Consider the following 72,089-nt stretch of genomic DNA (forward strand, 5'->3'; position numbering starts at 1 on the left):
AAACTATTGAACTTTGTACTATGATGTTATTATAAATAGTAACATGCAGAAGCATGGCCGACTCTTGTACAATCGACAAATTATTTCGTTGCATACAAAGGCTATATAGAATGCTGACCCAATCTAACCGTTCGTATGATTTCTAGACAAATTCAAAATGCTTGAGCAAATATTGTAATTCGTTCAAGGTTAATCAGAATCTATGATGGCGGAATATTATAAAAGGTGGTTTAAGGTGTCGTTCAACTATAATTTACAAAATATAATTTAATCTTCAAAAAGGGTACTTCTTTTACGCTCCCCGGATAAAATGATAAACCTCTAAAATTACAAAAAGGAATTCCTCTGAAATGTTATTTATTATGATAACATCTTCCGAATAATCAGGAGTAATAGTTGTGAACAAAACTAAATAAACTACAGAACAATTTTGTTTTCAGTTCAGCTCGTTTATTCATTTCATCTTCATAAAACACACAGCAAAAGTAAACAAGCATACAGTCATATTACATACTAAGACAAACAAGGTCTAATTTATACAATAACTTCAATTGAAACAGGAGGACAAACACATCTATAATGGCCTTGTTTAAAAAAGTTCCCCTGAATATTATAATTTATATTATTGAATACAAATTAGTTAAAGATATCACAAAAGGCAGCGATAAACAAAATATAAAGACAAACCATAACAAAAACATGTGTGAAATAATGTAACATTGGAGGGGGTTAAAAGGTTTGGAAGGTAAATTCAACAGTACTCATACCACAAGGTCAGTTTACTTTTGTTGTTTAAACATTGACATGTTTCCATATAAACGTATGAATTGTGGTATAGTGTTCCATATGTTTGGCAAAGTATTCTTTACAGATTTTCAGAGAATGAACTTGTCACTTTTCATAAATGAAACATATTGCAAAGCCGAGTATTATGAGAATTTTTTTTGATTATTGACCAAGAATATGGATGACATTTTTATTTTGAAGCATATTTTGACAAAATCGAAAAACCAATTATGCAGTATGGTACTTGAATAAATCAAAAACATTACGGGTTTTTAAACTAAGAAATAAAGGATTAGAATGTCCATAATAATCACTACCTGTACAAATACGGAGATCCTTCCCTTGTTATTTGAAGAGGGTATCAATTTTTCCATGACACGAATTTCCCCAGATAATAATATAATATGTCAGATAAGGTAATATAAGTAAGTTATACAAAGTGAATCAAATTGGAAATGGTACATGCAATTTCATGTATATAAAAACACGGATACATTTTAATTCTTTGTTTTATAAGATTATCGATATGGGATTCCCAACGAAGGTTGTAATATCTACGGATACTCCAGGGAGATTAACTGCAATTAATGTCGATATTATATCCTTATTTACATTCTGTTACATTCTTTTACAGTATCTAACAAATCAAGTATCCTACTCTTAACGGCCCTTACCTGGTCTATACACAAATGTCGAGTGAGCATTGATGACACCCGTTATGGCAAATAAGATAACGCCATCTGTGGCTAATTTATTTTTCACTATTTCCTATAATCTTGTCAGTATCATTCATGTTACTTTAAAACTATGTTCATCATTTCAGTTCTTATTTTGGCTGCCCATGAAATAACTATAAATCGCTTTGAGATCGTGCTTTAAAAGGACATTACAGGTTTTAGAGTCGTGACTCGTTCATTGTCGGGAAATTTATCATTCATGACGGTTCCGTAAAAGTACCCTCATGGTTCTATATTCGATGTAGGACCCATTCATCTGTGCCTATTTTACTCATAATCATTATTTATTCAAATATGTGTCGAATAACGACCAACTAGGCATTCTAGAAAATGGTATCTACATTATTATTGCTGCTATTGTTAACGGCTATTACCACGTCTATAGAGTAAAGACTTGATGACACCCTTTACGGCAATTGAAATAACGCCATCTATAGTTGACTGCATTATATGGTTCACAGAGGTCATTTCTTATCGTCTAAACATACAACAGGATTGTGTACTATAGTGTTATTATATATAGTAAGATGCAGAAGGATTATCGACTTGTGTACAATCGGAAACGTTATTCCGTCGCATACAAAGGATTATATAGAATGCTGACCCAATCTAACCATTATTGTGTATGATTTTTAGACAAATTCAAAATGCTTGAGCTGCAAATATTGCTATTCGTTTAAGGTTCATCAGAATATATAATGGGGGAACATTAGAAAAGGTTATCCTATGTTCAACATCATGCTAATTCAAAAAATACAAAGTAGCGTATACAGGGGCCAAGTGGTACATGTGGCTCATAATCCCCGGGCGGCACCTGTATCAGTAAACAAAGAAGAAGCTGAAATAGGGAAGAGAGGGGGTGATAACTAGGAATATGATTCGCCCCCAATTTATTTACAATGTAAATCAAATTAGTATTTAGTTTTATGTGTGTGTTAGTGTTGAAAATGGGAAGTGTAGAAAGCGTAGATAACGGATAACCTACAGTAAAGACGAGGATTTACTATAATACATATGCCATTGTTGGTCACCCATTCTTACATACATGTTCGGTGTCAAAACCCGTCCACCAGAATGGGTTTTCACGAAATTTCGAAATGATGTTGGACACCAAATATGACACGAATCGTCATTTATGGCCAACAAGTGACCATTACCACTAGACCATCGTGAATGAAAGCAATAATGATAAATACAATTTGCATAATCGTCCCCATCATAAATTAGGACTGAATTAAATTAAATTCAAAACTTATAATTTGGTTACAGAAATCATCCTAAATATCAAGTCAAAGTGGCCGAAATGGTGTAAAATACTGGAATGGAAAGTATTTTTCTTGAATCAGTGCCTAATTCGACATTTAGTTTTGATATCAAACTTATGATTTTCTTTCTGATGTTAAATCACTAAAGAATATGCAATTTGTTTATTGCAACAAAAGGAGCCAACGTTGAAAACTCTTTTTTTGCCATAGTTTGTCGTTAATCTGTTTATTTCCAGACATTATATATGGGTCTTATGGGAGCAAACAAAAAGTTAATTCACATGAGTTTTGCGTTACATAATGAAGAGGTTAGTTTATTTGTGTTGAATAATGATATAAAATATCGGTACAGACATAATTTATTCAGTGATATAATTTCGAGTGATAGGCGTCCTATTGGTAATGCTTATTAACAAAAAAATCGATGAAAAATAGTAAACATAACAACTTTTTTTGGGGTTCAAATTATTGTTCTATAAATCCAGAGACATAATCGATTGCAGGTACTTGTTAGTAGCTAAGCTACAATTGGATGGGGGGGGGGGGGGACAACCCCATCCATTCTCCTTTATTCCAATATTGAAAATTCGTATCCATATCGGATTTATTCTTGTAGGGTTTTATAGAGTAAACGATAATAAAAACAACAAAACACTGATAAATACCCCCTCTCAAGAAAGGAATAACAACAACAAAATCCGCAAAATTTCGCGTATTCATGTACACTATTGATGTTTATATTATTAATAGTTATTTTCTTTAAATTGTTATCATTTTTTTTGTCATTATTATTGGTATTTTTATTATAACTATTATTACAATTATTATTCTGAAGGGTAGGGGTGTACGTAAATAAAATACTAGTTTGTATGCATCTATCTTTACAAGCCAGATTGCATTCATCACATAATAAAATTCTTATGATCATGATGATGTTCCTGCATGTTTTTCTATAACAATATGTAAAAAATAGTAAGTTCATTGCCTTTCATTTCTTTGACACTTAAACGAAAACGCTTTATTATGAATACGTCATACATAAAGGTTTGACAGGTTATGTTGATGTCGTACTTTTATTTCCGTATCAAGTATTAAAATATAAAACAGAGCAAAAAAAAAAAAAAAATCGATTTAAGTTTAACCCTAAACAATAAAATAGAAAATAGAGAATCATAAATTGTCATATGTATGAATAGTTCCAACACACAACCAATCCAAATGAATATAGTAAGCTGATAGCTCGACTCTATTATCATGACATTACAATGATGCGTCCCTCAACTAAACTCCAATGGAATCCAGCGACAAAATATTGTGTGTCATAAACGTCCAATAAACCAAAGTAGAATAATGAGGAAGTGATCAGAGCGTGGTACAAAGAATGCATTTAAGAATATGTATGCTAAATCCTGAAACAACACAAATATATATACAGTTGTTAATGGATAAATATTGAAGTTAAATCAGATACGAATCGGTAAAATATGACATGAAAATAAACGTAAAATGCCTACAACTAATCCAAGTTGTTGAACATACTATAATTTAACAAAACACAAACAAGATTTCATTTGAAATACAAGTGAGATATTAATGTTAACCGGATCACAGTTAATTTCGATCAACGATAAATCAAATTTAGCTTTTAATAACTTAAATTAAATATCTAGCATGTAGAGACCCACGTTATCATGATGTGCAGTACCCCAAACTAACAAGTTATCCTAATGTGAACGGGGTTAAGCCCTGAACGATGTAACTACAATCCTAACTGACCTTTCACCTCTAGTCTGAGCACGAACCGTAACACTACACAGAACTACAGCGTGTGCTGTTGTTCATTTACCACACTCCATTAGTTTCTATGAATGACGCATCTGGTCAACAGTAGTTCAAGCTTGTGAAAGATATTCTCTTGCTACTCAATACAGTTCAAATACTTTTCGCCTAGCACAGGCCTTATATATACAAAGTCACTAATAATGTTACGCTACAATAGAGAAACATAATTATCGCTATTGAATATGATAGAAATGATCAAGTTTAATCTAGCAACACCATTTTGGAGATCAATCCTAAATATATGCTTTGTAAAAAAACATATTATTTTTTTCAACTACACAGATTGTTCAAATTAATACTGATAACATGGACATGTTTCTCTAATAGAACAATAGCAATATTATCTTCTCAAACAAACACCTAAATAAGTTTAAGACAAATGATCGGATTAGGTAACTATGTCCATTTCAGATAGAGGAAATGAAATCAAAGTATCCATGCAGATCATGTCCAATAAAACACTTCTTGACATCGCCTCACAGCACATATAGAACATGTATAGCAACTGTAAATGTAAATCTACTCTCATGACAAGATGTATGAAATATATTTCAAGCTCTAAAAAAACATTCAAGTGAATATATCGCAAAGAAAATAGTTATTTATTCCAAAATATTCTGGAAATTGAAGGCATTGCACAAATCATACATTTGGCAATATATCAAATTGTGACATCAAATAAATCTTTCCCTTATAATGGATGTGATTTGTAATGGAAACGTCAAGTTTTGGTCAAGTTCTCTTCTCTAAAGTTGTTATCTCGGATGTGGTATGAGATAATCTTCACTGCCCTTATTCACAGTAATCTTCAATAAATTCCCAGGGCATAATCGTAGCAATAATACTGATATTACACACATGTACATTTATATAAATACATAATATTCTAGTACATACTTTGTTCGTATCAAAAGAAATAGCCAAGGAAAAAATACACTTGTCCGCTTGGAGTGCAGACAGAAGGTGTGTTTACATTTTATGCATTTAATCCGCAGTCATTTATTATTCAAGAACAAATTGTTTGTTCGTGATTATTATTATTATCTTCATCGCCATCATAAACATTATGATCAATATTACTATAAGCACCATCATAATTGCAGTTAATTATAAAAGTAATACTAATGCTAATACAAATAATAATAACACACGTACTACTTATATTACTACTATTACTAATAATGATACAAATACAAATAATAACAAAAATAGTAATAATTCATATTCATTAAAATCAATGTGGTTTATTAAAGAATGTTCATAGAATAGGATCGCTAATAAAAATAAGGAAAGACAATTAATTAGAAGTACATAATCTATGCAAATCAAAATCACACTTTCATACAAGTAAGGAGCTTCGGAAATAAAACGTTAATAATTTTAGAAAATAGAAGTAAAACATGAATCGAATATTTGGCTGCAAATTAGTTGATGCTAATTTCCCTGTTTTGGAAATGTTATGTTAACCGGAGATGCCATTGATTTTTATCTAATTTTGAAACAAGCCCAATGATGTGGGTAAACTATGCATGTTATCTTGAAGTCAAAGCCTTAATGTATCTTTCTAGCTTATTGGCTTTATAAATTATGAGATTTAAGTGACATTTGTGATGCCTTATAAATCAAAGGCCGAGAGTACACGTGTATGTGAAAGTGCACGGGTTTGTGTGTATGTATCATGTAATGTACCTTGATAATTAATCTGGCGTATATGGGCATTTACGTTTAGGTATTGTTTAGCTATCAAAGTAAAGATGATTGATATGAGTTTTGTAGCTCAGTTGGATAATTATAAGTGTGCATGCTCTCTACAAAAGGGAGACAAATTACCATGCAGCACTAGAAACATTGGTGCAGTGCATGATTTGATTTGTTATATCAAGGTTATGTCAGGGTTGTGATTATAAGGTAGAGGCCTGTAGACTTCTACATTAATTAATCACAATTAATCAGTTCATAAACGATGAAGGAATATAATGGTTTATTTAGTTGTACAAGTGTGGAAAAACCCACAGATTATTATAGATCAAGAATATGACAAATCATCTTGGTTTAAGCAAATAACAGTAGGAATTAATACAAACAAGTTAACTAGGGTTGCAGTATTGTGTTTCACTGAGGTGAAATTTATTACATCTAGAAAGATATTATTCCATGATAAATGAGTTAGAATAATGGCGACATATGACTAAACAAATGTTTATGTTTACATTAAATTGCAGATTGAACCTGCATTGTGTGCACGGTATCCTCATAGTTTGTCAAGTTCTGTCGTCGATGGTCAAGGCGTTTTAGAAGTCATAGTCTGTGATGATGCGTTATTACATAATCACCATTGTCGCGTCAAATTAATGTCCTCATCAACATACACCAGGTGGCGATGGTCATGATGTGATCAAAGGAAGACTTTTATTATGAGTCCATCTGTAGTAGGGTCCATGGGTGCACAAACCCTTGCCAACCGCCCCGTCACAAGTCCTCTCATTCACCTGCCAGGAATAACTGCATCTCTACAGTGAGAATACAAATCGCAGACAGTACGTGCCGCCAGAAGGAACATACATTATAGCAACAATCAATGTACTCAATTCGCACTCCGAGCATCGAAACACATTTACCCGCAGCCGGCGAAAGAATAAACTTGCTACGAAGCATTCAACAAATAACCGAGCACCAAACCCAATCACGAAAATGGCCCATTCATCGACACGTGTGTAAACATAGTGTGCACCGTCAACAAACATGTGTACATTATAATCATGCGAGACACCCATACAATACTTTGAAGTTAGTTATACATGTAGTTGTACAAATAAAGGTGCATGCGTGAGACTTGTTTGCATGTACTTATAATTCCAAATTTATCCGTGAGACGTAGGCTTAACATAAGGCAGGTTTCATTTGCCTTTATAGATCAATATTGCTGTGAATGAAAATAGAAACATAAAAATATCATATCATACATAACACGTATTTCTTATCTCACGCAAAAACATATAATATGATCACCAGCATCGTGGGTGTTCAATATGACAAATACCTAATTTATTAATTCATCATTATGCATATTTAGCATATTTAATTGTATTGAGCAAGATGCTTTGCATATCATATTACCATTCTTTACTTTATATATCTATAATTCGAAGTTTTCAAAATGTGTGTCGCGATTTTTGATGAAATAACAGGTACTCTATAAACACAAAAGTGTTATGTAGACACATAAACGCATGTTAATCAACTGGGTATCCCTTGAAGTATTGAATTATGAGCAATGCGTACTCTATATATACATTTTGTATCACGAGAATATAAAGTATCATAATATTTTTCGACATAACCTTACATATGCTTGTATGTTTAAATATATTTCATTCATAATATTATATCAAGCAAACTAAAAGTGTAGTTTACATTCGTAAGCAATCGATGAACAAAAAGAACGCATAGAAAAACACTTCCTCTTTAAATAAAATTAATGCATCAATGTTAACTTATACACATCTAGATATTAAAATATAAGGAACAAAAGTGCATTGATAGTTTATCAATACGATATTGTTTCAATACTAAACGATGACATCGTACTGTTTCGAAAATGTAAAAATAAATAAGCTTATGAAGCATCAAAGTTAACTTTTAATACTTTGGTTTTTACTGGACCTAAATTTTGGAACTCTCTAGGCTCTAGCGTTAAGCAATCTGTTAGTCTCTCTTCATTTTAGTGTAAACTTAAGGTTTATCTTCTCGATAAATACTGTGACTCATAGAGTAGTTCATTTTTGTAGTTATTATGGTGCCAAGATATATTATGTATTACTATAAATGTAAATGTTCTTCTTGATATTAATATGTGTCTAACTGAATATTTTCAGATTGTCAACCTCTTATTCCCTCCCCCTGTTGTCTTGTGCCCGTTGTGTGCTGTGCCTATTGTCGATGTGCTGTAGTCTTCTATTATTTCTCATATTTTCTCTTTTCTCCCGTCTTGTCTAGTCTCGTCTCTCGTTTTGTTGTTGTTGTTGTGTGTGTGTACACTTCTTGTTTTGTTATACCCCCTTTTCCCTATTGTATTCTTAGGTAGTCACAAATATCTATTCATCATGTTTTATCCGGCTCAGAGGGGACCCTAATAATTACAAGCTCTGCTTTTACCAGGGTCTCCTCGTCTTTCTTTTAGTTAACTTTGTTTTTATCATTGCCATAATTTGTTATTTTGCATTGTAAATGTGTTATGATTCAATGTTATGCTCTGTATGTCATTTGAAAGAAAGACGAATAAAATCTTATCTTATCTATCTTATCACCAAGTATAATTCATAATCAATATTCATTATAACGATGAAAATGTATACACTTGATCAAATTTATACGGCGTACACTCTCCTTTGCGCCATTTTCAAGCAGAAAATCTGAGTTTGGTGACTGCTTAGAAGAGATCTTGGACTTGTTTGCTCCATTTTTACTTTTCTCGCAGGTCGACGAGTGGGTGGTCATATATGATGAATAAATTCCTTTCTTCAGAGCCTCTCTATTTTTGCGCATTATTTCTACTTCATCTCGATAGGACAGCAGCTTTATCAGAACATGATGAGGCCTATCCTCAATCTTTTTCTCATCTCTATCGGCGCGCTCTCCTCTGTTTTCTTTGTTTAAATGGGTGCAAATTATGTTTTCGAGTCCTCAATTCCATGTATATTGGGGATCAACTTCGGGTCCAGACATTGTTGTGTAGAATATCTGAATGTTTAATATCTAGATGGTAAAATCAGAATTCCAGTTGCATATTTTCAAAGTCCAAAGTTGTTAAGAAAATTTTATGGCTTTACGAGACGAGCAAAAAACTGTGAAGAGCGCCATGTAGAAGACGTCTTGACGGTGCTTCTTGAGATAAAATATTCTACCTTCGTTCCGTATAATGTTGCGTCGGTGCATAAATGAATAAGGATGACTTAACTTTCATGACCGAGTATTTAACTTTAGTCTAGTATTTATTTATTATTGTTTTTAAAGAATGACCTTCATCTGTCCATTCGTAATTTGTAACCAGCTTCTTTTACCGAGACTTCCATTTACGCATAAGTGAATATAGTCATTTAACAATAAATGGGTGTATGCAGTGGCGGATCCAGGGGGGGGGGGCCCGGGGGGCACGCCCCCCCCCCCCCCCCCCTGGCCCAAAAAAGGGGGGAAAGAAGGGGAAAAAAGAAGGAAAAAAAAGGGGGGAAAAAAAGGGAAAAAAACAAAAAAACAAGAAGGAACAAAAAAAGAAAGAACAAAAAGAGAAGGAAAAGAAGAAGAAAAAAAAAGGGAAAAAAAAAAGGAGGAACAAAAAGAGAAGGACAAACAAGAAAGAAGAAAATAAAAATATAAATGGGGAAAGATATCAAAGGTATCAAAATATGCTCATCTGACCGTAATTAAATGCCTAAAACCCCTTGACTTCCGGTGGCTCTGCCCCTTGAACCCCACCTAGAGCCCTAAGACGGAAGGCTGGATGCTTGTCTGACCGTTATACAATTCCTAAAACCCCTGAGCTTCTGGGGGCTTCACCCCTTGGACCCCACGCAAATTAGTGTCCTGCCAGTGTCAAAAATAAGGTATAATTCGTCCCTTTTTTCACGAAGTGACGGTAGTGAGCCTCTGGATGCCCATCTGACCGTTATCTATTGCCTAACACCCCTGAGCCTCCGGGGTCTCCACCCCCATGACCCCACGCCAATTCATGACCTGCCAGTAACACAGAGAAGGTATAAAATTCTGCTCATCTTACGATAAATTGATGTAAAAAACCTTAGGCTTCTAAAGGGCTCCGCCCCCTGGACCCAACACCTATTTGTGTCCTGCCAGTGTAACAAATAAGGTATCAAAATATGCTCATCTGACCGTAATTTATTGCCCAAAACCCCTAAGCTGCCAATTGAATTGGTGACCTGCCAGTGTCACAAATAAGGTATACAAATATGCTCATCTGATCGTTATTTATTGCCCGAAACCCCTGAGCTTCGGGGGGCTCCGCCCCCTGGACCCCACGCCAATTCGTGACCTGCCAGTGTGACAAATAATGTATAAAATATGCTCATCTGACGACAATTTAATGTATAAAACCCCTGAGCTTCTGGGTGCTCCGCCCCCTGGACCCCACGCCAATTCGTGACCTGCCAGTGTGACAAATAATGTATAAAATATGCTCATCTGACGATAATTTAATGTATAAAACCCCTGAGCTTCTGGGTGCTCCGCCCCCTGGACCCATCATTAATTCGTGACCTGCCAGTTTCACAAATAAGGTATAAACTATGCTCAACTGACGATAATTTAATGTATAAAACCCTAAGCTTCTTGGGGCTCCGTCCCCTGGACCCAACACCAATTTGTGTCCTGCCAGTGTCACAAATAAGGTATACTAATATGCTTATCTGACCGTTATTAATTTTCCAAAACACCTGAGCTTCCGGGGCTCCGCCCCCTGGACCCCACGCTAATTCGTGACCTGCCAGTGTGACAAATAAGGTATACAATATGCTCATCTGACGATAATTTAATGTATAAAACCCCTGAGCTTCTGGGTGCTCCGCCCCCTGGACCCATCACTAATTCGTGACCTGCCAGTGTGACAAATAAGGTATAAAATTATGCTCATCCGAAGATAATTTGATGTATAAAACTCCTGAGCTTCGGAGGGCTCCGCCCCTGGACCTAGTGGCGAAATGTTGGCCTGCACGATTTTCAAATTCCAGCACACTAAATTTCAAAATGATTTTAAATTTGGGCCCCCACCCATAATAAATCCTGGATACGCGCCTGGGTCTGTGACAAACATTTGCGGAAATGGTGAATCTGGTAATTATATTGTTTTGAAGAGCATTTCCACCTCGTAGAGTCAAATTTAAAGAATGACACAAAAGGAGGAAAAAATCAACAATATCCTAATCACGAAAAAAGACGAAATGAGAGGCATCTTGATTGACCTGTGCTCCTCAAAACCATGAGTCATGAAACCACAGTACACATTTAGAGCTCAATCCTCTTTACTATTACATTGCTGAACAAGAATTTGGCTTGCTCTAATTTTGCAAGTTCTTAAATCACACCTTGTTATTGTTAAATGGATATGCCAAGTGTAAAAGTTCAAAACTTGATCTAGATTGAAGTTACAAAAGTAAAAACTGTACTTTTAAATGGTATATATATATATATTTCATCATATTTATTTAACGATTTACATGATAATTTTTAACAATAAAGAGTGTCATTTTTCGGCGAGTATATACTACTACTACTACTACTAGTACTACTACTACTACTACTACTACTTATACTACTACTACTACTACTACTACTACTACTACTACTGCTACTACTACTACTACTGCTACTACTACTACTACTACTACTACTACTACTACTACCACTACTACAACTACGACTTCTACTTCTCAATGAAGCATTTTCTCTTAGTAGGGTTTGGTTGCTAGAATCCCCCGTCTCGACTCTCCGTAGCTCCCTGTTAGAGTAGCTGTCATATTAAGTCATTTGTTCCCCTACCAGCCATCTCAAAGTGGCTTTATCAAGTAACACAAAGGAAAGAGAGGTAGAACAAGAGACATGAAGATAACAAATATGTATACAAAAAGGGATAGAATCAGGATGGAAAAGGGAGGAGACAGAGAGAGAGAAAAAAAATGTATATATATAGAGAGAGAGAAAGAGAGAGGGAGGGAGAATAATGCTAAAAACTACACCAAAAACTGTAACAAACATGTATTCATAAATCTAAGATATTGTAGGTAACAATGAAACAGTGAGCGTTACGTGGTACATACAAACGTGTAGGGAAAGGAGAGAAAGGAGAAGAGGAAGAAAAAGAAAACAACTAAGAAAAAGAAGGAAAGAGGGGGAAGACGATGACGAAGACGGAGATCGAAGAGGATGATGAACAAGAAATAGAATAAGGTGAAGAAGAATAGGAAGGGGAGGCAGAAAAAGAACATCACAGCTTTGAAAATTAGAAGTAAAAACCCTGAATTAACATAAACTACACAACCACGAACTTATACTGCGAGCCCGTCTGGCATCAGATGTGGGACTAAAGCCAGCCGAGGCCAGGCTATTGGGTTTTCATTTTGAACGCTACATCTAGCACAAAACTAGGGCGGGTCAATCTCGTCTGGCCTTTGACCTGCTCAAAAATCAAAACACAATATGTCGTGTGGTTTTAAATGGGATTCATAGCATTCAGATCGAGAGGAGGATCGAAAGCTAGACGTCACCGCTCTGAACACGTCTGGCTATTGAGGCTGGTTAAACCCGTGCGCTTATTGTCTAAATATAATGAAGGGAAATTCCTGTACATTAAAACGATTTATAAGCAATCAATATTCAAAACATTTTTTGTTTTTTGTTAAAAGTATTCCTTCATATATTAACAAAATATAAGTGAAACATATGTCGTGCAATATACTTGCATAGCAGTTGTCTATCAGCAGTACCTCACTTGCCTTGGTTTGTCTCGTCAATTGTGTCAGTGTTAATTATATTTGTTTTCAATATGTAAAATTCTTACGCCGCTGAAGCCCTGCAAATTAACTTGATAAAATGGTATTGACCACGTTGATGGCTTGTATTTAGGCAATATGTTTACTCATTTAACTACTCGATCATACCGCGGTGATTACGATTATATTCCCTTTTGAACTTAAAATGATCGATGTATCTGCCAACAACCAACTGGAGAGAAAGAGAGGGAGAGAGAGAGAGAGAGAGAGTAAAAGAGATGTTGAAGGAGAGAGGGAAGAAGAGGATGAAAAAAATTGAGTTAACAATTAACATTATTTATCGACCATAAGTACAAATACTTATCTCAATGATTTTTTAAATGGTTCATGATATTTGTTTAGATTTTGTCTTATTAAATTATTTAGAACACAGTGGTCTACGTACCCTGTGGATCATGTGAGGATTATATATTTGCATAAGTTCTGATGAAATTTTAAATCCAATATGAATGCGGTATTAGATATGAATTGAATTCAACTAGATGACTCTTAAAACAAATCTAGTTGAACATAGTTATGTATATTATATAAATGTGAGGGTTATTATTGATTTGGGGCCTGTCATATTAACCTGCTCAAGGATTCCCCTACCCAACGTGACCTCACAAGCAACCCAGGGTGAGGAAAGACATCATGTATAGACAGATTTAGTCGAATTCTTTACTGACTACAAAAACAAAGCCGGGTGAAGTCTTGTGTTTTGTTATTTGCATTACATTCAGGGCTGTTCCATCATGATCTTCACATTTGTAAGTACATTGTATACAGTTCAGCGATATAGTTACTACATACCCCACTCTTCGCGCTTCTTTTGCTTCATTCACTAATAAGAGCATACACAGTCCTTCCACGACTTATGCTGTCTCGTTCCCCTCGCTACACAGGAAAGGGGGCGGGGCGGGGGGGGGGGGGGGGGGGGTAGGAATGTATCAACCCCCTGTATTGCACAGCCATTGAGATAAAACATAAATAAAAAGAAGGATGGAAGGGGGCATTGGCCTCTGAATTTTACCGGAAAACGTATCTCTGTTTCAATCTCTTTTCAGCCATTCAGATATTCCAAACGTCACTGTTGGCTGTTATAATGGTTTTTAATCGGTAACTCTTGTTATCATAACATTTGATAACTCTAGTAATATTAATAGTAATAAATCAAACTGTAGGGATGAGAAGGGTAGCCAAACCCTTTATCCCTTTAGGTGTCAGCAAGTTTTGCTAGCATTAAGTTAATTTGTTTTCCTCTTTTTAGAGAGCAAATTTGTTGCCAGTTTGATTTTGTTTTCCCTTAATATAGTATAAGATATTAGCAGATAAATTAATTTGTGAACTTGTAGTGCTATTGGAGGTATGCACATTTAGGACAATACATGTAAATTATATTTTTCCATGTGTACTGAGTAGGCATGTTTTATATAATTATACTCATAAACAAAATTAGCGCTTACAAACTCAATGCTTTTACACCTTTGATACATAAACGGTATAATATGCTGACTGTTATTCTGTAAGCCCAGAAGCTATTTTTTTGTCTAGGATTCGGCCTTAAAAGTGTTGCCGCTATATAATAGAAGATAGTATTCAAATGAGTATTGTGTATTTGCTGCGTTGATTACTGAAGGTCTATTTTGCTGTCAAGTATCATAAATATTGGATGTTTCATTTAAGACGGCCGTTTTTCCAAGTTTCCATATTTACATAAGACTGTTTCATCGAGTTCCCATAAAGAGTTGCAATTATTGGAATTCCACGGTGAAAGTACCATTTAGTTGCCGTCTCGTTTCCGTGGGTATCACCAGCTGCAGTCTCACGTTTTCCTTCCCGCTTCGTCTCCTCACCTCCACCGTACCAAGGCGTGATCAAAAATCCGTCAGTGACAATCATAAGTGATTTCAACTCAGCTCTACGGTCTTCGTCAACAGTATCCTTACCATTTAACTCTCGTGGCATAAAGTTCTTCAGTCTTGAACAATTACCATCTAGTCCAAAGACTCTGGACATCTTTTGAATTTGTTCCGTTCGGAGTCACCGATAGATCTACATCTTATTTAAATCGTTAAATAAATGTGAACAGCTGATATTCCCTACGGGGCTTGATTTTGTAAATTGATTCATATTCTTGATTTTGCCGATTCATTTGTTACATATAAAAATAGAGTTAATTTTAAATTTATTTTACCAAACATTTCTTGAGTCATTTGTGTATGTTATAAATTTGGGTCAATGTCGCTATTCATAAGGACCGCTATTCATAAGGTCCGCTTTTCATAATTGGAGAAAAGGGTCATTATTATTAAGGGTCATTATTCAGAAGGATCGCTATTCGTAATCAAAGAAGAGGGTCGGTATTCATAATAGGAGAAGAGGGTCGCTATTCATAATACGACACGAGGGTCGCTATTCATAAGGGTCCCTATTCATAATATTACAAAAGGGTCGGTATTCATAACACAGAAAGAGGGTCGCTATTTATAATACGAAATGAGGGTCGCTATTCATAATACGAAATGAGGGTCGCTATTCATAATGGAAAATGATGGTCGCTATTCATAAGGGTCATTATTCATAAGGGTCATTATTCATAATCAATGAAAAGGGTCACTATTCATAATACGACATGAGGGTCGCTATTCATAATAGGAGAAGAGGGTTGCTATTCATAATAGGAGAAGAGGGACGCTATTCATAATACGACGTGAGGGTCGCTATACATAATAGGAAATGAGGGTCGCTATTCATAATAGGAGAACAGGGTCGTTTTTTATAATGTGACGAGAGGGTCGCTATTCATAATACCGAAAAAGTCAAAATGACATAAGCAATAAACTAAATGTAAATAAGAAAGCGACATACTGGATAGAGGACACCCCATGGCTACAGCGTAGGCCGGGGGGGGGGGGGGTAGGCCACATGGTCCCAAACATTTGAAGAAAATATTTATTGAAAACTCACATTTCTGAAGAAAGAAAGGCGTGCCTAAATAATGAACGTGTCCCATCATTCCGGTCATAAGTGATTTCAACTCAGCTCTACGATCTTCGTCAACAGTATCCTTACCATTTAACTCTCGTGGCATAAAGTTCTTCAGTCTTGAACAATTACCATCTAGTCCAAAGACTCTGGACATCTTTTGAATTTGTTCCGTTCGGACCCACCGATAGATCTACATCTTATTTAAATCGTTAAATAAATGTGAACAGCTGATATTCCCTACGGGGCTTGATTTTGTAAATTGATTCATATTCTTGATTTTGCCGATTCATTTGTTACATATAAAAATAGAGTTAATTTTAAATTTATTTTACCAAACATTTCTTGAGTCATTTGTGTATGTTATAAATTTGGGTCAATGTCGCTATTCATAAGGACCGCTATTCATAAGGTCCGCTTTTCATAATTGGAGAAAAGGGTCATTATTATTAAGGGTCATTATTCAGAAGGATCGCTATTCGTAATCAAAGAAGAGGGTCGGTATTCATAATAGGAGAAGAGGGTCGCTATTCATAATACGACACGAGGGTCGCTATTCATAAGGGTCCCTATTCATAATATTACAAAAGGGTCGGTATTCATAACACAGAAAGAGGGTCGCTATTTATAATACGAAATGAGGGTCGCTATTCATAATACGAAATGAGGGTCGCTATTCATAATGGAAAATGATGGTCGCTATTCATAAGGGTCATTATTCATAAGGGTCATTATTCATAATCAATGAAAAGGGTCACTATTCATAATACGACATGAGGGTCGCTATTCATAATAGGAGAAGAGGGTTGCTATTCATAATAGGAGGAGAGGGACGCTATTCATAATACGACGTGAGGGTCGCTATTCATAATAGGAGAAGAGGGTCGCTATTCATAATAGGAGAAGAGGGTCGCTGTTCATAATAGGAAAAGAGGGTCGCTATTCATAGTAGGAGAAGAGGGTCGCTATTCATAATAGGAGTAGGGGGTCGCTATTCATAAAAGAGAAGGGGGTCGCTAGTCATAATACGACGTGAGGGTCGCTATTCAAAATAAGAGAAGAGGGTTGCTATTCATAATAGGAGAAGAGGGTTGCTATTCATAATAGGACATGAAGGTCGCTATTCATAATAGGAGAAGAGGGTCGCTATTCATAATAGGAAATGAGGGTCGCTATTCATAATACGACATGAGGGTCGCTATTCATAATAGGAGAAGAGGGTCGCTATTCATAATACGAAATGAGGTTCGCTATTCATAATAGGAGTAGGGGGTCGCTATTCACAATACGAAATGAGAGTCGCTATTCATAATAGGAGAAGAGGGTCGCTATTCATAGTAGGAGTAGGGGTCGCTATTCATAATAGGAGAAGAGGGTCGCTATTCATAATAGGAGTAGAGGGTTGCTAATCATTATACAAAATGAGGGTCGCTATTCATAATAAGAAATGAGGGTCGCTATTCATAATAGGAGAAGAGGGTCGCTATTCATAAAAGAGTAGAGGATTGCTATTCATAATACAAAATGAGGGTCGCTATTCATAATACGAAATGAGGGTCGCTATTCATAATAGGAAAAGAGGGTCGCTATTCATAATAGCAGTAGGGGGTCGCTATTCATAATGGGAAAGGTCTCTATTCATAATACGAGTAGGGGTCGCTATTCATAATATAAGAAGAGGGTCGCTATTCATAATACGACTTGAGGGTCGCTATTCATAATACGAGAAGAGAGTCGCTATTCATAATATGAGTGGGGGTCGCTATTCATAATAGGAGAAGAGGGTTGCTATTCATAATAGGAGTGGGGGTCGCTATTCATAATAGTAGAAGAGGGTCGCTATTCATAATACGAAATGAGGGTCGCTATTCATAATAGGAGAAAGAGGGTCGCTATACATAATAGGAAATGAGGGTCGCTATTCATAATAGGAGAACAGGGTCGCTATTTATAATGTGACGAGAGGGTCGCTATTCATAATACCGAAAAAGTCAAAATGACATAAGCAATAAACTAAATGTAAATAAGAAAGCGACATACTGGATAGAGGACACCCCATGGCTACAGCGTAGGCCGGGGGGGGGGGGGGGGTAGGCCACATGGTCCCAAACATTTGAAGAAAATATTTATTGAAAACTCACATTTCTGAAGAAAGAAAGGCGTGCCTAAATAATGAACGTGTCCCATCATTCCGGTCACCAGCCCCCCCCCCCCCCCCCCCCATCCAATTCAGCCCGACCACGCTGCGCCATTCGGCCAACCCTCCCGGCAGTATTCCCTTGGTACATGTACATATTAGCGACAATTCTCGTCCAAGTTGTTCATAGATGGCGTGGCCTGTGTGTGTTTAAGGGTGGGGGGCGGTGGGGTTGTATCAGTGTTGCCTTCAAGGGGTTGATCTATCATGTATCTTATCCTCAGCAAAGAAAAAAAGCGACAGAGAGGGAGTTGTAGGGACTTAAGTTATATACCATATTTAAGCTTTTCGTAAATATACAATGTCGCACGACATATTTTCCATATAAGTAAGGAAGTTGGATATTCAGAATCAGATACGATTTTGTTTTACCGTAAGACATTATGCGAACGGTTGCATCCCCTGTATTGTGTATTTTTAATATATTTTACTTTTTAGCTTTGATAATTATAGACATCCCCATAATCTAGCTAATATATTTCCCCCGCTACAGCGGTGAAAACAAAAAGGAAAACACACATAATCCTATCGTCATTTGTCCCGCTCGTGGGAAATCTTGCCCCAGCACCCTGCCCCCAGGGGCGTCGCTAGACCTTTTTCAGTGGGGGGGGGGGGGGGTGTAGAGGCCAACGATTACCGACAAAACTAGCGACCAATTACCGACAAAATTACTTGTCCAATATCTACAAATTTAACCCTATAAACCCGGGGCCGAAGGCTAAATTGTTTTTCCTATGGACTATCTATAGTACTAGCATATGCGCAAATGGTCATTTTCCTCGACGACATAAATATACGAATTATTTCGTCAACTTAGTCAGCATGATAGCTGATATATTTTAATGCAGGCGCGGAGCTAGGATCTTATTTTAGGGAGGGCGGTAGTATGCAAGCGAATCACTTAAAGAGCGCTCATTAGGGGGTGTGGGTGATAGGCCTCTAAATTATTAGGAAAAGAAGACGATTTATTGTACCTTTCTCGACTGTTAATCCTTGTCTAAATGAAGTTCCCCCTCCCCCTCCCGCGCGAAGCGTGAAAGCTTTGACGTTTCATTAAATTATTATGAAAAGAAGACGATTTGCTGAACCGTTCTCTACTGTTAATCTTTGTCTGAATTCAGTTTCTCCCCCTCCCACGTAAGTTTTGGCGTTTCATTAAATTATTAGAGAAAGTCGACGATTCGTTGAATTGCTCGACTCTTAATGCTTGTCTGAATGAACTTTCCCCTCCGCGCGAAGCGCGGAAATTTTGACGTTTCATTAAATTATTAGAGAAAGAAGACAATTCGTTGTATCGTTCTCGACTCGTGTAAATGAAGTTTTCTCCCTTCGCGCGAAGCGCGGAATTTTTGGCGTTTCATCACAATATAGGGAAAGATAGACGATTCGTCATACCGTTTTCGACTCTTATTACTCCCTATTCATCTGAATTTAGTTTCCCCCTCTCGCGCGAAGCGCGGAAGCTTTGACGTTTCATTAAATTATTAGAGAAAGAAGACGATTCGTTTGTACCGTTTTCGACTCTTAATAAGCCCTATTTGGTGTACTGTTCTCGACTCTTAGTCCTTATCTGCATTCAGTTGTCCCCCTTCCGCGCGAAGCGCGCAGAGTTTGGCGTTTCATTAAATTATTAGAGAAAGTAGCCGATTCTTTGAACCGTGCTCGAATCCTAATCCTTGTCTGAATAAAGCTTCCCCCTCCCGCGCGAAGCGCGGACATTTTGATGTTTCATTAAATTATTAGAGAAAGTAGACGATTCGTTGAACCGTGCTCGACTCTTAATCCTTGTCTAAATTCAGTTTCCCCCTCTCGCGCGAAACGCGGAAGCTTTGACGTTTCATTAAATTATTAGAGAAAGTAGACGATTCGTTGAACCGTGCTCGACTCTTAATCCTGTCTGTTCGACTCTTAATAAGCCCCAATTGTCTGAATTCAGTTTCCCCCTCTCGCGCGAAGCATGGAAGCTTTGACGTTTCATTACATTATTAGAGAAAGAAGTCGATTCGCTTGTACCGTTTTCGACTCTTAATAAGCCCTATTTGGTGTACTGTTTTCGACTCTTAATCCTTATCTGAATTCAGCTGCCCCCCTTCCGCGAGAAGCGCGGAGGGTTTGGCGTTTCATTAAATTATTAGAGAAAGTAGACGATTCTTAGAACCGTGCTCGACTCTTAATCCTTGTCTGAATAAAGCTTCCCCCTCCTGCGCGAAGCGCGGACATTTTGACGTTTCATTAAATTATTAGAGAAAGAAGATGATTCGTTGTACCGTTTTCGACTCTTAATAAGCCCTAATTGTCTGAATTCAGTTTTCCCCTTCCGGGGCGTTTCATCACAATAATAGAGAAGAAAGACGATTTGTCGTACCTGTCGACTCTTAACCCTTTTTTGAATTTAGTTCCCCCGAAAATTTTAAACCTCTGATTTCTTTAGCTGAAATTATAGGAAAGTGAAACTTCGAGAAAATACAAGTATTGTAGTTGTCACAGCGTATAAAAAGTCACAGTTTGTAGTGAAAAAAAACTTGTCGGCCGACCGACAATATACATCTCACCGACTTCAAACTTCTGCATTGATATAGTTCACGAGGATCGAGCAAGAATACCGACACAGCTGACCCGACATAGCAACATATTTACCCGTGTCTTTCTTGCTACCCCGACGAGACGACTCCACCCACCACCCCCCCTCTCTCTCTCTCTCTCTCTCTCTCTCTCTTACTCCCATCCTTCTTCTCTCAGGCTCTTTCCCCCTCTCTCTCTCTCTCTCTTTCATCCCCCGTTTATTTCTTTCCTTTTCCTGTTTTTGTCCTTTTCTCCTTTTCTTTATTTTCCTTTCTTTCCTCTCCTTCCTCGTTTTCTTTTTTTTCTCTTTCTCGGATTCTCCCTTCTTTTCTCTTTCCTTTCTTTCCTATCTTTTCCTTTTCTTGTTTTCTCTCTTTTCCTTTACCTCTCATTTCCCCCTCCCCCTTTTCTCATTCCCCCCCGACAATATCTCGACAGGTGGGGGGGGGGGGGGGGTGTCGCACCCCACACCCTCCCCCTTTAGCGACGCCCCTGCCTATACCGGTCATTTTCGTACCGTTTACCGTCCGTACATCCAGGCGCGGATCCAGGGGGGCGAGGTGGTAAAAGCCCCCCCCCCCCCCCCCCCCCAAAAAAAAAAAAAAAAAAAAAAAAAAGGAGAGAAAAAGAGAGAGTAGGAAAAGAAGGGAAAGGTAAAGAGGAGAGAAAAGAAAGAAAGAAAGAAGAGGAAGAAGAAAAGAAATGGAGGAAAAGAAGGAAATCGGGGGGGCCTTGCTTCCACCCCCTCCCCCATAAAAATAGAAGAAAAAGGGGAAAGAAAAAAGGAGGAAGAAGAAAAGTATAGAAAAGGGATATCAGTTGCGAGTTTCCCGCCAACAAGGTTTGGATCGAAAGGCCCTTGCCTCCCCCCTCCCCTCAGCAAAAAAGAGAAAGGGAAAGAAAATAAAGAGGAAGAAGAAAAAACAAGGGGGAAAAGATACGTTTTTGCGCCCCTCTCACCCCCCCCCCCCCGAAACGAGAACAAGCGCCAGATACGCCACTGGACACCACAGGCATACTCATTGGCGGATCCAGAGGGGCCAAAACGCCGCCCCCCCCCCCTATTCGCGGCGCAAAAAAAGAGGGAAAAAGAAGAGAAGAAAATAAAGGAGAAGCAAAAGAAAGGAGAAGAAAAAGAAAAGAGAAGAGAAGAGACAAGAAAGAAGAGAAAAGAAACAGAGAGAGAGGGTAAAAGGAAAGCCCCCCCCCCCCCTTCTCCCTCCCACTCCGGGGTCGGAGGGACCGAATTCGTGTTCCCAAAATCTCCGGTAAAGGAGTACTTTTCACGCAACAAAGTCCGGCCCGTAATACACACAAATCTGGCCCGTACTGACTTTACACACCGGAGATAGAGGGGTGCTTTCAAAGAGAGGGAAATGCGTACGCGTACTCTAGATAACACTGAGTGGGGGGGGGGGGGGGGGGGTGGAAAAGGTGGAAAGACAAGGAAATGGCGCTTAGTGACAGTAACTTTCGAGCCACGGAATCAAAGTTAAACGTTAAAAAAGCCCCTGCGATGCAAAGTCAATTTTGTAATTAACGGTAGGGGGGCCGCTTCTCAACTCTTATTTTGCATTTCATTTGGCTTCAGCTCATATAAACTCGCTTGAGCTTGTATTTGAGCTCATGTTGGTAGTAATCATGGACAGGGGCGGTAATCCTGGGCCCGATAGGAGGACACGTCCCCCATGAAATTTAGAAATATAGCTAGAAAGATATATAGCATACAACATTGCAAAGTTTTGCTTGGTCGCTACGCCCCCTCGCCCAATAACACAAAACTATGTATGATATGACACTCGGCCCACGCTCCCGGCCGTGATTTATCCATGGTTGTTGCAATAATTTTTATTATTTACTATTTCTATTATTGTGTGCTATCACAATCATGATTGTTTCATTTTCCCTTTAAAGCAGGCGAGTACCCGGAGTCGAGAATGGAACAACGAATCGTCTTCTTTCTCTAATAATTTCATTAAACAATGAAAGGTCAAAGCTTCCGCGCTTCGCGCGGGAGGGGGTGGGGGAACTCAAATCAGACAAAGAAAAAAGGTCGAGAATGGTACAACGAATCGTCTTCTTTCTCTAATAATTTCATTAAGCTATGAAAGGTCAAAGCTTACCCGCTTTGCGCAAGAGGGGATAGGGGTGAGAACTGAATTCAGACAAGGATTAATAATCAAGAATGGTACAACAAATCCTCTTCTGTCTCTAATAATTTAATGAAACATCAAAGCTTCCACGTTTTGCGCGGGAGGGAGGAAACTGAATTCAGACAAGGAATTACAGTCGAGAATGGAACAACGAATCATCTTCTTTCTCTAATAATTAATTAAAGGTCAAGGCGAGGGGGGAAACTGAATTCAGACAAGGATTAAGAGTCGAGAATGGTACAATAAATCGTCTTCTTTTTATAATAATTAATGAAAGTTCAAAGCTTTCGCGCGTAATGGGTGTGTGTGTGGGGGGGGGGGGAACAGCGAGCTGCCCGAATATGAATTTTTGATATCTTTTCTCGCTTATCTTGGTGATTAATAACACTTTCACAAAATACATATTATGCTCAAATTTTTGCTCGCTCGTTTCGCTCACTAGCCGAATTGTGACCTAGAAAAATCCCTTTTCGGGCAAGAGGCTTTATAGCCCACCCCCCCCCCCCCACCCCCCGATGAAAATGTCAAAAAAATGTATATCTTAAAAACGGAGATGTTTATATCGGACAAGAGACGTTAAATGAGCTTGCCCCCCTTTCCAAAATTGTGCCTGCTTGTAGGTACCGGTATTGTGCTTCTAATATGACCTTGTCAGTATTGTTATGTTGAGTTGAAAAAATGGTCTGCGCATTTTTCAAATTTCCGTCCCCCCCCCCCCCTATTGGAAAATTCTTGATCCGCGCCGGGGCGTACTGATGGGGGGGGGGGGGGGGAGGGGGCTCGGTAGGTAGATACTAGGCTTATGGTCCAATCCCGCTCAATAATTTGTAGGTCCATAAGTCCTAATACAAATTACTTTCTACAAAAAAATTATTGTCGTATAAACAATTACTAGTTTCTTAAATAGCAAGCTAAAATGGATAATGGGCCTGCTTGGCGTACTTAATATCTCATTGGCGTAGCCAGGATAAGATCAGTCGGGGGCAGGGTGGTGGGGCAAGATTTCCAACAAGGAGGACAATTTACGATAGGACTATATGTGTGTTATGTTTTACTTTTTTTTTTCGTCACCACATGAGCTCTATATAATTATTAAAGATAACAGATAAAATAAAACTACTTTAAAAAGAGACAACTATTCAGGGCTATATGACGCCCCCCCCCCCTACAGGACCAGGAACGTAGCCACGGGGGGGGGGGCAACTTTTAAGAATAGCGATCCTATACTTCTATTATGAATAGCGAACCTCATTTCTTTTTATGAATATCGACCTTCATTTCGTATTATGAATAGCGACCCTCTTCTCCTATTATGAATAGCAACCCTCTACTCCTATTTTGAATAGCGAACCTCTTCTCCTATTATGAATAGCGAATCTCATTTCGTATTATGAATAGCGACCCCTTACTCCTATTATGAATAGCGACCCTCTTCTCCTATTATGAATAGCGACCCTCTCCTCCTATTATGAATAGCGACCCTCATTTCTTATTATGAATAGCGACCCTCATTTCGTATTATGAATAGCGACCCTCTTCTCCTATTATGAATAGCGACCCTCTTCTCTTATTATGAATAGCGACCCTCTTCTTCTATTATGAATAGCGACCTTCTTCTCCTTTTATGAACAGCGAACCTCATTTCGTATCATGAATAGCGACCCTCTTCTCCTATTATGAATAGTGAACCTCATTTCGTATCATGAATAGCGACCCATTACTCCTATTATAAATAGCGACCCTCATTTCTTATTATAAATAGCGAACCTCATTTCGTATTATGAATAGCGACCCTCATTTCGTTTTATGAATAGCGACCCTCTTCTCTTATTATGAATAGCGACCCTCTTCTCCTATTATGAATAGCGACCCTCATTTTGTATTATGAATAGCGACCCTCATTTCGTATTATGAATAGCGACCCTCTTCTCCTATTATGAATAGCGACCCTCTTCTCCTATTATAGATAGCGACCCTCTTCTCCTATTATGAATAGCAACCCTCTTCTCTTATTATGAATAGGGACCCTCACGTCGTATCATGACTAGCGACCCCCTTCTCTTTTATGAATAGCGACCCCCTACTCCTATTATGAATAGCGACCCTCTTCTCCTATTATGAATAGCGACCCTCTTCTCCTATTATGAATAGCGACCCTCTTCTCCTATTATGAATAGCGACCCTCTTCTCCTATTATGAATAGCGACCCTCTTCTCCTATTATGAATAGCGACCCTCTCCTCCTATTATGAATAGCGACCCTCATTTCGTATTATGAATAGCGACCCTCTTCCCGTGTTATGAATAGCGACCCTTATAAGTAATGAACCTTATTTCGTATTATGAATAGCGACCCTCTCGTCGTATTATGAATAGCGACCCTGATTTCATATTATGAATAGCGGTCCTTATGATTAATGACCCTTAATATGAATTATGAATAGCGACCCTCATCTCACGTTATGAATAGCGGTCCTTATGATTAACGAACCTTTTTTCTTTATGAATAGCGACCCTCTTTTGCCATTATGAATACCGGACCAGGAAGTACGGGAAATTACACGTTTTGAATAACGGTCCTTATGAATAGCGAATAGACCCCATAAATTTAATCCTTAATCTATTTTGGTGAGAAAACACACGTACATCGTGACAATGGCGCTCTTTGCAATAAAACAATACGGAGCCATTGTAATGTCGTTGTGTGTTTGTGAACAGGAGGCAAAAGACAAGAATCATGTGCCAGTTATTTATCTTTCTTATCGGATTCATATTTTGTTCTGCTAGTAAGTATACCACATAATAAGCTGAGTTTTCTAGGGTGTACACACCGTAATAGGTCATTGATTGATTGATGGCATCTATTTTATTTTTCCTTTTCAATCTTTGTCATGAAAGGAATTTTTTCCAGACGAGAAGGGAAATGTACAACTCAAAGGAAATGTACTACTCTAAGGTCAGATAGAGGTAGCCAAGCACAGGTGAATTTTGGCATAGTCATTTGCATATAACACACACAGTATATGGGGAGTTTTGATGTGCATGACTTCGGGTTGCCTATTGAATGTAGAGAGAAATAGAAATAGCTTGGATACCCAGGAGGTTGGGAATGTTAAGGACCTGGAAAAGAAAGGGTAAAGGGAAGTTGATGTAGAATAACGGGCAGAACCCTTCACGTCAGTGCTACGATGTAGACGTTTAATGCACGAGGTAGATTTATTTAGGAGCAGAAACATTTTCTTCAGAGAGACTTTTACTTCGGGGCGAGATAAACTGTCAAGTCGACGGGGATTTCTACGCAGTTTAGAGACTGGCCAAGCGACCAGGACCAGGAGGGACTCACGGGATGAAAGCTTCCCTGTTGTAAAGTTATGTTCTATTAAATTCTTTATGTGCTGTTGATTTTGACGCCACGATTTGTAGGCTGAATATTAAACCTTCATTTAAACTTATAAAAGTGTGTTGTAGTGTGGATTTATGATGAGGTAGAAGTGTAAATAATTTTAAAAAGTCACTCACGTGACAAACTAATATTGTTGAAGTATTTTACGCAAATTATGAAGATTTCAATTTCGTTTGTAGTAACTTTGCTAAGAAATTATTTATCCTAGCTGGTTCACTTTGTACTTATAATCATATTTAATGTATTGAACCTGAGATTGGTAATGAAGGTTCGAATAGCTACACTAAAATAATAAACTATAAAAGAAAAGTGAACGAGAGGAAAAGAGGAAGAAGATTAATCAACTTCAATTAATCGCATCTGTAAATCGTCACTTTTTATAAAAAAATAATGACAGTTTCCCTTCTTCGGAAATTATTTCAAGTTCCATCAAACGGGTTGATTCTGATCGAAAAAACGCCGATATAGTTATACAGACTCAATAATCACTCACGGTTGCACAAGGGCAAACAAGACATTAGTCTGTAAAACCAATACATAGGTGAAACCGTCCGCCGATTTGAAGTGGGTGATTCGAAAAGAGTTAAATTATTCTGAGGATTCTCAAAACTATGTTTATGATAAACGTGATGAACGTCTTCCTACACAGAGCAACAGGGGTGTCGATTTGTATCCGTGTTTTTTTTTTTTTTTTTTTTTTTTTTGGGGGGGGGGGATGATAGGTGCCAAAATATTTTCAGCAATGGATCAAAGCAACCAAGAGGTAGAAGCGTGTGGCAGGTTGCACCCCGACCTTCCAAGTTATTAACTTTTTCAAGTCACCCTCAATAAAGATAACATTTCAGAGAATATGGGACCCATGTGGGTTCAACATGGGCTTGCTACCTGGGTTATTTTCCTCTCAAGCGCGTAGCCAGGATTTTATTTTAGGGGGGGGGGGTGGTAGTGAGCACGCGAGGCGCGCTCCCTGGGGGGGGGGGGGGGAGGGTACAGGGAGGGGAAGCTTTGACGTTTCTTCAAATTATTAGAAAACGAAGACGCTTCGTTGTACCATTCTCGCCTCTTAATCCTTGTCTGAATTCAGCCCCCCCCTCCCCTACCCGCGCGAAGCGCGGAAGCTTTGACGTTTCATTAAATTATTCGAGAAAGAAGACGATTCGTTGTACCGCTCTCGACTCTTAATCCTTATTTGAATCAAGCTCGCATTCCTCTGCGCGTATCGCGGAAGATCTGACGTTTCATTAGATTATTAAAGAAAGAAGACGATTCGTTGTACCTTTCTCGCATCTTAATCCTAGTCGGAATTCAGTCCGCCCCCCCCCCCCCTACCAGCGCGAAGCGCGGAAGCTTTGACGATTCATTAAATTAATCGAGAAAGAAGACGATTCGTTGTACCGTTCTCGACTCTTTAATCCTTTTTCTTCCTACGTCCTCTTCCTTTCTTGTTTTCTCTCTCTCTCTTTTTTTTTTGGCCGGCGTTTTTTGGCCGGCGTCCCCTGGCTAAGCGCCTGTACCCTCTCATTCCCTCATTATTTCTTTCTCCCACTTCCTCAACTCCCATTTGGCGCACTGCATTTTTATGATGCTGTTGATTGAATAGATTGAATAAATCCATCAATTCCTTTTGAAGCCGTATGAGCGAGAATTCAATTATTTTATACGGTTGTCTCTTTTACTTTGTTTTCTATGTATAATATGTATGTATTATGAAAATGAGATAGCAAAATGTGTATATGATTGATCATTTCGCGAGTAATAACCATTAACCGCTCTCATCGGGCTCTCATCATTAATTTTTCTCTACATTTTTTTTTAGGATGGTGAATTATTGGGGGGATGATTGTAGAGGCCATCCCCCCCACCTGAAATATTGGGGAGGGGGATATATCCCACCATCCCCCCCCCCCCCGGGATCGACACCCATGCAGAGCAATATAAACACAAACATATGCAGATGATGAAGATATAGTGCTTACCTGCAAGGTGGCTAGCAACTGTATATTGATCACATTCATACTTCAGTCCTTATTACAAACGAAGGTAAGCATTCTAATAATATTATTTGATAAACAATACATAGGTATTAATAATTATCTTTTATTATGAAAACGTACTAATAATGAAATTAAATACTGCTCGTTATTATGTTTGATTGAAAGATAGCCACCGTGGTTATATTTTTATTTGTATATTAAATCACATTCAACGGTGTTATGAGTCAAATCTATTATCGCTTAATCTCATATTGGAATAATTGGGGTGTACATTTCTGTAAAACGATTGTCAATGTAGGTGATGTAGAGATTCCAAGTTATCTGGTCTGTATAATTCACTCCATTAATTTGATCTCTTTAGATACCGCCAATTGTTATAGAACGGCGTTGATATGAGATAATGAGATTCATATCCTTTTCCGGATTTGTTTCTTCTGATGCAGATCGGTTTTGTAAAACCCTTGAAACCCCTTCGTTACTTTTTTATGTTTCTTTGTTAATTGATATTTCACAAGCTGCACGCGTTGATATTTGTCACCGTCAGTGCATGGAATTAAAAGCATATAAATGATCAATGGGACGCAGTTGGTACTGCATTAACCTTTCCGTGTATAAAAGTCTTATCTTTGGTAGATGGCGCTGTTTACCTTGAAGTGAATATATGTATCGACTATCTTTAGTTTGAAAATTACATACAGATACACAATTAGTGAATTTGTGTTTTGTTAGAGCTCTCTCTTCGATACCATTAATAAGACTTTTAGTGAAATAAATAAATATATATATATATATATATACACACATAAATATATATAGTGCAGATTACTCATTTATTTCATATATTGAATGGTTGTTGTTGTTTGGTATTATCGGCGTTTCCTTCTTTTTCAGAATATTTATGGTGCTGGAGGCATATTTTGTTAAAACACAGTTAAGTCACAATAAGACCTTGTGGCATATGAGGTTTGTGCTAAACATAACAGTACTACTACTATAACACAACAACAAATACTGCTTCTACAACTACTTCTACTACTACTACTACTACTACTACTACTACCACCAATAGTACTACTACCAATGTCTTGCCAACGTACATTAGCGCCGTTCAAGTCCCACCACGGCACTAATGTCTTTTGACAAGACATTGATCTACATTTGCCACTCTCCACCCAGGTGTCAAATGGGTACCCGGTAGGATGCCAAAGCTAATGTGCTTAGATTAGCAAGTGTGCGCATGTAAAAATGACGCCTGGCTGGAATGCTCACCAGGGAATGGATAATGTGCATATATTGTATGCAGGTAAGCCTGAATACAATGACCGGGTGACTTGCAGTGACTCATCAATCATCAATCTGGGACTAATCTGACTCCCATTCCAGCTCTATTCTTCTATTGAACTATACCATCCATCATGGCAGGCTCAACAGGCAATGCTACAACAAGATCACAGACAAAGAACTCCCCCATTGTCAGGGAGGTAATCACGGACTTATTTAAAAGTGAGGCCTTCATTGCCCTGGTAGAGCATTCTGTAGATAAACGAATTCGTTCCATGGAAGAAGTGATTTTCAAACAAGAAGCCCTCATCATGGATCTCCAGTGTGAAAAGGATCGGATGACAAAAGACCTCGTAAAGCTACATGAAAATGTCAAAGTGCAGAACGACCATCTACATTCCATTGACCTGAAGCAGAACGCCGAAGAGCAATATTCCAGAAGAAATTGTTTAAGGCTTTTCGGCTATCCCGAAAAATCGAATGAAACCACTGATAGCATAATTTTGAAAGTCGCTAAAGACAACCTGAAAATTGACTTGTCTATCGAGCACATCGAGAGAAGCCACAGGGTAGGCCCCAGGAAAGAGAACCCTCAGAAAGACGACAAACCGAGGGGCATCATCATAAAGTTGAAGTCCTACAGAAAAAGAGATGAAATCATAAAGAGTCGTCGTAGACTAAAGGGAACGAAATACGTCATTGTAGAAGATCTGACATCTAAGAATCAAACATTGCTCAATGAAACAAGGGCAAATGAGAAAGTAAAAACGGCGTGGAGCCAAGACGGAAAAATAATCGCGTTGCTTAAAGAACAACATGGAGTAAATACGAAATCTACCAAACTCATACGCAGCGTAGATGATTTGAAATTGTTGTAATTCATTGTGTAAAGCAAAATATACTCCTGTTGAACATCCAAATTATTTCGTATTACACTACATAAAACTTGTACTTTGTGTATATATATTCATGTTTGTTTTAGATTTTGATTTCTACTATTTGTATATCTATATATTTATGTAATATTGATATTGTTTTATGTTATTTGTTCTGTCTGAATTCAAAATGTATTCTCAGTATATTAATTTTCCTAGTACTATTTTAAAGGAGGTGGAAAGAAAAAAGTTTGAAGGTTTTAACAATGATTATTTTTCTAGATTGAGACTTTTTGAACCAAATATGGTGTATATATTCTCATGTGCTTGCTGTAAGCATCCTGGGTTTTCTTTTTCAATTATATATATAAGATGTGTTTCATTGGTTGCCTTTACAATACATGGGTAATCCGTTAAACGATTTGGATCCAGATATATGCATATTTGAACACGGTAATACTTGTTCATGTTATACACCCAGTGAATTTAATTAACTCTTCTTTTGTAAAAAATGAATATAATTTCAGTTTAATTCATATGAATGCCCGTAGTCTTAATAGAAATTTTGATAGCATTACAAATCTTCTTGATACATTGTCAAATAAATTCTCAATAATTGCCCTTTCCGAAACATGGATTTGTGGTAAACCAGTTACTCCATTTCACTTACACGGTTATACTTTCATACATTCGGATAGGGCTGGTTGTGTTAGTAGAGGAGGAGGTGTTGCACTGTTTGTAAAAGATGATATAACATGCACCGTTCGGGATGATATCTTTAACACCTATGATAATTCAACTTGTGAATATTTATTTGTTGACATTACACTAGGACCTACTTTAAAATACACAGTTGGAGTCATTTATAGAAAGCCAAATTCAGATCTTGATGTTTTTTTCAAATTTTATAATGAACTACTACTTCGTGTATCTCGTCGCAGTTTAATAATTACAGGCGATTTTAATATAGATCTTTCAAACTTAACGAACAATAAAAGTGCAAATACATTTGTAAATTTAAACTGCTCATTTGGTTTATTAAAGTTGATTACAACTCCCACTCGTATTACAGTTAACTCTGCAACATTAATCGACAATATAATTACCAACCTTACTGAATCCAAATGTACGAGCGGAACAATTTGTACTGATGTAACAGATCATTTACCTGTATTCTCCCTTTTCAATATAGATAATTATGAAAGACATAGGAAAACGATTCAAACTTATACTCGGAAAATCTCAAACGAAAATATTGCAGCATTATTAGGTGAATTGTATAGAATAGATTGGACTTTTTTAAACAACCTTCAGGATATAGAACAGATGTACGATACATTTATATCGGTGATAACCACTGCATACAACAAATGTTTACCTTTGGTACCAAATAAGTCTAAACGATTGAAAATCAGAAAGCCTTGGATAAATAAAAGTTTGATACGGTGTATTCAAAAGAAAAATAAACTTTACAAAAAATTTATACATAATAGGTCTTTTGTAAATGAAAATAAATTCAAATCTTACAGGAATAAAGTGAATAATCTGTTAAGAAAGGCAAAAAAACATTACTTTTGTTTAAAATTTGAAAATTCGAAAAATGATATCAAAGATACATGGAAAACTATCAATACCCTTTTAAATAAATCAAAACCAAAATTACCCACATATATTATGAAGGATGGTAAAATGGTTGAAAATGATCAATCTATTGCAGATGAATTTAATTCCTATTTTATTTCCTCATGTTCTGGGTTTGATGCAAATAATCGCCTTGCTCAAGTTAATACCATTTCTCACACAGATTACCTACATGTCCCAACTTCTTCTTCAATATTTTTTAAACCTATATCACAAAATGAATTGATTGAAGTGTGTAAATCATTAAGAAATACAACATCTTGTGGATATGATAACATAGGTGGCAATGTACTCAAACAAATCATTCATGCTATTGTAAAACCATTGGTCTACATTTTTAATATATCACTGTCAACTGGTACGTTTCCAAGCAAACTTAAAATTGCTAAGATTATTCCCGTTTTTAAAAAAAGACGACCGTCATTCATTAACAAATTATCGACCAATATCTTTGTTACCTTGTATATCTAAATTACTAGAAAAATGTGTTTATAATCGATTGTATAGTTTTCTTTCTTAACATAATATACTTACTGATTGTCAATTTGGATTTCGACGTAATCATTCCACAACCCATGCTTTAATTGATTTGCAGGATAAAGTGACTTTAGCAATGGAAAAAAATAATTTTTTGTATTGGAATATTTATGGATTTATCAAAAGCATTTGATATAGTTGATCATTCAATTCTCTTGTCCAAATTGAACTTTTATGGTGTACGTGGAAACCCTCTTAATTTTTTAAAAAGTTATTTATGCAATCGACGTCAATTTACTATGTATAATAATAATGCTTCTGATTTTGCAGACATAACACACGGAGTTCCTCAGGGATCTATACTTGGCCTTTTGCTTTTTTTGATATATATTAATGACTTAATTCAATCTTCTCATATCATGCAGTATATTATGTATGCAGATGACACAACTCTTATTTTTTCACAACCTGATTTAAATAATGTAGAGCACGAGGTCAACAAAAAATTAGACAAGGTTTCAACTTGGTTCAAAGCTAATAAATTGATAGTAAATCTTTCTAAAACAAACTTTTGTATATTTCACAATAAGAGTAAAAATGTGTCCAATGTACTAGATAAGGTAACTTTAAGTATTGATACTACATCTATATCAAAATTAAATGTTGTAAATTTCCTTGGAGTATCCGTAGATAACAACCTTCGTTGGGATTCCCACATCGATAATGTTATAAGCAAGGTATCAAAATCTATTGGTGTTTTATATAAATTAAATTTCATGTACCATTTCCCATTTTATTCACTTTGTACAACTCACTTATATTACCTTATCTTACATATTGTATAAGTATTTGGGGAAATTCGTGTCATGGAAAAATTAATACCCTCTTCAAATTAGAAAAGAAGGCTCTACGTATTTGTACAGGTAGTGAATATTATGCCAACTCTGCGAGCAGGAACTTAGCGCATGCGCAGATCATTTGGCAATCTGCCGTGCTCCAACCCCTAAGTTCTTTCAGCTCTTCCGTAGGTAGTTTTTTTTTCTTCGTTATCTTTTCTTCCTCTTCTACTTCTTTATTGTGTTCTTCTTCTTTCTCCTCCGTATCTTTTTTTTCCTTCTCACTCTTATTCCTCCTCCTTCTTTTTCGTTTTCTTCTTATTTCTATTCTTCTTTTTTATCTCCTTTTATTTTGATACTCGATTTTATGAGAAAATACAGTTTATAAAAAGTAAAATATTTCAATGTAAGTTTCTGTTGCATCAAATTGAATTGAAATAGTGCATCAGCCAAAGTTGACTGTTATAATTTACGTCGGACATTCTACTGTAGCGAAAATATATATAAACATGATCAAATGAAACTCAAGAAGAATCCAGAACGGGGGGGGGGTAAAAAGGAGAGCCAAAATAGCATACTAATAAATACAGTACAGACTATATAACGATGCGCCCAACTTTCTCTCTCTCCCTCTTTCTCTCTGTCTTGTCTGTCTGTCTCTCTCTCTCACTCTCTAAAAACCGTTCATTATACTTCATCTCTTTCATACTGTTTTCTGTACCGCGATTTCCTAAAGCACGTTTCGACATATAAATAAGAATTGTTAATCATAACGCATAGCCAGATTTTACCCTATCTAAAATATTGATGCAAATATATTACAATCATGGAAATATAAAGGAATAAACAAGAGGATGTGATTAAATAAAATGTCACAGACAAAAAGATGATAGGGGAAATGTTTGCTTCTCTCTCTCTTGATCGCTCGCTCTCTCAACGCCAGTTTCCGTCTTTCTTCTGGTACTGCTTTCTGTTCCGCTATTTTTTTTTACACCGAAATTGTTCCTTCCGATTTTGAGAAAAATTATTATACAATATTTTTAAAATGATAAGAAAAAAACGGAACTAATGGCTGATATCGAAATGAGAAGAATATTACTGTACAATAATTAAACAAGTAGGAGTTTGGATATAAAAACATCTCTTTTGCATACAATCAATATGAAGCAATCTTTTTTGACAGAACTAATATACGTCGGACGAAGGAAAACTCCTTGGTCGGACATTATACTTTAGCAAAAAGATTTTTTTTTAAAGAACTAAAGAAACATTCGGAACGGGGGGGGGGGGGACTGATCAGATAGACAACTAGCATAATAATAGATACAGTACAGACTACGTCCAACTTTCTATCTCCCTCTCTCTCTCCCTCTCTCTCTCTCTCTCTCTCTCTATCTGTCAATGTTTTTCCGCCATTTGCTTTTATGCTGGCATCATTCCTTCTTTGAGATAAATTATGATAACATATCCATGATGATGAAAACATATATCTTAAATACTAGGGAACAAAAATAGAGAACGAGCGGCTGTTAATGTCAAAATTAATATTACTGTACACAAATTATAGAAAGTAAAAATTTTGATTTTGAATGTAAATCTCTGTTGCATCAAAATAAAATGAAACGTTCATTATATCGACGGAAATAATATACATCGGACATTATACTTTACCACAAAAGGGTCATCTAGAAGTAGGTGGATAATATTATAATAGAAAGAATAAAAAGAATGAAACTTTCTCTTTCAAAAACAGAAGAATAATGGAGAGGGAGACAAGGAAAAGTACACAATAAATAAATATAAACAAGATAGGATTCTAGAGCGGAAGATGATATAGGGGAAACGAAATAGTTTGTAAGTATTGCCTGGAAAGCAAAATAATTATTCTGTTTTATTTACTAATGTAAAGCGCTTTGATCATGTTTTATGTAAAGGCGCTATATAATATCAATATGTATGAATATAATGGCAAATGTTGACGATTATAGTTTGTAAGTATGTATTGACAAAGTACATACAAATAAAAATGACACAGAAATGTCTGCAAGTATTTGAGACCTATATAGAATATGTGAAAAGAGCTATGTCTTTGTCTTTGGCCCATGATCTCACGGCTAAGTTACGTAAGAGGAACAATGAACGTTGTCGAATGTAAAGGTTGTTGTCATGGTTATAAACTCCAACAATAGAAGAACGGAAGTAAGGTAAGGGTATAATTGAATGACAATGAACTGGCTTACAGCATTGATGATCCTACATGTATAAACCCTGGTTTTTTGTTGTTGTGTTTTTGGGGGAGTGGGGTCTTGTTGTTTTTGCAATCATTCAAAGATAATATCAATCATAAGAGATAAAGGAATGCGAACAAGAATATGTGATATGCTAAAATGTCACAGACAAAAAGATGATGATGAGAAATGATTGTTTCTCTCTCTTTTTCTCTCTCTTTTTCTCTCTCTTTTTCTCTCTCTTTATGTGTCTCTCTCTCCCTCTCTTTTTCCTCTTTCTCTCCCCCTCTCTCCCTCTCTCTCTGTCTGTCTCTCTGTCTATCTGCCAAATTGAATGTTGTTCCTCCATTTGCTTGTATGCCGGCACCATTCCTTCTTTGAGATAAATGATTATAACATAATCCTGATGATGTACAAATATACCTTATATTTTGAATAGGAAACGAAATAGAAAAGGAGCGGCAGGTAATGTCGAAATAAGAAGAATATTACTGTACAATAATTATTGACGGTACTATTATACGTCGGACATTGTACATTTATAAAACTAAAGGAAAACAAATCACAACTGAAGGGGGGGGGGGGGGGGGGGGATCGGAGAGACAAATATCATAAAAATGTATACAGTACAGACTATACCGTGACGTCCAACTTTCTCTCCCCCCCCCCTCTTTCTCTCTCCCGCTCTCTGTCTGTCTGTCCGTCTGTCTATATGTCAATGTCGTTTTCCATCTTCATCTTTCATATTGTTTTCTATTCCTTCATTTGCTTGTAGGCCGGCAGCATTCCTTCCGTGAGATTGATTATTATAACATATCCCTGATGATGTACTCATAATACCTTATATTTATTATGGGAAACGAAATAGAAAACGAGCAGCTGATAATGTCGAAATGAGAAGAATATTACTGAATAATAATTATGCAAAGTAAAACTTGTGAATGTAAATCTCTGTTGCATCAAACTGATACAAACATTTAGTATGCTATATTAATGATACTATTATTCGTCGGACATTATACTTTAGCCAAAAGATATTAACAAACAAAAAAGAGACAAACTAAATAATATAATTTATCTGATCTAGGAGGGGGGTGGGGGTGGTGCGACAAATACTATAAAAATAAATACAGCACAGACTACGTCCAACTTTCTACCCCCCCCCCTCTATTTTTTCTCTCTGCTCCCCCCCCCCCTCTCTCTCTCTCTCTCTCTATGCCTGTCTCTCTGTCTATCTATCAATGTCGTTTTTCCCATTTTCATCTTTCTTATTGTTATCTATTCCTCCATTTGCTTGTACGCCGGCAGCAAATTCCTTGAGATTAATTATTATAACATAAAATTATCCCTGATGATGTACATTATACCTTATATTTATTATAGGGAGCGAAATAGAAAACGAGCGGCTGATAATGTCAACATTAGAAGAATATTTCTGTACAATATTTATACAAAATAAAACTTTTGAATGTAAATCTCTGTTGCATCAAACTGATATAAACAAACTTTTATTATGATATACTTGACGGTACTATTATCCGTCGGACATTATGCTCTAGCCAAAAGATATAAACAAACAAAAAAGAGAAAAACTAAAGACAAAATCTGAGGTTTGGGTGGGGGGGGGGGGGGGTAGTCGGTGAGAAAAATATCAACTTACGTCCAACTTTTCTGTCTCTCCTGCCCCCGCCCACCCCCTCTCTCTCTCCCTCTCTCTCTTTCTATGTCGTTTTCCATCTTCATCTTTCATAATGTTGTCTACTATTCCGCCATTTACTTGTATGCCGGCATCATCCCTTCCTTGAGATTAATTATTATAACATATCCCTGATGTTATACGTCAGACATTATACTTTAGCGAAAAGATATAATCAAACAAAAAAGAGACGAACATAAAAGAAACAAAATCAGAGCTGGAGGGGGGGGGGGGGGGGGGATCGGAGATAACTTTCTATCTCCCCCTCTTTCTCAAATAATTTATATCCCCTGTCACATATACCTCCCCCCTCACATATATTATTTAGTATAGGGAACGAAATAGGCAACGCTATAGAGAATGAGCGGCCGATAAAGTCGAAATGAGAAGAATATTACTGTCCTATACTTATAAAAAGTAAAACTTTTGAATGTAATCTCTGTTACATCAAACTGCTGTACAAAAATGTTTAGTATATATATTGACGTTACTATTATACGTAGGACATCATACTTTTGCCAAAAAATATAAACAAAAAAGAGACAAACTAAATAACAAATCTGAGCTTGTTGTATGGAGGGGGAGGGGGGTCGGTGATAAAAATATCATAATAATAATCCAAAATACACCTGATCAAAACTCGTTATCGGAGACTAAATCGAGTACAGCCTCGCGAGCCTTATCAAAGTTGAATAGAACTTTTTTCGCAGTCGCGCCATCTTGCTTTAGACGTATAATACTGCTTGTATTGTTGTTGACAATAGAGAGTTGACCTTTGGCTTTTCCTTTCAAGTGCAGTGAAGTGCATTGTTCCGCGCGTGCCGTTATATGCTTTGGTTATAAGCTTTGCGCTGCTCCCAATTGAAATACCAGCAGAATTAGTATTCTGTGCATGGAAGGTGTCAGCGAAAGGCAATATCTCTGGGACAGACATCGCGGAGCTGCATACGCTGCTGTACGAATTTCATGTGAGAGAAAACTTGACATGCTTATGAAAAAGTACAATTATAATGAATAATATTAAAGTAAACAAAACAGGAGTAATGGATAATGATAGCATATACTTTGGATAAACCCTCAAATACACTAGTTTAGTGAATTAATGGCAGGGAAAGGCAATTTTAGGCTTGTAAAGACGTCATTTACCTGCCTATTATGGGAACCTGGTATACCAGGTTCCCGTCTGTGACTGGGCTCCACGGGAGCCTGGTACACCAGGTTCCCGGAAGGAACGGGTTAAAACAAAAATGAAACAGACCTTTTATTCTGAGTACCGTTAAATTTACCTTCCAAACCTTTTTGCCGCCCCCCCCCCCCCCCGCCTCCAATTTTAGATTATTTCATACATATGTTTGTAGTTTTTTGTCTTTATATTGTGTTTATTGCTGTATTTTGTGTTTTTGTGTTTATCGCTGTATTTTGTGTTTATCGCTGTATTTTGTGATATCTCGAACTCATATATGCTCAATAATATACATAATATAAATTATAATATTCGGGGAACTTTTTATACAAAGCCACCATGGGCCTTTCCTATGTTCTCCAATTTCATTTTAAACTATTGTAATTACTGACCATTCCTTGTATGTATTTATACTTGTATGTTTATTTGCATTTGCTGTGTTTTTTATGGAAATGAAATAAATAAACGAACTTGAACTTGAACTTGAATATATATATCTGTAAAGCGCTTTGAGAGGGCCTTCCGTCCTGAAAAAAGAACTAGCTATTATTAATGCTACTACTACTACTACTACTACTACTACTACTACTACTGCTACTACTACTACTAATGATAGTAATAATAATACTGCTACTACTATCGGTATTGTGGCTGATGCTGTTACACATGGACAGGCAAGACGCTGTGTAATGCCGAACTGTTATATAGAAAAGTAATGTAATGTTTGCAAAATTGAGACATATTAAGGTCTTGAGGCAGCACGCATCGTTCCTTTAAAGCGATCTCCATCAGGTTGACTGGACTGGTGCTTCCCCTTCAACGAGAGAATTAAATCAGTACAATTGCGATTATTAGTAAGTGGTATAAGTCCAACGTGTGCATGGTTCCGGTGCTGCTACGCCTTTGTTTAGACTTATAGGCCCGAATTCACAAAGGAGGTTTGTGTAAAAACCTCCTTTGTGAAATCGGGCCATATGGCTTGACAGATAAGTCGATGTTAGAAACGTTAATTCTAATTTTAAAAGTGTGATAGTTCAAAACTTGATCTGAATTGATGTTGGAAGAGTATTATCATGTTATGCTATTTTATTGACGATTTATATTCAATTTAAAAAAAAATAAAGAGACTACTTTCTTTGTTCGCTGAGTGTATAAAATCCTACTACTACTACTGCTAGTACTACTCGATGAACCATTATCATTAGGCAGGGGTTCGTTGCCCTAAACCTCCGTCTCAGCTCCCCTTTGTTCCATGTAAGTGCTGCTCTCTGATTTAGCTCCCAATAAGGCGGTTAATTTCAACTTCTCGAGCCATATTGTACTTCGCTGTATCCAAAGTATCCAAACCATCTCACGCTCTTCTCCCTAGCCTCCTTAACAAAGATGTTGAGCTATCATCAGGAAAATGGCTTTATGAAGTAAAAGTAAGATAGAGAGGGAGAACAAGAGAAGGGGATATAATACATAGATGTATAATAAAAATGATATAATCAGAGTGGAAAAAGGGAAGAGATGGAAGATAAGAGCGAGAACGGAGAGAGAAAAATATTAATGATGAGATGGCAGGAGGGCGATATGGAAGATCACGCGTCTAAAAACTATTCATTTTTTCACAAAATGATTGACTGTACAGGTATGGCATACAGTGACCATGACAAAGAAGGCCCGGGAGCGAGCCCTTGTGTGATAAAGTTTCCCAGCCATTCACGTGGCAGTATTTGTTCACGTGGCCTTTCTTTGTTCACGACTTGACTTTGATTCATTCAGTATACAAACCACGCGGTCATGTGTGTTCGACATAAGGTTCCTCTTTAACTTAATTGAATTTAATAGAATTTATTTGCTTCTGCAACATACAAATCCAACAGACCAATAAAAAACAACGAACAATTCTATGAAGAAAATGTTCAATCATACCAGCATCTAATCCCACGAAAGTCTGTTTCGCTTCTGTTTGAATATGTGATAGGGGTTGCAATTACGGCTAACAAATCACGTCCTTTATGGGGGCTCTGCTCCCACATCGTCGGTGGGGTAACAAAACCTCGTATCTCAATTGTTTTGAGATTTTAATTTTTGTGCATAATTTTGTAGCTAATGGCCTACGACACCACCTGATAAATCCATGGAACGCCTCCTGTCTCGGTTGTTCACAAATCCACACAAACACCCTTTAACTAAACTTTGTAACTTTAACCCTCTTTGAAGCTGCACTGACAAAACCTCGTAACATAAGATACGTAATTCCTTTTCCTCGTAACTCACACACGGCTTAACAGTACCAAAGTTAGTGTATTCCTATCCTCGTAACTTATTCAACCAAAACCTCGTTACTCATTCAGAGTTGAAAGTAAGAACTCGTATCTCAATTTGAATAACAACTAAAAACTCGTATCTCAATGAAGATAAAAGCAAAAACCTCGTAAATCACTTTCAAATATAAAAACAGCTATTTTACTGTATTTCAACAATGACATTAAACATTTTATAAATATTCCAGTTTTAAAAAGAAAGGACGGTGTCACAGCCCTAGATTTGTTGAGACAGAAAAGTTTTTTTCGCTCTCCTGAAAATTCATGATTTTTGAGATACGAGGTTTAGATAAGATAAGATAAGATTTTATTCGTCTTTCTTTCAAATGACATACAGAGCATAACATTGGATCATAACACATTTACAATGCAAAATAACAAATTATGGCAATGATAAAAACAAAGTTAACTAAAAGAAAGACGAGGAAACCCTGGTAAAAGCAGAGCTTGTAATTATTAGGGTCCCCTCTGAGCCGGATAAAACATGATGAATAGATATTTGTGACTACCTAAGAATACAATAGGGAAAAGGGGGTATAACAAAACAAGAAGTGTACACACACACAACAACAACAACAACAAAACGAGAGACGAGACTAGACAAGACGGGAGAAAAGAGAAAATATGAGAAATAATAGAAGACTACAGCACATCGACAATAGGTACAGCACACAACGGGCACAAGACAACAGGGGGAGGGAATAAGAGGTTGACAATCTGAAAATATTCAGTTAGACACATATTAATATCAAGAAGAAAATTTACATTTATAGTAATACATAATATATCTTGGCACCATAATAACTACAAAAATGAACTACTCTATGAGTCACAGTATTTATTGAGAAGATAAACCTTATGTTTACACTTAAATGAAGAGAGACTAACAGATTGCTTAACGCTAGAGCCTAGAGAGTTCCAAAATTTAGGTCCAGTAAAAACCAAAGTATTAAAAGTTAACTTTGTCCTTACTTGGGGTAAGTGAAACGCAGAGGCATTTCGTGTAGCATGGTCATGAACTTGACTATTTTTCTTTAAAATGCTGACTAGAGCCTGTGGAAGGACACCAGAATCGAAGTCGTACATTAAAGAACCCAGTTGAAGGTGATAAATATCTTGCACCTTTAAAATTCTACGCGTATAAAAAAGCGGATTAGTGTGCGTACGAAAGCTAACGTTACAAATAATTCTTAAGATTCTCTTTTGAATCAAGTACAACTTTTCAAGGTTAGTTTTAAGAGAGTTACCCCAAGCAAGAACACCATAATTAAGATAGGGGAGGAATAATGTCGAGTACATTAATAGAAGGATGCCTTTAGGTAAAATTGATTTCAATTTATGAATTACGCCACTGTTTCTTGACAATGTCTTATAGAGATGATTTACTTGAATTTTCCAACTCATTTGGTCATCAATGTGCAAACCAAGGAATTTTGTTGATGATACCCTATCTATCAATACATTATTAAATGATACATCTCCTGGAAGCACTTTGATTGTATTACTAAAAAACATATAATTTGTCTTTTGCAGATTTAAAGACAATTTATTTGCTTGAAATCCACAAAGTAACTTTACTTAGTTCGAAATTAACCGTTTCTAACAGAGTTTGTGAATTTTTGTGTGAATAGTACAAGCTGGAATCATCAGCAAATAAAATGAATGACAAAATATCAGATGAGAAATGAAAGTCATTAATATATACAATAAACAAGAGCGGACCAAGGAGAGATCCCTGAGGAACGCCGCATGTGACATTCTGTAACCCTGAATCAAAACCGTTTAAAGAAACAAATTGTTTCCTGTCAGCTAAGTAGCTCTTAAACCAGTCCAGAGCTGTGCCCCTGACACCATAATGTGATAATTTCCCTAGCAAAATTTCATGATCTTTAGTATCAAATGCCTTGGAATAATCAAGAAATATACCGATTGTGTGCATCTTTTTGTCTATTGCTTGTGAAATCTTATCTTTAAAGTGCAGCAAGGCATGAGAGGTAGTATGTTTCTCTCGGAACCCAAACTGAAAATTTGAAAATATTTTACTTTTGTTGAACAATTCTAAAGTTCTAACATAAATCACTTTCTCAAGGATCTTTTAGAAGGAGGTTAGAAGGGAAACAGGACGGTAATTTGAAAAAGATTGAGGATCACCCTTTTTAAAAACGGGTACGACTTTTGCAATGTTCATGTTTTCGGGGACTATTCCATTTAACATTGATGAATTAAAAACATGAATAAGGGGTTGAATAATCGCTAAGATAACCTGTTTAATTATGTCATTATTGACACCATCGTAACCAGGACTTTTCCCAGCCTTAAGCAAATTCACAATAGTAAGCAACTCTTCCCTAACTAATGGGAAAATGAATAAGCTTTTCTTGTTAGATTCTTTCAGGAAATCGTTAAAAGGTTTTTGACAGGAAGGGACCGCCCGTGACAGATTAGGACCAATACTGCAAAAATAATCATTGAATTTTTCCACAATAATATTCTTATCTTCCACTAAACGACCATCAATTTCAATATTCTTTACATCAGATTTTTTTTTCTTTGACTTGAACACATTTCTTATCACTTTCCAAGTTCCTTTGATATCGTTTGAAGTTGCTTGAAACTGAGCAAAATAATATGTTTTCTTTGCTGCACGCAAGACTGAAGTAAGGGTGTTTTTATAATCAACATATCGTTTACGTGATGATTCTCTTCCACTATCTTTATAAGAATAATACAACTTATTCTTCTTATTGATAGACTTCAACAAGGAAGCACTGACCCATGGCATGCGTGGAATTTTCTTACGATTTCTAGTATTACATTTGGAAATCGGAACAATTTCATCATAGAGTAGCAAAAACTTATTAAAGAAATTGTTGAATGAAATATTAACATCCTTTTCAAGTAAAACTGCACTCCAGTCAGTTGCCGTTAGTGCTTCTCGAAACTTCTCAATGTTAGTAGGATTGTTTTTACGAATATATTTACATTCATTTTATGAGCAGTATTACGAAAATTCACTCTAGTAAAGATAGGGAAATGATCTGAAAGATCTGATATTATAATACCTGAAGATGGAAAAGGTTGCAAATTACAAAATATGTTATCAATAAGGGTAGATGAACTATCAGTTACCCTTGTGGGTTTTGTAATTAATGGCATTAAAGAAAATGACAACGTCATATTAAAAAAAGCATTATAATGGTCATTTTCATCACATTGAAGAAGGTTTATATTATAATCTCCCATTAAGAATATTGACTTATTGACAAATAGTGGGCTTAACAATATACTCTGCAATTCATTCACAGTAAGATCTATATTACTCTGGGGAGGTCTATATATAACTCCAAAGATAACATTCTTTTTGCCTGGAATAAAACACTCTACAAAAATAGACTCCAACTGATCAGTCATCACATTTAAGTCATGCCTTACTTGGAAAACCATTACCAACTGGAATGTATAGAGCAACACCACCGCCTCTTTTATCACGTCTGTGATTAGACACCAAACTAAATCCAGAAATAGAATATAAATTAACATCACTCTCACTCGAAAACCAAGTCTCCGTGACCCTAATTATTGTAGAGCTATCATTGAGGTTTCTGATAAGAGTATTAAAAACATCAACATTTTTATGCATACTTCTAACATTTAAATGTAGGACAGTAACATCATTTTCACATTTATTACGAAACCCATCCATAAATTGATTTTCTGAACAGTAATGACAAACAATTGGAGAGGCATGATCAAAATTATCATTAACATTGGGCTCTAGCGTGCTTGCATTATTTTCAAAAATATTACAAGCAACTTCTTCTATATTAACCATCTTGGATTGGAATCACAAAATAAAATATGAAGTCTAAGTGTTGGGAGTACAAGTCAAGAAGATTATCAGAAAACATATTAACACATATATGGGAGATTAATATACTACAAAGATTAAAAGGTAACAAAAACACATTTAAAGCTACAATATAGGAAGGATCCATAATAATTGCAAGAGAGTGAGAAGAAGAAAAAAAAGACCAGAAAAAGAAGTTAAATAAGAAAATACATGAAAACGAGAAAATGTATAAAAATAACGTAAGGCAATAAAATGGGCATGTAAAGGCTGCCATAGAAAAACTGCAAGGAAAAATACTGAAAGTATGATAATGAGATGCTGGTGTACTGTTCTGTTGGTTTTCAGAGCTTAGCAATGTCTGCATCACAAGTTATAAGTTTTTTGGTAAAGCCGCCGCTTGTGTTCTTTATGCCCGCAAAGATCCTCCCTTCTTGGCTAAAGGATCGCTCTACTTGTCACCCCACCGACGTTATATTGCTTCCTGCTAATAATTTGATTTGATTTGATATTGATTCATTCACGTATAAAAAGAAGTACAATAATCAAAACATTACACAATATGTTTACATACTAAAAAGATAATCGGTTGAATGGCCCTACTCAGCATCCATCCACATTGTGGCGCTTTTCTACCAACGGGTCCAGCATTCGATACAAATATATAGGAATATGATATCGAAAAACATTCTACACAAATTAATAATAAAACAAAGAGACATATTCTCAAAATAAATTTAAAGTACTAAAAGTAACACAGAGGTCAATTACACCCTGAAAAGTACTATAAACAAGAACTTACAATTACGCACTAAAAGCAACACCCTACAGTAGGCAAGAACGGCAAAGAAAACCTAAACAACAACAACGAAGTCGTGAAAAAAACGTGTCCCAATATTTGTGAAAAATGCATATTATTTGAGGTCTACTTCTTTCAGAAATTATAGTTGAACTCGTTAAATGATTAAAATAGACAATATAGGAGGGCTACAAATAAATAACTAAAGAAGCTAGTATTTCATGGATTTAAATAAAACTTGAAATTAGAGCAATAACAAATTTATGGAATGCAACTTCAGTATGTTACATGAGGAATATATTTAACGTGAAATGTTGTAAATAGAGCATGCTTCTCGATAAGGCCAAAACAAACAAAAAATGTTTGGTTGTCCTCGACCGCCCGCCCGTCATTTTCGGGCCGCTCGTATTTAATTTTTTTTTTAAATTTGTATTCCTTTTTTCTTTTTTTCTTTTTTATGGGGGGGGGGGGGGGGGGGCAAGCAATCTTAGATGCCAAACATACCATTTCATGCATTTGCAAGGAAAAAAATACGTCCCGTTGCCAGTTTGGTCTTTTCAGTACGCAATTCTGTATTATTTATTAAGCTTGCCATTTTTATTTTCTATGTCAAAATGCCGTTCATTCAAATCAGGTTTTGAGTATTCTTAAACTCATTTTAAAGCCCATCTGTACTAGTTTACAAGAGGGATTAGACCACCCTGCAAGGTCACTGGACAGGTGGTTATCTCATAAAATCAGCTCTCATTTAACATAAGATAAAGAGGATCATGGGGGAGCAATGGTCATCGATTAGAAGGCGCAAATAGCTATAAATAGTACAATGGAGATTTAAAAGGTGCTGTATTTCAAAGCCAAAAATTATTTCTGTGTTGGTCTTGATATTCATTGTACATTAAAGTAGTCTTTTACCATATTAAAGTGTTTATAGACTTTGTTTAAATGCTTGACATCCCAATGATTATTTTTTTAATGGAATTTTTTTTTTATTTAAAACAAATTAAATGGGGGAAGAAAAAAAAACATCAAAAAGAGACACCAAAAAAATGAAGTAAACTAGAAGAAAAAAAAATATCCGCCCGCCCGCCCCTTCTCCAGAAAAGCAATCGAGGACAACCAAAACATTTGTTTGTGCTTGGCCTAACTAAACATTCTTCGACAGTATTCACATTTTGGTCTCGGGAGGGCAAGGTTTCCAGATGAATGAAGGCAATATTGTGGTGTCTGTAATACAAACAGTTAATGTAAGTATGGTGCGGTCAAATTATGAATTGATTTCAAGGTCATGAAGGTCAATTTTTTTTTTCTTCGTGAAACTAATGTATCAAAGTCAATCACTTGATGAATTTCGTGATTAGAGATATGTCGATAGGGATTTACCCTAAAAATAATACGAATTGACCCTATTTTGCAGCTTCTGTAATTGATTGATATATTTCTGATAAGAGAAACTGCACATAATATCCGGATACTCATCAAAAGCAAGTTAAGGGTTTCATAAATTATTTTCAAATTCGTAACAATAGTTTTTTTTTCGTTTGTCACGTCCACATGGTCGACGTCAAAGATGTGACGTCATTTCGGCGATTTGCGCATGCGGCGGGTTGTCTGGCGTCGTCAGGCCAAATTTGCGAACCCGCGTCATTGAAGATTTGAGGTTCGTCAGAAAACTAGTGCCCCGTCATCTTGCTACATTGCAGCGTAAATCAGAAAGTAAAAAAAGAAAGAGAAAGTGATAGAATGATTTGAAGAAAAAAAAAATAACCAAAAAAGAAGGTGAAAGAAGGACCAAACAAAGAATAACATTAGAAAAGACAGAAAGGGAAAGTAAAACCACAAAGAGAAAGTGATAGAATGATAAAAACTAAGAATAACATAGGAAAAGGTGATAGAAGGAACAAACAAAGAATAACTTAAGGAAAGAGAGAAAGTGATCGAATGATCAAAAACAAAGAATAACATAAGACAAGGTGATAGAAGGAACAAAAAAAGCATAACATAAGGAAAGAGAAAGTGACAGAATGACTAAAAAACAAAGAATAACACTAGGAAAGACAGAAAGAGAAAGTGATAGAATGATAAAAACAAAGAATAGCAAATGAGAGGATGAAAGAAGGAAAATACAAAGGATAACATAACGAAAGATAGAAAGAGAAAGTGACAACATGATAAAAACAAAGAACAACATGAGAGAAGATGAAAGAAGGAAGAAACAAAGATTAACATAAGAAAAGACAGAAACATAAAGTGATAGAATGATAAAAACAAAAGAGAGAAGATGATAGAAAGAAGAAACAACGGATAACGTAAGAGAAGTCATAATGACTAAAAAACAAAGAATAATACTAGGAAAGACAGAAAGAGAAAGTGATAGAATGATAACAACAAAGAATAACATAAGAGAAGATGAAAGAAGGAAGAAACAAAGAATTACATTATGAAAGACAGAAATAGAAAGTAAAAAAAACAAAGAGAAAGTGATAGAATGATAAAAAAAAAAAAAGAATAACATGGGAAAAAGTGATAGAAGGAACAAACAAAGGATAACATAAGGAAAGACAGAAAGAGAAAGTGGCATAATGACAAAAAATTGGAAAAGGAATAACACTGGGAAAGACAGAAAGAGAAGGTTATAGAAGGAAGAATTAACAAAGAATAACATAAGGAGAGACAGAAAGATAAAGTGATAGAATGATAACAACAAAGAATAACACTAGGAAAGACAGAAAGAGAAAGTGATAGAATGATAAAAACAAAGAATAACATAAGAGAAGATGAAAGAAGGAAGAAAAAAAGAATAACATAAGGAAAGACAGAAACATAAATTGATAGAATGATAACAACAAACAATTACATAATAGAAGGTGAAATAAGGAAAAAACAAAGAATAACATATTAAGGAAATACAAAAAGAGAAAGAGATAAAATGATAAATCAAAGAATAACATGAGAAGGTGATGTACGGGCAGGCACTGAATCAAATGACCGGGGTAATATTATATTTGAAAAGCGATTAAAGACATTTGTATTAAGCGTTTTATACAAATTAAATATTATTATTCAATATTATTAAGGTAGAAACAAAAAATAACAAAGGGAAAGACAAAAATAGAAAGTGATACAAAAAAAGAAGAAAATTGAAAGATAGAAGAGAAGATGATAGAATGATAACAACAATAATAACATTGAGAAAGAGAGAAAGAGAAAATGTTAAAGAATAGACAATGGAAAAATAGAAGAGAAGATGAAAGAATGAAAAAAAAAAGAATAACATGAGAGTTGATTGAAGGAAGAAACAAAGAATAATATGAGGAAAAATAGGAAGAAATGAGGAAAGATAGAAAGAAAGAAAAACAAAGAATAACATGAGGAAAATAGAGAGAGTATAATAGAAAAATAAGCGAAGAATAACATAATAAGTGAAAGAAGGAGATATTAAATAAGCGCGTGCGGGGGCCATCACATTATCTTGAAGAGAACGGGCGTCGACTAAAAACGAAAATGGTGATAAACTAGTGAACAGGACGGGTGTCTGACGCCAATTCGCATCGTTTAACGGGAACGCCATCCTCGTTCACACAAACGTAAAACCCCTAAACCGCAAAGCCGAACACGTCCTAAAAGCCGAACCAATTCAGACAGTTTTGTACATGTATTCTTAAATAGTAGGTCCCATGTTAACCGTTGATCTACAATAGCTCCTAAGTATTTTGCAATGGGGTTACCACTACTTGGAAATTTAAGCTATTATTCTTGGTTAACAAAACGAAGAATTCAGTGAACTTGATGGGATGTTAGATACCTTGCCTAGTAGTAGAAGTAGTAGTAGTATTTTTATTAGAACAACTGCAAAATGGTAGCCCGAAAGCTAAATTAGATTGCAAGTTTTACAAGCTCAGTTTTAAAAAGCATTTCAACAAAACTTAGATATAGACAAGTACAAATAATCCACATTACAATAGATCATAACTTATTACATACTCCATACTTGCAAAAAAAAATGATGGTACAAATGGAATAGATTCGTCATTATTATTTTTGGGGTAATCATTGTTAGGAAAGGAATAATATTTTTAAAAATAGAAATTGAGGCTGATTAATTGAGTTATTCAAAGTAAATATTTGTTAAATTTCGAACCGTAATAAATTGCAAATTGAATGTCTATTCATAATGCTACACAATATATTGACTTAGAAAAAAATATTGAGCAAGTTAAAGTTATTTTGCAATTTTCTTGAAAACTGCTAATTCGGAGAGCAACTTTCGCAAAGTCAGTTAATAATAAGGTGCATATGATTTTATTTGGGTGAAACGAGCATATCTAAATCCGAAAGTATCTAAATCTGAAAAGAGGTACGGGCTTGGCCAGGCACATTGGAACTACGGCCACAAAAAGAAAAACAATTGTATAACTTTAGAAGGCGCTATTTATATCATGCGTCACCACTGGAGCATGCAATTATGTAGGATTGTGTGATATGTTAAGATCAAGATACTGCAAGGATTTGAGACAAACCGAATTGGTATGAGAGCGTTATGGCAATTTACTGTGTTCAGGGTTCTTTTTATATATTGATTAAAGCCAGATTTGACAAATAGGATTTTGGATTTTGAATTGAGTATAAAGATGGCATTTTGATTGGCAGGTTTTGCATCGCAGATGAAGGAACATCATTTAGACTATCTAGAGGAATTTGTTAGTCTGTAGCATCAGGAATAGATGAGATACAAAGGAAGAACGAAATGCATTAAAACGGACCAGAAACGGACAAAATGGCGCATGTACGGTTACGCATGAGTAATCAAGGAAAACGAACAATCAGCTAGCCTAGATTAGATATCAAAGAATACGACTACGAATTTTGAAAGGAATCAGGCTGAAGGAAGTGACCTAGATAGTAGCGAACTTTCGATGTTAGGCACCTGATGTCAGCTACTACGCGTGACGTCATATTTATCCCCTGCGCATGCGTGACCTTTTGGGCCCAAGTTCCCTTCCAAATCACCCGACGAGAGTCGGGGGCAATTTCCGTGAATCGCCGTCGCCGTGAAAACGTTAACGTAAGTGTCGTTTCATCACCTTCTTTTATGTTATTCTGTGTTTCTATTGTTGTATTATTTCTTCTTGCTGTCTTTTGTTTCTTCTTCTATTACCTTTTCTTATGTTATTCTTTGTTTTATCTTTCTATCACTTCCTATTTCTATCTTTTCTTACGTTATTCTTTGTTTCTTCCTTCTATCACCTTCTCTTATGTTATTCTTTGTTTCTTCCTTCTATCACCTTCTCTAATGTTATTCTTTGTTTCTTCCTTCTATCACCTTCTCTAATGTTATTCTTTGTTTGTATTATCTTCTCTCATGTTATTCTTAGTGTGTATCATTCTATCACTTTTTCTTTCTATCGTTCCTTATGTTGTGCTTTGATTCTTCCTTTTATCACCTTTTCTTATGTTATTCTGTGTTTTATCATTCTATCACTTCCTCTTTTTTTTTTTTATCTTTCCTCATGTTATTCTTTCTTTCTTCCTGCTATCACCTTCTCTTATGTCATTCTTTGTTTTTTTTACCATTCTATCACTCTCTCTTTCTGTCTTTCCTTATGTTATTCTTTGTTTCTTCCTTCTATCACCTTCTCTCATGTTATTCTTTGTTTGTATTATTTTATCACTTCCTCTTATGTTATTCTTAGTTTGTATCATTCTATTACTTACTCTTTCTATCTTCCCTTATTTCGTTCTTTGTTTCTTCCTTCTATCACCCTTTCTTTTTTTATTTATTGTTTTTTAAATCATATTATCACTTCCTCTTTCTCTGTTTCCTATTGATATTCTTTATTTCTTCCTTTTATCACCTTTTCTTATGTTATTCTTTGTTTTATCATTCTATCACATCCTCTCTTTATCTTTCCTTATGTTATTCTTTGTTTCTTTCTTCTATCACCTTCTCTTATGTTATTCTTTGATTTGGTCCTTTTACCACTTTCTCTAATGTTATTCTTTGTTTTATCTTTATATCACCTCCTCTTTCTATCTTTCCCTATGTTATCCTTTGGTTCTTCCTTCTATCACCTTCTCTTAGCAACATGAACGGTTCCTGTAACTATTATACCAAGGGTCGATTTCGCGCAAAATCATCTTCTCTTCTTTCTTTCCACTTTTTTTAATATATTTGATCTTTATTAATCTATCCACCTCTCTTTCTATGTTTCGTTGTCATATTTCCTTTTCCCTTTTCTATCATCTTTTTTCTCTTGCTATTCTGTGTTGTCTTTTTATCATATCCTCTTTCTCTCTTTCGTTATGTTATTTTGGCGGGTGGGTTGGAATGAGATACCCGAGGTGGACCGTGTTGGGGAGCAGAGTGAACTCGATTAAAGCTAGGGGACACCAATTATTTACTTCAGAATTTTATTGAATTTTGTATGAACAGAAAACCCTGCAATCACAGAGAAAAATACAAATGATCAATAACATCCTTTCAATGCATCCATATCCATCTGTATCTATATGATCCATGTGCAAACAAATCAAACACTTTCTCTTGATTAAACCGTACATTCATTATACAAATAGGCATTCATGTATTTCATATATTTAAGACAATTTCTAGAAACAAGTAGTCTTTACTGAATAGGATTAATATTAAATATCTATATAACACAGTTGACATCTTTCAACCAATTGTCCAAAGTACAATTAAGAAATTACACGTACATAAATTAATGCCTACCCAAAGTTAAAAAGCCAATGTTGGTAAACAACCACCGACATGTTAGAAAACACGTCTGCAGGAAACTTTTCATCTCAGATAAGTGCCTTTTTTTGGTTTTATATGTGCCCCTTTTTCTCAGAAAACAAAATCTAAATTTACAAGGCTACAAATTTAGGGGAGAGTGTGGATGATCTAGCCAGGCGCGAACCCACAATGAGGGCCCGAAGGGCCCGGAAATCCCCACCCCATTAGACCCCCAAAACAGGTTTTAACAAATTGTAACTTAAATTGTAGAAAAATTGAGAAAAATACAAATGATCAATAACATCCTTTCAATGCATAACATTATCAAACAATGAATTCGAAATGACACATGTTCCATTAATCCATATCCATCTGTATCTATATGATCCATGTGCAAACAAACCAAACACTTTCTCTTGATTAAACCGTACATTCATTATACAAATAGGCATTCATGTATTTCATATATTTAAGACAATTTCTAGAAACAAGTAGTCTTTACTGAATAGGATTAATATTAAATATCTATATAACACAGTTGACATCTTTCAACCAATTGTCCAAAGTACAATTAAGAAATTACACGTACATAAATTAATGCCTACCAAAAGTTAAAAGGCCAATGTAGGTAAACAACCACCGACATGTTAGGAAACACGTCTGTAGGAAACTTTTCATCTCAGATAAGTGCCTTTTTTTTGGTTTTACATGTGCCCCTTTTTCTCAGAAAACAAAATCTAAATTTACAAGGCTACACATTTAGGGGAGAGTGTGGATGATCTAGCCAGGCGCGAACCCACAATGACGGCCCTAAGGGCCCGGAAATCCCCACCCCATTAGACCCCCAAAACAGGTTTTAACAAATTGTAACTTAAATTGTAGAAAAATTGAGAAAAATACAAATGATCAATAACATCCTTTCAATGCATAACATTATCAAACAATGAATTCGAAATGACACATGTTCCATTAATCCATATCCATCTGTATCTATATGATCCATGTGCAAACAAACCAAACACTTTCTCTTGATTAAACCGTACATTCATTATACAAATAGGCATTCATGTATTTCATATATTTAAGACAATTTCTAGAAACAAGTAGTCTTTACTGAATAGGATTAATATTAAATATCTATATAACACAGTTGACATCTTTCAACCAATTGTCCAAAGTACAATTAAGAAATTACACGTACATAAATTAATGCCTACCAAAAGTTAAAAGGCCAATGTAGGTAAACAACCACCGACATGTTAGGAAACACGTCTGTAGGAAACTTTTCATCTCAGATAAGTGCCTTTTTTTGGTTTTACATGTGCCCCTTTTTCTCAGAAAACAAAATCTAAATTTACAAGGCTACACATTTAGGGGAGAGTGTGGATGATCTAGCCAGGCGCGAACCCACAATGACGGCCTTAAGGGCCCGGAAATCCCCACCCCATTAGACCCCCAAAACAGGTTTTAACAAATTGTAACTTAAATTGTACCTTTACCCTCCAAAAAGTAAAGCGACTCCTGCCCCAAGCCAAAAAAAATAATTAAAATTTAAACAAAATCGCCCCCGAAAAGAAATTAGTGTAACCCCCCCCCCCCCCCCCGCTTTTTAACCGGCTCTATGATTCGCTGCATAATATTTCCTCACAAATCGGACCTAAACAAAAAGATATGTGCTTTTAGTTTAGATGTTATAAACAATTAAGATCTGCATTGCTCGAACTGTTCTTTTCGACTTTACAAGTCAATAGGAATATACAATACTTCTTAGAACTTCTTAAAACTTACCAAAAAATGTGCAAAAAATGAACATACCCTGGAGTTGTTAGGTTTTTTTCGAGGATAAACTGTAGAAAATAAAGATATAACTGACAAATGATAAATTTTCTGTAGGAGATACAGCAGTGCTGATGGGATATCGTGCACTGAATGCATTTGCCACATGCAATTCGTTTGGTGTGTCATAGGCCTATGTGCATGAACTTTCCTGGTAAGGTGACCTCTCCCTCCCTTCACCTTTTGACTCTCGCCTATCTCTACAAGGATGCTGTTTAATGGTATAACCATGATACTAATGCATATTATTTTGTTTCTGTATTCTTCTACATGGGGTTGAATAAAGATAGTGGGTTACTGTTATCTCATTTTACCAAATCAAGGTACGTGGGGTGAAACCATTGCTTCTCTTATCCTCTCTTTTTCCTTCCTTAATTCCCCCTTTGCTTTTTGTCATGTTTCAGGTTATTCTATAACTTGAGCTGTAAATGGTTTTGAATCAAGACTCCCCCCCCCCCCCAAAAAAAAAAAAAAAAAACACACTAAACTGTGCTGAATAATTGCATGATGGCTCTATATAAATAAATAAAAACAATGAACTGATAAAGAAAACAAAGTTAAAATTTACCACCTTGGATTCCTGAAACAACATTTATTTACAAAGCACAAATACTTTGCTGAGCAAGTATCTTCTATTACCTCCAAAGGCCTCATGAATATAAAAACAAGTTTACACAACTATTTGCAATTAAATGTAAAAAAATAATCAGTATGTTATTAAAAAGTGATCTATATATTTGAATATAAAGGTAACTAGTACAAAACTACACTGATACATCATCATAACCATTTATTTGCACAACCAATATTATGTAATGTTACCAATTATATTAACATTATCATAATCTGATTCTAAATCTGTATTGCATTATTGTTTTATGTTATTATATAATACAAATCATCAGTAAACAAGTAGCTATATGATCACAGGGGAGCGAGACGCTGCAGTTGGCGCTTTTACTGCATTTTTTAGTAAAGATTGCACCCCAGAATATGATTGCAATATAAAATAGTCCGACCCAATATCAAACTGGATTCACCGCAATATTGCTCCAAACTAAACTGGACACTGTAACATACATGTATTCATACATTGAAGATAATTTATATAACGAAAGAGCGGTGTGCGTTACGAGCTACATGATAACGTATTGCATACACAAAATACATAAAGTTTATACAAATTATATACACTAATAGTTCAGTTCAGTTCAGTTCAGTTCATTTTATTCAAAACCACACAAAGCATGATATAATCTGTTACATAAAAGGAAGACTGGAATATTTATCAAAACTTTCAACCTTATCCTTGGCAGATGAAAAAAGTACTCCATTTAAATCCATCTCTTGAGGAAGTGAATGCCTATTTGACCGACCTAACAATTCATTGATATGAGACAAAGTTTGAACAAATCATTGTAATAATTTTGCTTGGCTATACGAAGAGTATTAAACAAGACATTCTTATAATCGATATATTTCTTTTTATTCTCAGCTGTTGGTCTCTTGACATAACTACCATAAAGATTATGTTTATGATTTACTGTTTTCAATAAACCACGAGTTACCCATGGTTTTTTACATTTACTTTTAATTAATTACCTCAATTAATGGGAAACATAAATTATATAATTCCATAAATATTTGTAGAAAATGTTCATTTGACTCATTGACGCCTTCTAGTGAAGGCAGAGCCCGCCAATTAATTTCAGCTAAGTGTTGCTTGAACCTTGAGATTCTTTCATCATTTATTGACGCTTCCTAACTTATCCATCTCTCTTGACAGAAGTTACCACATAGCCCTTTTTTTAACACAAAATATAGGCATATGATCTGAAATATCTGAACTTATTATACCCGAGCTAAATTCATTTTGAATGCAGTTTGTGAAAATAGTGCCAATCAATGTTGCACTAATTTCAGTAATAAGGGTAAGTTTAGTGACAAGAGAAAATAATCCAAATGAGTACATGAAATCTACAAAATCTTTATCACTCCGATCAGTATCATAATTCATTAAATTGATGTTGAAGTCACCCATCAAATATATTTCCTTGTTTTCTCTACTCAATATATGTAGCTGATGTTCTAAGTTTTCCACGAAGGATACACTATCATAGCTTGTGGTAATGGGTGACCCAAAAAGCTGATGTTACCCCCCCCCCCCAACGAAACAAAATAACGATCGGCAAAATGTTCAAATTTTGGGACACCAAACAAATAACAAAAATGCTCTTACCCCCCCCCCCCCCCCCTCTTCCCCGCTTATTCAGCACCTAGAACCAACAAGAATTAAGTTTGGATAAAAAGTTATTTTAAAGTATGTATTCTAAAACAGCAATCTGACTCCCCAAAGATGTACAAGGTGACAAAGGGAGATTATACCTATAGAAAAATTAATGTGAAGGGATTATCAGATTGTCCTGAAAATTCACTCACCATGTATACATATCCTTTTTGTTGTGTTCATATTACTTAGACAATCGCCAATAACATGGAAACATTCGTTAATATTAGACGGACGTTTCCTGTATATAACACCAACAATACTTTTCTTATGTCTAAGCATGTTAATTTCCATACAACGTGAGTCATATTTACAAGATAGGAATATAGCATATCCTTACGTCTTTACATCATCACGATTTCCAGAAAAATAATGAACCAACACTACCGCCTTTTCTTTAGTGGCGGTCAGAACGTACACATTGAATAACAGAGGTGTTCCATCACAAATTCCTGTTTTAGAGAAGATATAAATAAAGAAGTCTAAACACAAGTTAGCTCATGGTAGACTTCAACTTCAGTAGGAAAGAATGTAGCCAGACTAGTTCCCACTAATGTTTATTAATAAACAGTCTATTCCGGCATAACAACCCTTGTCCAGTGTTTGCTTCCGGCGGTACAGGCCAGGAGAAGCCTCCATGTTTGGCTTCAATGTAATAAATATATCATCTCAAAGAATATTATGTCAACCTGCCGGTACACTAAAAAGTCAATTTCTAGAAAGAAAACATGTTGTTTTACTTGCTAAAAAGTAATTGTTCGTAACATCTGAGAAACAAGGTTAGAGACAAATTGGTAAGCCTTAAACAGTAGTATATGATCTATTAAAATATATACACATACAATCATCCATTATTATGCTAAAAGATGTGTGACTGCGCATCACAAAACCAGCACAAAGTCGCATGGTGGTTATTTAGTAAGAGCTGAATAAAAATGTACTTTAGTCAGGTTGATAAACTTTTGATTGTTAGCATTTCCAGAGAGATCTTCTACCTTCTATATCCTATTTTTAAATGATGAAGCACCAAACAATCTAGAAGAAAAATTGTGTAGAGTTGAGTAGGCCTATGTTTGTCTGATTTTGATTCTTTTGTTGTGGTAGTAATATTTTGGAGACCCTGGCTACTGGAAATAGTTTAATCTGCAATAACTTTAATACAGAGTATTAAGCTTTTGCATTGATTCTTAAACAAAATAAAGAACTGGATATGAATAAATGGTTTACAAATTTTTGAGGACAATCTGAAATCCATTTCCATGAATTTCCATAGAGGTATAATCTCCCTTTCGTCACATTGTACATACTTAGGGAGTAAGAGTGCTGCATAAACATATAGGTTAAAAAAAACTTTTTTATTCCAAACTAAAATTCTTTGTGGTAAGTCATTTTCCTCTTATATATGTCAATGACCTAGGAATGTTGAATTTCGATGAGTTATATCTTAATTTAACAGTGGGATGTACTCTTTCAAAAATCCAGACCGAAACTAACAAATCATTTCTGGCGATTTGTGGGACAGGGTCACATTTCCTTCTTGTGTTTTCCATGATACAATGGAACATCTGGCTGTTGCAAGATATGCCACTAACAGAATTAAAACTGTTATTTGGATTGCCAATGTTATGATTACACTGGACAGCTTACCAAACAACATACTTTTCATGGATTTCGCTCGCTCTTCCTCTTTGCTGCTTTCCCCATAGTGTTCATCTCGATCTGAGTCTTCTGCGCTGTTCCGTATGGTTTTGCACAGGGCGGGATGATATAGTGCACGTCCTATTGAGTTGATAATAAGTAGATTGTTACACATTAGTCAAATCACACGACAGAAGTAGAAGTAAATTAAATTTATTTGGGATATCAAGAAAAAGGCTGAAGCATAATATAGACCCTCGAATTTTATTATTATTATTATTAATATTATTATAATTATTAATATACTGCCCTAAGTAACGAAAATATAATTGTTTAATTATACACCGATATTCTATTAGAAAGGGGGAAATGTGAGGTGTAAAAGAGATTCAGCATTCTTCAAGGCCCTAAATAAACCAAGATACAATGCCTACCAGATTTGATGGCGTAAACGATTACGATGAAAAAGAGAGATTCGATTATCAGGATTATCCATGCTATCGACAATCCTGAAGTCGTGCACCTGAAGTCGGTATCTGTAATGATAAAAGTAAATATAAGGAAATTGCATGGTGACAATGATAAAACTTACATTATGAGATTTATTATGAATAAATTGTCCGTTTCGTTGACTATCAGCCATGCATCAAGTCTTTCGTCTTCTTTGTGCATGGCTGATCGTCAACGAAACGGAGTTAAGTCTTTTGTCAACTCGGATTGCTGCTACGGCAGGCTGCCAGTGAAAACTAATTCGTTCAATCAAATTATAAAAATGCAAGCATTATTTTTTACAAACATAACTTTGTTATTCCTGATGATATCTATATATCTGTAAAGCGCGTTGGGAGGGCCTTTGGTCCTGAAAATCACTATATAAGAACTAGCTATTATTATTATTATTGTCTAAGCTTTACAAATATGTGTCATGTATTAACTTATTAGGCCTACTGTGATTAAGTTATGATAAAACATCGACATTTTCGGTTTCGTTTGTTTTCTTTCTGGGACGCACTATATATACATAATGTGTGTCATGTATGTGCTGACGTGTCGTTTACGTTTTCCATCGGATCCTCCTCGAAATTGTATATCTTTTGATCAGTATGGCAAACTTGTTATCTCTCTTTGTATATATGTATATGTATATATTCATATATGCTTACATGTTATGTTCGTTTCCGTTTTATCCTCTTCATTATGCTGGTCAATGGTGTAGTTGTTAACAATAAACAAGGAAGCTATAGTTTTGAAGTTCAAATATGAATACAGACACTCTATGGTTGTATCCTTCTCGTTAGCAGCAAAAAAAAAAGAAGTAACCGCTGTGTTGTATGTTCCATCACTGTTGTTATATGCAGTTCTTTTTCCTTCTTTGGCTGTCAATATAGGGAATGTCATCGGGAAAACATTACTTATGGAGCAGGTCACGTTAAAACCATCGGTCTGCCGAATATACTCGATCACAGGAGAGCTGTCCGGGTTGGCTGAAAAAGAAAATAAAAACTCAATATTTATATATATATATATATATACAAATATATATGTATATGCATCATTGGAAATACCCACTTCAAAAAAATAACCTTTAAAAGAAAATGCAGAATAGTATGTAGCTTTGTATACGTCAATACTAGACTAGAACTTGTGCTACTATAATGTAGCAACTATAATCCAAACTGTATACTGTTTACACATGTGACGATCATGATGGATCAGCCCTCGAACATATATATATATATATATATATATATATATATATATATATAATAAAGGGAAATCCGTGTGCATTAAAATAAGAAGCAATTAATATATTTTTGTCTCCATATTTTTCCCTCCACAGGGATTTTATTGATTTTCATTTGAAACACATACAAAAATATATATTCAAGGTAATTTACATAATAACATGAATAAAATAAAACTGGCTTTTCAAGATACAAGTATTGTTGAGTTGTTGAGTTAACAGAAAACTAACAAATCAATAATTCATTTCTAACACTCATGGAAAGAAAAACAAAGACAGACAAAATATCATTTTAAGTAAACAAATTCCTGAATTGAAACCATTTTTTAGTGAATTTATTATTTCTACAATTCGAATTTGCAATATATTTTTCGTTTTTGAAGTAATTTATAATCGAAACTCTAATACTATCAAAGTCGGGCAATTGTTTCTTTATTTTGCAAGTATACACCATATGTCGCACCACAATAAGTATACAATTCAATGCATAATTATTTGAACCTTTTAAACCAAATAATTTATCTTGTAATGAAAATGTTAATTTATTTCCGGTTCCAGTATTAATCCAGTGTTCTAACCTACCCCAAATATTTTTAACACGCGTACAATCACATAGCAAATGTATAACTGTTTCAATCTGTTCATTACAAAATGTACATTCTTTTCTTGGGACTAAATTCATTTTAAACAGTAGATCGTTCGTATTTAATATGCGTTGCAAGACTTTAAACTGAAACCATCGTAAGCCCACATCAATGGTACAATTAAATCCAATAGAACAATATGTTTCCCAACTCTTGTCATTCAGGTCAAAAATGCATTTCCATTTAAGAAAACTTTTACATAGTACTTTTCTTCTCTTTAATAATATTGCATAGATATGTGAATTAATTTACTCAGTTAACTTTTTCTTGACTCTTAAGTATTCCTTATATATTAAACCAAAATATAAACCATAGATCTGTCGTGCAATATACTTGTATACGAGTTGTCTACCAGCAGTATTATATTTTCATCGGTTTAATCTGTTTGTCTCGTTACGTTTGGCAGTGTTAATTCAATATTAATACAATATTTACAATGTTCACGCCGCTCAAGCCCTGTAAACTAACCCAATAAAACTGTATTTACCACTTTCATGGCTTGCAATTAGGCAACATGGTTACTCTGTCATCCTCTTTTGAACTTTAAATTATCGACACATCTGCCATCAACTAACTGGCGACAGAGAGAAAGAGAAAGAGATAGAGAAAGAGAGAGAGAGAGAAAGATTAAAAAAAAAGAAGGAGAGAGAGAGATAGAGAGAGGGAAGAAGAGGATGGATAGAGTGGTGGAAACAATGAACACCATGTATCGATCAAAAGTACAATTACTTCTATCCATTAATTATGTTTAATGACTCATGAAAATGTTAATTTTTTTCTAGAATTATTTAAACCATAGTCACTATGGTGTATCTACCTTGAGTTCTTCTGGCGTTTGTATATTTTCTCAAGAGTTAATATTGTATTTCACGTATTTTTTAAACTTCTTTGTGAAAAATTCAGCCAGTGGCTGCATTTCATATTTTGTTGTCAACCAGTGGCGTACGCAGGATTTTTTTTCAAGGGGGGGGGGGGGGGGGTGGGTAAGAGGACATTTTAAGTTTATTTGGTCCCGAAATTTGAACATTTGTACGGTAGACATATCGTTCCATTTGGGGGGGGGAGGGGTAAGGTCACCCTTTTTAGGTCATCCATTACCAATATCTTTTTAGGGGGGGGGGGTTCCTCGAAAACACACACATAACAAAAATGAAGGGGGGGGGTAATCACAGCCCACCCCCGCCCCCACCTCCGTACGCGCCTGTTGTCAAGCATTACTGAATTAACGATAGAAGAAACAACATTTAGACCATTAGATCTTACTGCAAATTATGATACTTAAGCAGTATATTTGATCATGAAAATAGAGAAATAATTATTGTGATCATCCCTGGTAATGTATTAATCTTGACATACTATATATATACGTATGTCTCCAAATTTTGATAATCTTGCCTTGAGTTTTCCATCTAAAGGGCGGGAGAGGGGGGGGGGGTCTTGTCCCATTAAAGGGATCGTTTAACAATGTTATGTCTAAGATGCACGGCCCTATGTCTTGTCAGTGTCTATGATATGGTGTGTTATTGAGGCCCTAACAAAAATGCATTTCAAAATGATTAAGAAGTGCCTCAAAAAAGTAAAAACCTTTGAGTGACCGTTTTTACTATACTCGTTTTCCCCAGTAGACTGTGGTGTTATGAAAACTGTTTGGCGAATGCTAAATTTGATTTCGATTTTCAATCATAAATATTTGATAATCAGACAGGCGATCGGCTTATAAAGTTCATGGGGTTCCTGACTGACCTAAAGCTTGACAATTATCATTGCAGCATGAGCTAAATGAAGCATCTTATTAAAGGATCTACGACAAAGTTACCGGATCCCTTCAATAGTTTCCTTGCACCACATGCTTAAATGGGTTCTAGAACACCTATCCCCTGGACATCCATACCCTGGATAATCACCCCCAGCCAACTACCCCCTAAGACAACTACCCCCTACGACAACGATCCTCTAGGACAAATACCCCCGGGCAACTATCCTAGGGGGTAGTTGTCTGGGAGTATTTGTTAGGGGGAAGTTGTCCTAGGGGGTAGTTGTCCGAGGGGTAGTTGTCCGGGAATAATTTTCGTAGGGGTATTCGTCCAAGAGGGTGGTTGCCCTAGTGGGTAGTTGTCCTAGGGGGTAGTTGTAAAAAGGGGTAGTATCCATAGGGTTTGTGTCCAGGGGGTACGTGTCTGGATACGGCTCAAATGTATTCTATGGGAAATTACAAGCCTGGTTAAAAGCTGATACACAAAAGTGAATTGAAGTTACATATTTGATCTCACAGGCTTCCCAGGGTGAAACAAAACCAAAAAATATCATCGTTCTTCCTAAAATATTGTTAACCTTATTGTTTTTCCAGACATGATTTTTACGTAAATGTAGCAAGATAATTATCAGAAGGCATTGACAATTTTGTACTGTCAATTACCTTCGTTCGGAGCTGGGAACCGTAACATGTCGACGTTAAGGGCTAATCCATCATAATCATCGCAAGTATACGTACACTAAATAAAGCTCAGCGATATACATGTATAGTTGCTACATACTCCATTCCTCGCGCTTCTTGCTACATTCACTAGTAAAAGCATACACATTCCATCCACGCCGTATACAACCCCCTCCCCTCGCAAAACATTAAAGTGGGAGAGGAGGGCGAGAAATCTACCAACATTACAAGCCAATGAGACTAAGATTAAACGGTATTCATATCTATTTCGAAGCGCTTTTCTTTACCCAGCTAATTAGAACGTCATTGGTGGCTCTTCTAATAACCACACATGCCACTGTGATGGTCAGATAATCTTGAGTAATGATTTTAATTCAAACATTGACTTGAAGGTGTATCAATGGTTATTAATCTCTAACACTTGTAATTATAACAGGTGATAATTGTAATGAAATTGATGATGATGATTAAAAAGAATAGGAAAGAGATCGATGGCACTGACAATAAAGCTGTAAAAATAACGTACTTAGTATTCACTTAGTTCCGAACTCGACTTAGGATCAGTTGCATTGGGGTTGGCCCCAAGTCTAATATTAGGTGGTTATCTTTATTTCTGCATATATATTAATATATATATATATATATATGTATATATATATTTGTATATACTTAAAAAAAAACATTAAATACATACATATATATATATATATATATATGTGTATTTATATAGGTTAAGAAGAGAAAGAAAGCCTGGATAAACTACAGGTTTCAAGAGGATATGATAAAGGGGAAACAATATCAGTGGCCTCTATAGGCAGGTCGATTATCTTTCTACAAGTGTTAACTATATTAGGCTTAGGTGTAGGTAAATGTAAGTATCATGCAGATGAACATTACATTGTAAATACAGCTTCTGTAAACAAGTACCTGAAGCGGAGTTGTCCTTAAGGTATTATTCTTATTGGATATTTTTAAATAAACCAGTGAGCAGATATCTTTCTCCAGACATAAGCAAAGAATGCATTAAGAAAGTTTTCATGTATTTTTGGCCCATAAGAGTTTTATATTACCAGTAGAATGGGTCATCAATAAATGATTTGATACATCGTCGCCGTTTTCACGAACCGGCACAGCCCAACGCGCAACGAAATAAGTACATTCTGAGAAAAACGCGTTTTACGTTTAGCCCGTTTTGAATTCGCCAGAAACATGCCTTATGTCAAATTTTATATCACAAAATACATATCAATGAAAGGAAAATATTCTGTATTGTCTATACATTCCATTTGTTAAGCATAATGACAATTACTATTAATATTACGAAGCTTTGAACTCTCGTGCCGGTTCGTGAAAATATTATTTTGCTGTTTACGTAGCAAAAATATTTTCACGAACTGGCACAAGCCACTGTGTCGTTTTTCCTATGTAACTTTACGCGCAAGACAAAAGCGCTCGCGCTGTCTTAGCGCGTATTTTATTTTCACGAACCGGCACAACCGCCTGTGTCGCGTCGTCTATGTCTTGTAAGCGCAAAGATATTTTCACGAACCGGCACAGCCCATTGACTTATAACGGCGCGTGCCGGTTCGTGAAAATATGAATCGTGCTTTTTGGCTCGTGTGTCGTTTTTGTCATTTGTGTAACCATGGATATCTCAAAAACTAAAGCGTTTTGGATGCTGAAATCTGGTGAGATGAAAGATTGTTGATAACTTATGCTAAAAATGCAAAAAAAAAATAAAAACTACATTTTGAAGGGATTTCGGTGGCTTGTGCCGGTTCGTGAAAACGGCGACGACATGATAAGCGAAAAACGTAGGAAAAAGTAAAAAGCATCCAAAAATCGACCATTACACAATTCTTTAATTAAATGATATACTTAAGATTATCATTATTACATATTTTTTAAAGAACATGGTATCAGCAGGCTACGCCTTTATGTGGAAAAACTGTTATTTTCCTTAATTTATTGTTTTTTGTTTGTAGAGCACGTAGATTAATCCCATAATTACATTGTTTTTAAGGAATCTATTCAATGTGCAGTCTTTTACTATATTATGAATTTTATTCATTCAATATCTTTTTTAGTATTTCGGGGGCGACTTAAAAGGAAGATTGAAATTGATTCGAAATAGCAATGAAAAGATAACAATATTTACCATATATTCTCAGATTAACGTCATGTGTACACTCGGCAGCACCACCGACTGGAAAAACGCTGCACCTATACAAATCTTGGTCATGCTGGTCGGTTAGATTGTGTATATTCATGGAGAAGTCATTTTTGATTCCAAACCCCTGTGAACTGCCAGTTCCTCTGTCAGACCACCACACAAGAGCCTTTCCATCCTTTATGAAGGCATCCGAGCTACTGCTTCTGTACCATTGAACCCCAGTGGTTGTTTCTGGACAGATAGGGCACCTGCAAGGTAAGTCTACAGTGGTGTGTAGCTCTGCCGAAACACTTATGTTCTGTCCATTTATTTCTGAAAGAGAGAAATGGGCAATTGATAATTAATTTGCATCTACCAAGATGTTAATAATGGTGGTAAGAATAAATGTAGATAACAACAACACCACCACAACCAACAACAAGAACATCATCAACAACAATAATGATAATACAATAATGATGATATTAACAATGATAATAATAATTTAAGCCCTCTGGTATTTCAAGGAATATATTTATTCCAGATAAAGAGTCAAGTGTATTAGTGTGGCAAATGTAGATTATTTCCGAAAGTTAGTGATGTAGCTGGGATTCACAGTCGTGAGATTTGTTTACGCTAGACAAAGTCCATACATGTCTTTGTTGAAAACAGACTATACTTTAGCTCGTATTAAAATTAAATAATGATGCCAGGTTTAGGAATCACAAAAGAAATAACTTATCTGTGCACTGAGCATTGCATTAAGCAGAAATAGTGCTTGTAGTCGTACATACATTAGCGGTCGGAATGGAATACATATAGTCAGACTCGTAGACATACAGACACATGCCGACTCAAAAGAAAACAATACACAACATGTGTATGAGTGGGAAAATAAATTTGTTTCGCTGTTGGTTAGTCTGGAAATAAAAACTAACAATGAATATTACATACCTGTTTTTACACCGGAAAAAAACACGATCAGGGCAAATGCTAATGCTAATGACGCCATTTTGTATATTACACATTTATCGCGACTTTGCGATGGAAGTTAATTTCCGGATAAGATCTAATATTTTCTTTTTTATATTTGGAAACGATTTTCATTTTTTTATTTTACATATACAAATCTTGAATATCTTTCCTGTGATTGTCGAAATATTTACATAAAATTAAAATGATGTAGAGTTGCGCTAAGTGAATAGATATTTCACATTTTTATTTGATGTTGGTAATCTTTGGTGAAAGGGTGGACCTGCATAGCTCACGCAACACATGTCAAAACGCATGCGCAGAGTGAGCCCCCGTTCCAGGCCGAAGCTGTACTGACTTTCAACAGCGTGTGCCATATTATATACAATACCAAACAGTGGAGGGCTAGAGTCATGGGTTTGCTTGCCATTACTCCACAACTTAAGCACACCTTGTTTATTCGGAAGCTGTTTTTAAATCATAAAACACAATATTTCATTTCTTTTGACGAAATATATTATTTTGTACAAAATATTTTAAGGAAACTTTCGAAGGAATCGGGATTAATTAACATCCTAATTATCCGTGAAAATGCTTGTATTTCCGGTATGTTCTTGGGGATAATATATTTTTTTTCGGGGAGGGGGAGCCATGCCTGGTCCCAAAAGCATGTTACCTTGCACCACGATTTTAAATGTATGCAATGGATGTTACAAGCTGCATGGGCAACAAGACGATACACAAAGATGACCTGAAGTCGACAACTTGATCTCATTGGAAACCCAGGGTGAACAATGAATTTCAACATATTTTTCTGTCAATCTTGTCAACTTTTTGGTTTCTTCAAAAAGGTCATTATACAGGCTTTTAGAATAATCGAATATAAATAACATCCCAATTAACCAGATACTAGGACATTATTTATTTAAGTCGACTTAAATTTCAGCAACACAGTCAGCACAAAGAAAAAAGCCCTTTCAGCATTTCACTCACCCGTGATATCCTTGAAATCACAAACAAAGATATTTTCGTAGAGCCAAATATGAACGGTCTTTCCACATATTAAATTGAAATATCTAGGGTACAGTCAACTCCAGCTGCCTCCCTGTCGTTGGAATGAAATCACAAGTCAATCAAAAACTACCAAGTATAATTGCTCGGCTTAAACCAAAAGAAATCATGAAAATGTAAAAGCCAAAATAAGGCTAGCCACTTTCAACATGTAAGTATCAGACCTGGCCGGTGACGCAAGTTTTCCCAGTCCCTGTGGACAGCATAATAGAACATGTGTCTGCTCTACAATGCACCAATGATGTCTGCATGTTTTTGGCAAATGACATATTCGACTGTGACCCTGGCATACTAACTTTCACTTTTCGTGATGTTTACATATGTACTTTAAATATGTACTATACATAACTCGAGATGGCGCTCTTTCCAATAAAAATGCTACGCCATTGATTAAGGGAGTTTGGCCAACCCGGTTCAAGTTGTGCACTATATGGCAAACACTGCTTTCTTAATGTCGGCAAGCGAGAGACGTCTTGACATTTTGTGTACTGTGTCCCTTAAAGGGAAAGTTGAGTTCTGTTGCAGAGGGCGCTACACAAAATATTTTTTTGTGAGATAATGAAAAACTGAGTGTCAAATTTGAAAGAACATAATATTTCAATGACAAAATCATCTGTGATCAAAATCGGTTTAGAGACGGCTGAAATATCCATAAATATAACGATTTCGTACCACCACAAATATTAGATATTTGAAAAATTTGAAAAAACCGTTGAAAAAACGAAATAACGGCTGTTACGTTGTATTTCAGCCAATACCGATGTTAGCTTTTTTGTTGGCATTTTCGTGTTGCTTATATTACGCACAACCAACCGGCCCATGTATTGTTATTTTTAATTAAATAATTAATTAACGGTCACCGTGTTTTTTTTTAAGTGGAGCTGAATTGGTATAATCGTAATAGCTAAATTCACACATTTTGGGGTCTAAAATCACCGTTCATAGCAATTTTAGGTTCTAAAAGGGCCCTAGAAATGTCATAGATAAGAATAAGAGCAATAACCATGCACTTTGAAGGCATTTGCGGTCTAAAACAGAACTCAAATAGCTCGAGTGCTAATCAGTCATTTTGTGAAACTTAATGAACAATTTTGTTAAAGTCTAATTAACTGGAATTTTTTAAACCGTCTATTCGATGGTTCAACTGAGTCGCTGACATGTTACCAGTTTTCGTGGAATACGCGATATATTTGAACCTTATGTTATACCTATGTTATAATTGTATTATATTATATTACCAACATCATTATTGCGTTCCTATTTTCAATGTTTATGAGATTTTGTGTTAAATGTATAAACCACCATGTTGCCCTTTTCGATGTTGCACAGGAAATATACGCTCCTTTGCATTCACAGTATACATTAAATCTACGTAAATTGCAAGAAGTATGTAGAGATTACTTTGTTGGGCAAGCACAAAACAAATACAAAACAAAAACAACAAAAAATTGGCACTGCTGACATATTAGGTGATCTGCTAGCTATTATTCTGACTGATTGACGAAGAAACGATCGCCAGACGGCGTCTCACATACGATCGAGAATAACTCACTCATAAAAGGCCTCTCAGCTCATAAATATAACGAATTCTACCCTGGAAGATGCCCCTCATCATAAAAGAGGGAATAACTTTGGAAAGAACAATAAATGGATGCGTCTGGTTAAAGTTTATCTTAACATATATGAAACTTGACCCTTATTTGCACAATGATGATGACTTCACATAGACCTAGCCTTCGTCTAATAATTAGATTCCTTGTCCGGTCATGTAAAACATCTGTAGGTAATTTGGGTGCACTCAACAAAGCGAAAAGTAAATGTGTTTGTGCTTGATGTGGGTGACACCTGTTCTACATTGAAGCATACATGGACAGTACATGTCAACATTCTCATCCATGTCATGCAATGGTCGCACTGTAACAGTTGACAGTGATAGACAGACCATAAAACGTAAACCGTAGTATATTATCAGCTTATAGGGCCTGTATTGGTTGTTTCTCGACAAAAGATGGCAGCAGAGCACTTTTTCTAACCAGCTGTAGGTATTCCAGCTGTGAATTATTCACACCAACTTATTACCATATTTTTTTCTTCCATTAGCGTTGTACACAACACAAGGGGTCGAGTGTTTCCTAGACTAACATTTATTTCGATTTTAAAAATTAATACTATAAGGAACAATCAGTTTTGATTTTAAACTGATGGTTGCGAGCTGTTTTATGAATTAGATATTAAGCTAATACAGATGTTGATAAATTCTCCATAAATGTAATGATGTCTTTAATCAAGGCTAGTACATTTCTGGTCAATCAACCACAAAATGGCTTTGCTGAACTACCACAAGAGAGGTCCTCGAAAAGTAAGTAAGTTCCCTTTTTCATCAAAAGTATTAATTATGATGATAAACATATTTGTTATTTTGGTAGATTGATAGTTTTACTCTTTTTAACTGGCAAGTAATATGTTTATGTTTAACCGAACGATATTTGAAATAAATATAAACTAAGTTCACTCTTGAACTGGGAAAACGTGGACGAATTGCACAATTTCATGCATTTCAGTCACATTCATATAAATTCATGCAAGTCCAAAAGTTATTGCCTACAGACGTTTATTAACAGGTTTAAATTCGTTTAGAAATATACATGTAGTTTATCTTTGTATTTGATATAAATGTACATCCCCCATAGCCACGTTGTATGGATCCGTGGGTATAGTGCCTATAGTTGTAAATTTAGGCTAAGATTCCAAATCTACTTTAATTTCTGCCGGTAGGTAGTGTAGTAGCCCTTGTGTACGTTGATAATGCATATCGACGGGATTATTGTTCTAACGTTAACATTTTATACATGAACATTGGACGCCAGATCAGATCTTGGTTTAGATCTAGATGTAGATTTAGTCTACATGATAATACATATAGGGTCGTAATATGGTAGATGTTTACCAATTCTCTACTCTGCACCCTTTGTACAGGACTAACTTTAATATACACTGTCGCTCATAAAGGTGGAATTTTTTTTTAAAATCCCAATTTATGGAATTATTTTAAAAATTATTTAAAAATAATAGATCTTGATAATAGTATACATTCTCAGATTTTATTGGATAATAATTTGCCAATGTGTGTTTTGCGCGACTGCTAAAGCATGTGTATGCTACTATGCTTATCAACTAGGGGACCTATGCCATTAAGTCATAAATGACAGTAATAAGGATTAATGCCTCACAAAAGGGCACTAATATAGCACATCGACACGGTTTTGATCCAGGGGCCTCACAGTTACGAGGCCATTGCTTTGTTACTGAACCATGACTGTACGCAGCGGGGGCTAGGGTAGGGGGCAGTTTCCATAAATAAACAAAACACAGAAAATGCAATAACTTTTCAATCATTTATTGCATTTTACCCCGGTTCCCAACATAAACCAATTTTCTGTGTGCCCATGCTTTGAGCCATAATGCATGGCCGTCCAGAGGATTTTTTTATGTTTGGGACCGGGGTAAAATGCAATAAATTTTTGAAAAAGTATTGTTTTTCCTGTGTTTAAAAAAAAAAAATATGGAAACTGCCCCCTATCCTAGCCCCCGCTGCGTAGTGTCATGGTTCAGTCACAAAACAATGGCCTCGTAACTGTGAGTCCCCAGGATCAAAACCGTGTCGATGTACTATATTTGTGCCCTTTTGTGGGGCATTAATCCTCATTACTGTCATTTATGACTTAAGGGCGTAGGTCCCCCAATTAATAAGCATAGTAGCATACATATGCTTTAGCAGTCCCGCAAAACACACATTGGCAAATTATTATTCAATAAAGTATGAGAAAGGTATTACTATTATCTAGATCTATTATTTTTAAATAATTTTTAAAATAATTCCATAAATTGGGGTAAAACTAAAATGTTCCACCTTTATGAGCGACAGTGTACGTTAGAGCTAGTCCTCTAGGATTTATTTCTAGATCAAGATTATTTGTATTTTGTGATATCTACATTTACAGTAGTAGTCTACATCTAACAGTAACAAGTTAGATTCTAGGCTAAAAGTAGAATGTACTAGTAGGAACATGTTCAAGCTCTCTTTTTTCATTTTTATTTCAAAGTCAGAGATGGAGTTGACTTCGAATCTCGAGTCACATCCCCAAAATAGACCACTAGTCCAAGAGTTTTCTCACACCATGTCTTCACCGTTTTAGATTTATTTCTCATTCTACCTTGGCCACAGGGAAATGGCTTGGATCTGCATAATGTAACCTAGCTCAATGTCAAGGTGTACTGCAAGATCCCACTGTGCTTATAATAGTAATCATGGAATTATGATAAAGAGCGATGTTGTTATTCAAAGATGCTGTGTTTGTTAGGTTACATGTTCTTTTACCGAAGGTTTGTTTTTCCGAAGGTGCATAATTCCGAAGGTCCGTAATTCTGAAGGTTCGTAATTCCGAAGGCTCGTTACTCCGAATGTCCGTAATTCCGAAGGTTTGTATTTCCGAAGATTTATTTAAAAGTGCATTGTTTTTGCTCCTTTTTTTATTGATGACATTTCTAGTGCCCTTTTAAAACATATAATTGCTAAGAAGGTAATTTTAGGCCTCAACAAGCTCCACTTTTAAAAAAATACGCGGATCGTTAATTAATTATTTAAATAATAATAACAATACATGAGCCAGCTGGTTGTGTGTATTATAAGCAACACGACAAAGCAAACAAAAAGCCAATATTGGCATTGGTTGGAATAAAACGCATAAGGCGCTATATCGTTTTTTAACGACTAATTCAAAATTACCGAATAATTGGTACCACCACAAATTTTAGAAATGGTTATATGTGTGGATATTTCAGCCGTCTCTGAACCTATTTTGATCAAATAAAGATGATTTTGTCATTTAAGTATTGAACGGTTATACATCATTAGTGTTATGCATCTGACACTCCTT

This window comes from Strongylocentrotus purpuratus, unplaced genomic scaffold (genome assembly GCF_000002235.5).
Source record: "Strongylocentrotus purpuratus isolate Spur 01 unplaced genomic scaffold, Spur_5.0 spur5_scaffold_1, whole genome shotgun sequence".
Classification (NCBI taxonomy): domain Eukaryota; kingdom Metazoa; phylum Echinodermata; class Echinoidea; order Camarodonta; family Strongylocentrotidae; genus Strongylocentrotus; species Strongylocentrotus purpuratus.